Source organism: Mobula hypostoma, chromosome 3, assembly GCF_963921235.1.
Source record: "Mobula hypostoma chromosome 3, sMobHyp1.1, whole genome shotgun sequence".
NCBI classification, from domain to species: domain Eukaryota; kingdom Metazoa; phylum Chordata; class Chondrichthyes; order Myliobatiformes; family Myliobatidae; genus Mobula; species Mobula hypostoma.
Genome location: NC_086099.1, coordinates 9,641,662 through 9,713,750, shown reverse-complemented (window position 1 = coordinate 9,713,750; position 72,089 = coordinate 9,641,662).

Genomic DNA, 72,089 nt, shown 5'->3' with positions numbered 1-72,089 from the left:
GTTAATTCACGTGAACCTTTATTTAACTGACAAAAGTACAAAGAAAAGATTTTCAAGAGTTTTACTGACCAACTTAATTGTATTTTGTAAATATGCACAAATTTAGAATTTGATGGCTGCAACACACTCAACAAAAGTTGGGACAGAGTTAAAATAAGATTGAAAAGCGCACAGAATATTCAAGTAACACCGGTTTGGAAGACTCCACATTAAGCAGGCTAATTGGTAGCAGGTGAGGTATCATGACTGGGTATAAAAGTAGCGTCCATCAAAGGCTCAGTCTTTGCAAGTAAGGATGGGTCGTGGCTCACCCCTTTGTGCCAAAATTTGTCAGAGAGTTGTTAAGTCAGTTCAAAAGGAACATTTCTCAGCACACGATCTTTAGAGAATTTAGGTCTTTCAATATCTACAGTACATAATATTGTGAAAAGAGTCAGAGAATTCAGAGACATCTCAGTGCGTAAAGGGCAAGGTCGGAAACCACTGTTGAATGTGTGTGATCTTTGAGCCCTCAGGCGGCACTGCCTAAGAAACCGTTATGCTACTGTGACAATTATAGCCACCTGGGCTCAGGAGTACTTCGGAAAACCGTTGTCACTCAAAACAGTCCATCGCTGCATCCAGAAATGCAACTTGAAACTGTATTACGCAAGGAGGAAGCCATAAATCAACTCTATGCAGAAACGCTGGTGAGTTCTCTGGGCCCGAGCTCATCTCAGATGGACCGAAAGACTGTGGACCCGTGTGCTGTGGTCAGATGAGTCCACATTTCAGCTAGTTTTCGGAAAAAATGGGCGTCAAGTTCTCCATGTCAAAGATGAAAATGACCATCCAGATTATCAGCAAAAGGTGCAAAAGCCAGCATCTGTGATGGTATGGGGGTGCATCAGTGCCCACGGCATGAGTGAGTTGCATGTATGTGAAGGAACCATCGACTCTGAGGCATATATTAGGATTTTAGAGAGACATATGTTGCCATCAAGGCGACGTCTCTTCCCAGGACATCCATGCTTATTTCAGCAGGACAATGCCAGACCACATTCTGCACGGGCTACAACAGCGTGGCTTTGTAGACATTGAGTGCGTGTGCTTGACTGGCCTGCTGCCAGTCCAGATCTATCTCCCATTGAAAATGTATGGCGCATCATGAACAGGAGAATCAGACAACGGAGACCACGGACTGTTGAACAGCTGAAGTCTTATATCAAGCAAGAATGGACAAAATTTCCAATTGCAAATCTACTACAATTAGTATCCTCAGTTCCAAAATGATTAAAAAGTGTTATTAAAAGGAAAGGTGATGTAACACAATGGTAAACATGCCTCTGTCCCAACTTTTGTTGAGTGTGTTGCAGCCATCAAATTCTAAATTTGTGTATGTTTACAAAATACCATTAAGTTGGTCAGTAAAACTATTGAAAATCTTTTCTTTGTACTTTTGTCAGTTAAATAAAGGTTCACGTGAATTATCATATTACAGAGTTTTGTTTTTATTGCATTTTGGAAAATATCCCAACTTTTCTGGAAATGGGGTTTGTAATATACACTCAATAGTCACTTTATTAGGTACCTCCTCTACCTAATAAAGTGGCCACTGAGTGTATGTTTGTAACCTTCTGGTGCTGTAGCCCTTCACATCAATGTTCGACATGTTGTGCATTCAGAAATGTGCTTCTGTATGCCAATAGTGTAACACATAGTTATTTGAGTTACTTCCTGTCAGCTTGAACCAGTCTGGCCGTTCTCTTCTGACCTCTCTCATTAACAAAGCTTTCTCACACTCAGAACTGCCACTCTCTGGGCGTTCTTTGTTTTTCACTCCGTTCTCTGTGTAACCCTCTCACCAGGGCTTGTATACAAATTTGGCTTGTTTGCTACCTCTACTAACAGTCACATGACCCAGTAGTGAAAGATCCACCTTTCATAAACAATGCACGTCTAGGGTCAGTATGATTTGGGTTCAAACAAACAGGAAAGTTAGGATGTTCCAATCAAGGAACATAGGTTGCAGTGAATGCTCTGTAGGTACCTGACAGCATAGCAGTAGAAACCTTAACCAAGGCATTACATTCTTCCCCCACCAAAAATAGTCATGTCATGTCCTCAAGACTTTGGAACTTATTACACCATTATTAATAACACATTATTCAAATGAATTTCATGATTTCTGGACCGTTATGTAAATGGGATTAACACTGGGAATGGATATAACACTGTCTCCCAGGTGCATCCTCTGCCAGCCAAGCTAGAGGTTTTCTGACTCTCTGAGACCTCCTTATCTCATCTTCAGATCTCCAGCTTCAGCCACTCCTTGTGACCTTTCCTGTCCTCTCGAGGATGCCTCCCTCTGTCTCAGTCATGCCTTCTGGCAGCTTAGATCCCATGCCCCATGATTGAACTCAGCCTCCTTCAGATTAAGCAGGTGCCACTGAACATCTTCAACCTTCACTTGTGCCAAGTGGTGAGACCTCTCTTGGAAAGGGGTGTCCTCTGTCTCTCTAGTGACTCCTCCAGGACGTAACATGACAGGTTTAGACAGGGCGCACCATTCAGTTCCTTGTTTATGCTCATTTTTCTGTTCAGGAGGAATTTGCACTGTCTCAAAAGCAGCTTTGAACATTGGGTGAATGAGCAACGTTTTCAAAAAATTCTCTTCATTCCTCCTCTTACATGCTCTCACAAGTCTTCTCACAGTGAGAGTATTTGTTCCCACAAGAATGGAAGCTTCACCTTTTTCAATCAGATGTGGACAGACCAGCTCTAGTGTGTCAATAGCTTTAGTTACTTCAACATCTGCTTCTGAAAACTCCAGTTTCAACGGCAAGTAACCATCATACAGGTACCCATCAGTACTAAGCTCCCAGATCTCAAGGGCACTGAGTGGTGCCAATGGTAAAGGCATTAAATACCAGCTGTAAAAGGAGCTATAAAGCAAAGTAACTGGAAAACCTGTGTCAAGTATGGCTCTAGCATGAACACCTTCAATCCGTATGGATGCATCAGAGCTTGGTCTCACTAAACCTTCAGGAATAGTGCTTTGCACTTTGTTATTTCCCTTGATACACTGATTGGAACCTATCCTCTCCGAGACACCAGCCCATTCTTTTACTCGCTCCCTCCATAGTTTTGCTTCTTTTCTTCTCTGTTTGATTAACTGCTGACTTACTTTTAGAAGCTTTTCCTGTCCCTCACAGACTTGCGTGAAATGTCCATCTTCTCCACGGTTTTAACAGCAAATATTGGTTGCCTCTCCAGTCAAGAGAGGCTTTTCAGTAGCATTCCTCTGTGCCATAAGCCCTACAGGTGGGTCGGGTTTCTCAATGGACGTGTCACATTTAGGGGAAGCATTAGCAGACATCTATTGAGTCAGCTGAGTTGAAGGCTTTTCACCTTATTCCCAAAAATCTCTATCTCGGTGGCATCAGGGGTAACTTTAGCAGCGGAGGCTACCACTGAGGATCACTCCTCAATCATGCTTTCCTCCTCTCTAACTTCTCTGAGTACCTCGGTAAAAGATGCAGGAGGCTGCATCTTGTGGGTCATTTGAATACTTGGAGGAATCATGTCATGTGACAGTATGCCCTTCACAACTTTCTCCGTCCTCAATCAACTTCTCTCAGACAGTTGAATGCCCACTTTGTGGCACAAACAGTGCAGCTGTTTCTCCAACCTGAAAAGATAGGCAGACAGCATCTCTCCTTTCTCCTGGAATGTGTGCCTAACTTCATCATAAGATCGGATGAAGTACTGGTAGTGCGAAACACATTACCCAGAGCTTACAGGTAATTAGCTGACATGGCTAATGGGTTTTCTGCCTTTAGAAACCTCAATATATCAGCTGCCGGACTTTTCAAACTCTCTACCAGTCTCTGTTTCTCTCATATTATCTGAGCACGGCCATTCAGCCAGTGACTGAGATGTCTGCTCTGCCCAAGCCTCATATTGCTCTTCCCCATCGGGTGTGGGCTTGACTTCAGATAACACTCCCAGCCTACGATAACCTTGGCTCTCCACGGGTACATTTTGGCATTTATCAACCAGTGATATAATAGCAAAACCAGTTCAGATAATATAAAAAAATCACCCGCTGAAGGACCCATTAGACCTTTCACATCAGACAACTCCGTTCCCTCCCTTCGCAGAAATGAGAACAACTTGTCCTTAAAGTCCTTGTCCTCAGCTACATACAACTTGCCTTTAAAAACATGGACTGCCCATGGACCCACCTCTCCAGGCTGCTTGATCTTTCCAGGTTGCGCAATTTCAGTCACACCACTGGTAGCAAGGAGTACCACGTCATCCTTACCCACTGATTGGTCAAAATGCTGTTCCACCAGCGTAAATTACCCAATAATTTTACAGAACTCAGCACTCCGAGCAGCGGTTTGTGGGGGTTTGAATAGCCATCCTGCTCAGAACACAAACATTACTTGTGGATAACTACTTCAAATCGCACCAAACCTTAATCCCCATGGTATCAATAATAAATGTGGTGGCATCTGTTAGTCTCGCGAGACCATGGATCTACGCCTGGAAAGTCTAGCAAGTGTTCTCTCCAGGGCGCAGGCCTGGGCAACGTTGAATGGAAGACCGGCAGTTGCCCATGCTGCAAGTCTCCCCTCTCCATGACACCAATGTTGTCCAAGGGATGGGCAACTTGGACCCATACAGCTTGGCACCGGTGTCGTCGCATAATGAAGTACCTTAATTATAACACACCTCACTTTCCCCCAAACACTAATTTAAACACTGCTTAAACACACAAATAAAACACACAATAAACCACTTAATTAGTCCTTAAACAGCATTTGCACAGCTTTTGAAATCAGGAACAATTTCCCACAAATGTAATCCCCTCACTGGGAATTTTACACAAGCTTGGCTCGTTAGCTAACTCTACTAACAACCACGTGACTCAGCGCTGAAAAGGCCGCCTTTCATAGACAATACACGTCTAAGGTCAGTATGATTTGAGGTTCAACCAAACAGGAAAGTTAGCATGTTCCAATGAAGGAACGTGTAGTGAAAGCCATGTAAACACAGTTATTGTTCACCAGAAATTTAACAGGTTGTACACTGCCATAAAATTATAAAGAAATATACTTAACAAATTTTCAACTTGAACAAGCAGTTACAGAAGAAGAGAAGAAAATTGGAAGGGCTCATTACATTTAAACCAGTCCACTGTGCACATAAATGTTGGAGCTCATTTCTGGAATAGTCGGGGGTTTATCACTATACTTACGTGCTGGACCCATGGTCTGTGTGAGAGCACCCTCAACATTCTGAACTTTCCTCAAAAAACATTTGGGACAAACTGGCTCTCTCAGGACCAATGGCTCTTCCACCTTGGAGCCCTTCATCTGCACAAAGCACTTCTTACAATGGGGATGCTCCTTCCAACAGCACTGTGTGGCATCTTCCTTTGTGCCCCACTCCACAGCTCCTGCCAAAAGACTCCAAACCAGACTACTGTACTTCAGAAATTTGATCCCACCCAGCTCTCCTGAATCTTCCACTGGGTAGGAAGTTACAATCGGCTGACGTAACATTTTTAAGTTGGACTGCATGGCTCCTTGTCTTTAGCTGAAGCCAAAACACCCTTACCAGCAGGGCACACTGCTTTTACAGAAAACTGCTAAAATAAAACACCTCACAGCATAGCAGTAGGAATCTTAAGCAGGGAATTATATCTGTAAACTCTAGAGACTTTTGTGTGTGAAAATCCCAGGAGATCTGCAGTTTTTGAGATACTCAAATTACTCCTTCAGCAACTCACAGAGCAATATCTTGAGACTGGAATTATTGACTGTAACAAGGACAACCCCCTTCATTTGTGCGAAATATGACTTTTTTAATCTTTGGAAAAATGAGATGAAGACCCGAGATTATGTTAAAATGATAGCACAGAAATGTAGAGAATGGCACAGCATAGTGGTTAGTGCAATCACTTTACAATGCCAATAATCACCAGTCAGTGTTCAGTTCCCACTGCTGTCTGCAAGGAGCTTGTACGTTATCCCATTGACTGAGTGGGCTTCCTTGGGGTGCTCTGGTTTCCTCCCACATTTCAAAGATGTAGGGTTACGGTTAGTGAGTTTTGGGTAAGTTATATTGGTGCCAAAGACCTGAAGCCCAAAGGTCCATCAGAAGTCAGGAAATCGAGGCCTGATGGCCGAAGTGTGGGTTTGTGAGTCTCTGTCAGTCCACTGAGGAAGCCAATATCTCAATGGTCTGCAAGTCCAAGTCCAGGGATGGCCTGTCCTGGGGTTAGAGATGTGATGGACATTCACTATCCTGGGCCACAGGCCTTTTTTGCCAGGCTCAGCTATCTAACATAGCAGCTGACACTTGTAAAGACCAAAGAGTTATTTTTGAGCAAGTTAAACTTCCAACTAATATTCTTTGCTCAGCTTCTTGTGGTAAACAGGAGCCAGTCTCCAGTTATTAATGTAAATAGCAAGGAATAATCAGTCTGAAATTAAATAGACCACAGACTGAAGGCCCACGGTACCTGGGCTGACTTTTCAAGTGATGCAGTGAAAAACAATGGGGTTGTGTTAATTGGCCATTAGTCTCCTCCGTAGATTCTGCCTGAGCTGCTGAGTTCCTCCAGTAGTTTGAATATGTTGCTCTGGATTTTCATTACCTGCAGAATCCCTTGTGTTTATGATTGGCCTGTTTCCAACCAAACGACACTGGCTAAGTTACTTAGTTCAAAGAAGTTTGCAGACCAGATTGATACTGTCACTTAGCCCATCAAAGAGCTGGAAGGGTTGTGTGCTAAGAAGATCTGCTTTTTAATTTAATTGTGGGTGTCTGGGACTTCTGTCTCCAGATGCCTTTAGAATCATTTGTGTAAAAATGTATCTGAAAAAAAAGTCATATGTAAGAAGACACACAGTTGGGGAAAAAAACAGCATAAATGTAGGAGAGCAGTCTGGCTTGTTAGGAATGATCAAGGAACACCTAAAAGAATGACAGAAAGACTGGGTAACTAGAATGAAATCCTTTGCCTTCTATTTCTGCAACGGACAGTTTGTTCATCTGCAACTTGTAGGTATGTCTTTTTAGCTGATAGGAATTGTACCCGTGTTTTGGGAATTCTTTGCGTTTTAGAAATTGTTTGTAATTTGGAAATCTTTTATAAGATGGAAAATGACTGAGAGTTTTAAATTTGTTTGAAGAATTTTGTCTGGATTTAAATGTATATCACTGAAAATAAATGAACTGTGTTTAAACTACTTGGTTAGCCTTGGTAAGGGAGTGGGTTCCCACCACTTGAATAGTGTGTGTTGACAGATAAACTTGCTGTGGAGTATAAACAGGGAAGTGAACCGACCTTCGAAGAATAGGCGGCTTTAGTGATGCTACCCATATCTATCTATATTGGATGGGGTTTAAGATCTTTGTTTGAGTTTAGATCTTCATGGTCAGCAATATCATCACAGACGACTGTCTGTGGGCAGGCGGGTGCGTTGGGATGGATGAAAGGGACTTGTTTTGCTGTTGTTGTCGTTGCTTTTGTTACTTAAGTTTTCTGCAAACATTCCGGATTAGCTCTATTGGCACTGAAATGTGTGGTGACACTAGTGAGCAGCAGTCCGCAGCATATCCAAAGGTTGTGTTGGTTGTTAATGCACACAAGCATGTACACATGATAAATAAGTGAGCCTGAACCTGATTTCAATGTACAAGTGATAAGTACCATATGTGAATCTAAATCTGAAGCGTAGCAACACTTGCAGGCTACCCAGCGCAATCCTCGCTGATCTGATTTGACGCAAAACAACACATTTGACCGTATGTTTCCAAGTTTCAATGTGTAATTGACCAATAAAGCTAATTTTTATCTCTTTAAAAACGTATTTTTTGCATCTACGAGTCTGTAAGAAGGATATGCATCTTATTCAAAAGTTGAAAAAAATTAGGTTACACCTCATTATCTTCAATAAAAATAATGCATAAAAATAAAGCTAAGCAGGGTTTCTTTTCTGCAGGAAAGCAATAAAACCACATACATTTATTTTTCAGAAACCTTTGATTAGGCAACAGTACTTAAGGGAATATTTTAATGCTATTAATTTCACACATGACACAATTTCTAATTAAAATGTTTAGTGTTTAAATGATACTGTTGCAATATGATGCATCATAAACCAATACCATTAAAAAGAAACGGATTATAGGAGAATCCATAATCTGATATATAAAGTGGTGGAAAGAGCCCAGTCCACCCCAGGCAATACCCTCCCCACCATTGAACACATCCAGACAGAGCACTGCCACCAGAAAGCAGCATCCAACATCAAGGACCCCCACCATCCAGGCCATACTTTCCTCTCACTGCTGCCATTGGGAAGGAGGTACAGGAGCCTCAGGTCCCACACCGCCAGTTATTGCCTTTAAACATCAGGCTTCTCATCTCTGTTCTAAAGGGACCATTGCATTCTGAGGCTGTGCCCTCTGGTCCTAGACCCCCCACTCTTGGAAACACTCCACATGCACTCAGTTTAGGGCCTTTCAATATTTGATTGGTTTCAATGAGATTCCAGTACCCCCCCCCCACAATTCTTCTAAACTCCAGTGAATACAGGCCCAGAGACAGCAAATGTTAACCCTTTCAGTGAAGAAATTTTCTCAGGATACTTGGAAACAGGTGTCTCTTATATAAAAAAGATATCAATAGTAAGGATATTACATCTAAATTTAGATATTGATTAGGAGTTTCCATCTGAATGCATTAATCATTTTAGAATATAGAATAAAGAACATTATAGCACAGCACAGGCCCTTTGGCCCATAATGTCGTGCCGACAACTTAATCTACTCCAAGTTCAATCTAACCCTGCAGATTTATTTTAATACAATTCAACTGAGATCAAGATAACAGATAATGACGTTGCTAAGGACCACAGTCTGTTGGACATTTCAACATAGTCTGGGAAACCTCCCTGTCAATGAGTCTTTCTATTGGCATATTGCATTCTGACGTTGGGATTATATCATATGGCTTTTCATTTCGTCTGCAGACACACAGATTCAACTGCAGCACTTAAGAGAAATTTGGATAGGTGCATAGATGGATACAGTAAAGAGGGATATAGTCCATGTGTGGGAAGATGGGACTAGGCAGAAAAACAGGTCAGTAGGGACAAGATGGGGTGAACAGCCTGTTTCTGTGCTGTAATGCTTACACCACAGTGGCAAAGTGAAGCAGTTAGCATGATGTTACTACAGGGTGTTGGAGTTTGGAATTCAATTCCACAGTCATCTGTAAGTTTGGACAAGCCTCCCCGTCAATGCACGGGTTTCCCCTGGGTGCTCCAGTTTCCTCCCACAGTCCAAAGATGTACCTGTTAGTAGATTAATTGGTTATTGTAAATTGTCCTGTGAGTAGGCTAGGGTTAAAACGGTGTCACTCAAAGAGCCAGAAAGGCTGTTCTGTGCTGTATCTCAATAAATAAATTGTGCATAGAATGAGCTGCCGGTGACGGTGGTGGAGGTGGATACAATAGGATCTTTCAAGAGACACTTGGATAGGTAAATGGAGCTTAGAAAAATAGAGGGCTATGGGTAACCCTAGATAATTTCTGAAGTAAGTACATGTTCAGCACAGCATTGTGGGCCAAAGCGCCTGTATTGTGCTGTAGGTTTTCTATGTTTCTATTTTTCTAAATACATACAAACACATCTTACATACATACATTCATCCTGAATATCACCTTTCATAAAAGAAATGCCTAAAAGTTAAAGTTTAGCTTTATTTGTCACATTCATTAAAGTATAGAAAAACACCATCAAAAGTGTTGTTTGCATTCAGAGCTCGTTTGCTCTACCATTAGCTTTACGTCAACCATTACAATTCCGTGCCACCTTATTCTCCAACTGGATTTTAAACAACCTGAAGTCTATTGAGGGTTCCTTAGGGTTGTCATAGCCAGGGAGGTAGTGGGGGTAAGCTTGCACCACCTATTAAACATTTCTAATGGCGTGCATCTCAAATAGCCTCTGACAACCGAGCCCAGCTCCTGGCCTTCATGTGCATCTTAGCTACTAAGCCTGGTGGAACCATTTCTACTGACAGGAGAAGGGGCAAAGGCGGGTTACTGGTGCCTTAAAACCAGTCGCTTTGGGCAGATGGAGCTCGTCAGCCGCGGTTGGCAGCTCATCAAGGAGAAGGAATACTCTGATCTCAAACTTCTGCTGCCTTGTGGCTCTACCCACTCATGGAATAAACCACATGGAAAAATCTACTTCTAGAGTCGCTAAGGCAGTCCAACACTGAGTTCAGTGCTGACTTGTAACTCCTGCAACGCTGCAGTTCCTTTGGATTAATCATCTGTGTGGAAAGGGGGAGCCCGAGCTTGCATACGCTCTTTCTTATCACGTAGGTAGCTAGGACGCAGCATCCATGGTCAACGCTGACCAACGGAGGGAGACCCTCATTGAGGGACACGTGAGGGACAGTGTGGACTTACTGAACAGCAAATATGAAGACTTCCTCATTCGAAACCTGTGATGGATGCTGCTTGCAACATTGAATCATGTCTCTATTTTTAGGGTAAAGCAAAGCCTCAGATAATGGATTCACTTACGATTGAAAATGTGGCAGTGAAGATTTACTCACTGTTGACAACTGGGAGTGAAAATGATTTGTATCTTGTGATCAGTTTGACTTGTACCATCTGAAAGGATTGATTTGTGCTACCTTCTGGAGTGACAAGCACTTTATCATTGGATTGACTTGTGCTTGCATTGGCATGTGTAGTGGGTCTGACCCAGAGATGATTATTGATTACAAAAGGAAGAAATTGGGGGTCCATAAGCCAATCATCATTAGGGAAAGGGAGGTGGAGAGGCTCAGTAACTTTAAGTTCCTTGGTGTTACCATACCAGGCGATGTGTCCTGGGACCAGCATGTAAGTGCCATTACAAAGAAAGCATGGCAGTGCCTCTACATTCTCAGTTTGCGCAGACTGGTCATGTCATTTAAGACTTTGACAAACTTCTATAGATGTACCGTGGAGAGTATCCTGACTGGTTGCTTCATGGCCAGGTATGGAAACATCCATTCCCAAGAATGGAAAATCCTACACCCAGTCCATCAGAGGAAAAGCCCTCCTCACCACTGAAAACACCTGCAAGAGCACTGAACACATCTACAAAGAGCATTGAACACGTCTACAAAGAGCATTGAACACGTCTACAAAGAGCATTGAACACGTCTACAAAGAGCACTGAACACATCTACAAAGAGCATTGAACACGTCTACAAAGAGCATTGAACACGTCTACAAAGAGCACTGAACACATCTACAAAGAGCACTGAGCACATCTACAAAGAGCATTGAACACGTCTGCAAAGAGCATTGAACACGTCTACAAAGAGCATTGAACACGTCTACAAAGAGCATTGTCACAGGAGAGCAGCATCATCGTCGAGGATCCCCACCTTCTCTTCTCACTGTTGCCGTCAGGAAGGAGGCCTAAATGCAGGAGCCTTAGGACCCACACCACCAGGCTCAGGAACATTGAAATCATAAAACACAGAAGCAGAATTAGGCCACTTGGCTCATCAACTCAGTTATTAGAACATAGAACATAGAATAGTACAACACAGTACAGTACAGGCCCTTCGGCCCACAATATTGTGCCTTAAACCCTGTCTCCCATTTAACCCCCCACCTTAAATTCCTCCATATACCTGTCTAGTAGTCTCTTAAACTTCACTAGTGTATCTGCCTCCACCACTGACTCAGGCAGTGCATTCCACGCACCAACCACTCTCTGAGTAAAAAACCTTCCTCTAATATCCCCCTTGAACTCCCCACCCCTTACCTTAAAGCCATGTCCTCTTGCATTGAGCAGTGGTGCCCTGGGGAAGAGGCGCTGGCTGTCCACTCTATCTATCCTACAAACATCAGGCTTCTGAACCAGCATGGGTAACTTCACCCACCTCAACTCTGCACTGATTCTACAACCTGCAGACTCACTTATAAGAACTCTACAACTCGCGTCCTCAGTATTATTTATTTATTTACACAATTTGTCCTCTCTTGCGCATTGGTTGTTTGGCAGCCCTTGTTTATGTATGTAGATCTTCATAAATTCTGTGGTACTTCTTTACTTTTTTGCAGATGGCTGCATAGAGATTCTTGCAGGCTTCCGCTGCACAATCCTTGAACAGTGTTTGTCCCAGATGTTTTGATGTACATTTTACAAATAGTGCTAATCTTTAATTTTGATCTTTGTCTTTTTGTATCAACCTCTACCACCACCCCAGGAAGTGTGATCCAGGCTCTGGTTTCCTCCTATGTCCCAAAGACACACTGGAGGTTAACCATCCCTTAGTGTGGGTTAACTATCCCTTAGTGTGGATTAACTATCCCTTAGTGTGGGGTAACTATCCCTTAGTGTGGATTAACTATCCCTTAGTGTGGGGTAACCATCCCTTAGTGTGGATTAACCATCCCTTAGTGTGGATTAACTATCCCTTAGTGTGGGTTAACCATCCCTTAGTATGGATTAACTATCCCTTAGTGTGGATTAACTATCCCTTAGTGTGGGTTAACTATCCCTTAGAGTGGATTAACTATCCCTTAGTGTGGGTTAACCATCCCTTAGTGTGGATTAACCATCCCTTAGTGTGGGTTAACCATCCCTTAGTGTGGGTTAACTATCCCTTAGTGTGGATTAACTATCCCTTAGTGTGGGTTAACCATCCCTTAGTGTGGATTAACCATCCCTTAGTGTGGGTTAACCATCCCTTAGTGTGGATTAACTATCCCTTAGTGTGGGTTAACTATCCCTTAGTGTGGGTTAACCATCCCTTAGTGTGGATTAACCATCCCTTAGTGTGGGTTAACCATCCCTTAGTGTGGGTTAACTATCCCTTAGTGCGGGGTAACCATCCCTTAGTGTGGGTTAACTATCCCTTAGTGTGGGTTAACCATCCCTTAGTGTGGGTTAACTATCCCTTAGTGTGGATTAACCATCCCTTAGTGTGGATTAACTATCCCTTAGTGTGGGGTAACCATCCCTTAGTGTGGGTTAACTATCCCTTAGTGTGGATTAACCATCCCTTAGTGTGGGTTAACTATCCCTTAGTGTGGGTTAACTATCCCTTAGTGTGGGGTAAGCATCCCTTAGTGTGGGTTAACTATCCCTTAGTGTGGGGTAACCATCCCTTAGTGTGGGTTAACTATCCCTTAGTGTGGGGTAACCATCCCTTTGTGTGGGTTAACTATCCCTTAGTGTGGATGAACCATCCCTTAGTGTGGATTAACTATCCCTTAGTGTGGGTTAACCATCCCTTAATGTGGGTTAACTATCCCTTAGTGTGGATGAACCATCCCTTAGTGTGGATTAACTATCCCTTAGTGTGGGTTAACCATCCCTTAATGTGGGTTAACTATCCCTTAGTGTGGGTTAACCATCCCTTAGTGTGGATAACTATCCCTTAGTGTGGGTTAACCATCCCTTAGTGTGGGTTAACTATCCCTTAGTGTGGGTTAACCATCCCTTAGTGTGGATTAACCATCCCTTAGTGTGGGTTAACTATCCCTTAGTGTGGGTTAACCATCCCTTAGTGTGGATTAACTATCCCTTAGTGTGGGTTAGTGACAAAGGGCTCCAAAGAGAGTTGACGGGCATGTGTGAGAGAATGTGCAGATAGCCCAACTCATCTGTTCACTATTCCCTATTCACTGCCCACTATTCAGGACATGTACAAAGACAGGTGTGTAAAAAAAAGGCCTGCTGGATCACTAGGGACCCGAGTCATCCCAACCACAAACTATTCCAGCTGCTACCATCCGGGAAACGGTACCTCAGCATAAAAGCCAGGACCAACAGGCTCTGGGACAGCTTCTTCCACCAGGCCATCAAACTGCTTAATTCATGCTGACACAACTGTATTTCTATGTTATATTGACTATCCTGTTGTACGTACTATTGATTATAAATTACTATAAATTGCACACTGTACATTTAGATGGAGACATAATGTAAAGATTTTTACTCCTCATGTATATGAAGGATGTAAGTAGTAAAAACAATTTAATTCAATAATTTGCAGAGCTGCAAGCCAATAGCAAGGGGAATACCTGCTTCCTGATTGGTAGCAATGAGAAGAGGGCATGTCCTGGGTGATGGGGGTCCTTAATGAGCCTATACCGCCCAATTAGATTCAGATTAATTCATCACATCTGCTTCAAAACGTACAATGAAATATGTGGTTTGCAATAACAACCAACACAACCTTGGAATGTGTTGATGCTGCCTTTTTGAGGCATTGGCTGTTTAAGGTGTCCTCGATGCTGGGGAACCTAGTGCCCAAGATGGAGCAGTGGCCCCTCCCGCAGCAGACAGTGATGAATGCTCTCCATGGTACAGGAGAGCATCTGAATAATTTCATAGCTATAGGATCGACTTCTTTGAAATATTCAGGCTGGAATCAATAGAGTGACCTCTTTCTGTTTCATAATAAACATAGGAAAACCTGCACAGATCATTTGATCGATTATGGCAAGGTAATGTGTAGTGCTATTGGAGCACTAGCAATCTGGTTTCGGTTCCCCGCTTTCCGTGAAAAGATGGCACGTTCTCCCTGTGTCCGCGTGGGTTTGCTCCGGGTGCTCCTGGTCCCTTCCACAGTACAAAGGTGTACAGGTTCGTAGGTTAATTGAACATATGCATTTCATGTGGCTGCCAACACATTCCAAGGTTGTGTTGGTTGTTATTGCAAACAAAATATTTCACTGTATGTTTTGAAGCAGATGTGATGAATTAATCTGAATCTAACTGGGCGGTGTGGGCTGATTGAGCCCGAAGAGCCTGTTACCGTGCTGTTTCTCTAAATCAAATGAAAATTACCTTGACTTGTTCAGCAAGTGAGACTGGGGATTTATCAATTGGATTTCTGTTTACTCGGGAGATAGAAGGTTTGATTAAGCGTGATGCAATACTTTAAAGCAAGTCAGACAGAAAGCCATGGACACAGCCTGGACCATCACAGGAAAATCCGTCCCGCCAGTGAGCACGTCTACAGGGAGGGCTAACACAAGAAGGCAGCCTTCACCATCAAGGAATGCTCTCTTCTTGCTGCTGCCATCAGTAAGGAGGTCCCAGAGCCTCAGGTCCCACACCACCAGCTTCAGGAATAGTTACTACCCCTCAACAACCAGGCTCCTGAACCAGTGTGGATAATGCCACTCACCCCAGCACTGAACTGATTCCACAACCTATTTGTTTATTTATTTAGCTATTTGTTTAAATGTTTATCTATCGATCTATCTATTTATTCCTTGATTGACAGTATACATGTATTTATTTAGTGTGTTTTTCTTGTATTTGCATAGTTTGCACATTGTTTGTCAGTCTTTCTTTGTGTGTAGTTTTTCCTTGATTCTATCATACTTCTTTGTTCTACTGTGAATGTCCGGAAGAAAGTTAATCTCAATGTAGCATATTGTGACATTTATCTTAGTGAGGCCTCCATCATTCGGAGTCAACCAGGGATGTTACATCCGAGCTGTCAACATACACAAGCCTGGGCAGGACAAATGGAGAGCAAGCTGTTGTCTGTGTAGCAAGCTCCCCCTCTCCACGCATCTGATAAACCCAAAGGAATGACAGACACTGATACAGTTAGGTACCCCAGCGACATCACAGGAGTTGCTAGTCAGCATTGAACTCAATGTAGGACTGCCTTAAGGATTCCAGCTCTGAAATTTTCCCTCGGGGTTTACTCCTGAAGCCTTCTCCATGAGTGGGTACAGTTGCAAGGCAGCGGAGGTTTGAGATCAGAGTTCTTCTTCTAGATTAAATGCCAGCCACAGCTGATGAGCCCTATCTGACAGAAGTGACTGGTTCTAAGGCACCAATAACCTGCCTTGGCCACTGCTCCTGTCAATAGAAATGGTTCTACCAAGCTTAGTAGCTAGGCCACACATGAAAGCCTGGAGCTGGACTTGGTTGTCAGAGGCTATTTGAGGCACAAATCATTGGGAGCATTCAATAGGTAGTGGGAGCCCCCAGCTATGACATATATGTGCTTTGATAATAAATTTACTTTGAACTTTGATTTGCATAAATCTTACTTATTTCATTCTGGAATGTACGGCGACACTTGTGGGCTCCCAGCACAGTGTCAATGCAAACAACAAATTTCTCTGTATGTTTTGATGTACATGTGATAAAGAAATCTGAATCTCAGGAATACTTGAATACTCTCACAAATCATGTAAGTGAGTTTTCTGTCTCATTTGATTTGGGGTCTGCCATTGTCATTGAGTTACAGTGGATTAAAAAGACCAATACTGCAAAGATTTAGCCTTGGGCATTGCCTGTCTGAGGGTAAAACTACTAGATGCCATGGATTTAGTGAGTACGGACTAGTGGCACTGACCTCACATGTTATGAAATCATTAGAAAGACTGGTCCTGACACACCTCTGGACCATCACCCTGACCCTGCAGTTTGTTTTCCAACCACATATTGGAGTTGAGAACGCCATTATCTTCCTGCTTCAATGGGCTTACACCCATCTGGATGAGCCAGGCAGCACTGTGAGAATCATGTTCTTTGATCCCTTCAGTGCCTTTAACACTATACGACCTGCTTTTCTAGGGAGTGAGCTCACGGAGGTGCAGGTGGATGCTCCACTAGGGTCCTGGATTATAGATTACCTGTCCAGACGGTCACAGTATGTGAGATTGCAGAACTGTGTATCAGATACTGTGGTTAGCAGCACAGGGGCATGTCAGGGGACTGTCCTGTCCCCTTTCCTATTCACCGTCTACTCCTTGGATTTCAAATACAACTCAGAGTCCTGCCACCTGCAGAAGTTTTCAGACGATTCAGCAGTTGTAGGTTATATCAGTCAGGGTCAAGAGGCGGAGAGGCTGAGTACAGAAGAGAGGTGGGCAACTTCGTTGGGTGGTATGGGCTGATTCACCTGCAGCTCGACATCACTAAGACAAAGGAGTTAGTGGTGGACTTCAGGAGGTGAAAACACCCTACATTCACATTTCCATCAACGGAATGAATGTGGAAGTTGTTCAGGACTATAAACAACTGGGAACTCACCTGGACAATAAACTGGACTGGACTAAAAATACAGGGGCTCTGTACAAGAAGGGACAGCTGCCGATTGTACTTCCTGAGGAGGCTCCGGTCATTCAGCATCTGCAGGACTGTGATGCAGATGTCCTACGACTCAGCGGTGGCCAGAATTCTATTCTACGCTGTATTCTGCTGGGGCAGCAGGGTGAGAGCAGCTGACGCCAAGAAGATCGATAAGCTCCTCAGGAAGGCTGGTTCTGTTCTGGTGTTTGTGTCTGAGAGGAGGATGCTGTAGAAACTATGGAGCATTATGGACAATTCCTCTCACTTCCTCCATGACATACTGGACAAACAGAGGAGCACCTTTAGTAACAGACTGATTCCAATGAGGATTACCACTGAACACCATAGGAGATAATTTGGCTATAAGACTCTACAACTCCTTCTCCTTAAGAATATATGGTTTCAGTCACATCTGTATTTTGCACTATTACTTTTTAATGCACATTTTGCACTCTTTTTCATACTCAATGCTTACATTTGTATTTTAAAGTATATACTTCTGACTGAGCAACCTTGCAACAATAATTTCCTTCAGCATAAATAAAGTTTTATCTTATTTGAAAGAGTGGGATAGAATAACTTCAATTGCTGTGGTCATCAGGTATTGAATCCCAGGAGAATTAAAATGGGTTGATGAATGGATGTAAGGTTAAAATTTTACTTCCACAAATTCTAAATTATTGGAACGGAATGGAAATCAGGTGGGTTTAGTAATGGCAGACACATTATTCCAATAAAAAGCTGCGGGCCTTAATCCAGGCGAATCGGAATCAGAATCAGGTTTAGTATCACTGGCATATGTTGTGAAATCTGTTGTTTTGTGGAAGTAGTACATTGCAATACATAGTAATTTTTAAAAGACTATAAATTACAATAAGAAATATAATTAAATTAAACAAGTTGTGTAAAAAGAGAGCAAAACAAAAAGAAAAAAAATAGTGAGGTAGTGTGCATGTCGGGTGACCAGTCTCTGCCAAAGGAGGTGTAAGTCTCTCCTTCCCTCCGTTAGCCTGCAGCTCGCCCTTGGGCAAGGTGTAGCACCTGCTTAGCCCCTCTGCCCCACGCCGATCAGGGCCTTGTGAAGCCTTTGGAGCAGGAGCTGGATAATCGTATGAGCAGCCAGTGCACATCACAAATCCTGGTTATGTGACTACTGATGCCAGGCAGACAATCTCTGAAGGGTATTGATAATGGCTGGGGTCAAGGCACTGTCATGCGACCATGATCGCCTACGTCATATGACACGACACATAACGATGATGATGACGATGAGCGTCCTGTCAGAAATCTGAAGGCAGAGGGGAAGAAGTTATTCCTGAAGTGTTGAGCGTGGGTCTTCAGACTCCTGTACGACCTCCCTGATAGCAGCAATGAGAAGAGGGAATGTGCTCAGTGACGGGGTACTTAATAACGGATGCCGCCTTTCAGAGGCATCGCCTTTAGAAGACGTCCTCGACGCTGGGGAGGCCAGTGCCCATGATGGAGCTGGCTGAGCTTACAACTTTCTGCAGCTTTTTACAATCCTGAGCAGTGGCTCCTCCATACTAGACCTAGGTGCAAGCATTTAGAATGCTCTCTACGGTACATCCGTAGATGTTTGCGAGCGTCTTTGGTGACATACCAATTTTCCTCAAACTCCTAATGAAGTATAGCCACTGTCCTGCCTTCCTTGTAATTGCATCAATATGTTGGGCCCACGATACATATTTAGAGATGTTGACACCCAGGAACTTGAAACTGCTCACTCTTTCCACTTCTGATCCCTTGATGAGGATTGGTGTATGTTCCTTTAACTTCCCCTTCACAGTCAGTTCCATGGTCTTACGGACGTTGAGTGACATGCTGTTACTGCAACACTACTCAACCAATCACTGACATACACAATAGATCCTCTAAAGGATGCTTAATACAAGTCACATTTCACACAATAATTAACACACCTTTAATTTTGCTAGGTACGAGATTATAAGCAGGTTCCCAAGGATAAAAAAAATGACCTTGTTATAATTGATGATCAGCCAAAGGGAATGCTGGTGTGTGGTCTCCAGCGAAGTGATTAGGAAGACAGGTCTATTGAAAGCTGAGAGGAACCAAACAGAAGAGATTCTGCAGGTGCTGGAAATCCAGAGCAACACCCACACAAAATGCTGGAGGAACTCAGCAGGTCAGGCAGCACCTATGGAAATGAATAAACAGTTGAAGTTTCAGGCTGAGAGCCTTCATCGGGATTGACAAGGAAGGGGGAAGATAACCGGAATAAGAAGGTGGGTGAGGAGGAGAAGGAGTACAGACTAGGTGATAAGTGAAACTCGGTGCCTCGAGGAGGGAGAATGAAGTAAGAAGCTGGGAGGTGATAGGTGGGAAAGGCAAAGGGATGGAGAAGAAGGAATCTGATAGAAGGGTGGACCATGGGAGAAAGGGAAGGAGGAAGGACACTAGGGAGAGGTGAGGAGAAGAGGAAAAAGCCTTGAATGGGGAATTGAAGGAGAATTTGGAACTACATGCCTCTGTATAATGAAGGGCAATGATGTTAGGGTGTCAAAGGTAAACGGGAGAAGGCAGGAGAATTTGTTTGTGAGGGAAAATCAATCAGCCATAATTGAATGGAGGGGCATAACCACAAACTGTTCCAGCTGCTTCCATCTGGGAAATGGTATGGAAGCATAAAAGCCAGAACCAACAGGCTCCGGGACAGCTTCTTCCACCAGGCCATCAGACTGATTAATTCACGCTAACACAACTGTATTCCTATGTTATATTGACTATCCTGTTGTACATACTATTTATTATAAATTACTATAAATTGCAAATTGCATATTTAGATGGAGACGTAACATAAAGATTTTTACTCCTCGTGTATATAAAGGATGTAAGTAATAAAGTCAATTCAATTCAATAATCGATGAGACCCAAATATCTTAATTCTTTCCAAAGTCATTTGGTCTTATGGTCCTATGTTCATGATATTGAGGACTCAAAACATGGCACTCATATTAGAGAATGGCTTCTCTTCTGATGATCCAGACAGCATCTCACGGCACCGCTGAACTGCTGAATGAAAAGGGAACTTTAGCTGAGAAATTTCCTCTGAAGGATCAGGCTCTCAGGTTGCTGGGTGTGAACTTCATGATGAGACACAAATTGAAAAGCACCGATCAGTCAAATTGTGATCACAGATTGGTTGTTAAAAGTGGGAAAATTTAACCTTGTGCCATAAAGAGCCTGTTACGGATGCCTGCCGCCAGTGCACTGCAGGCCAAGAAGCTGCATACAGTTAAAGACTCAACCAACTCAATCATCTGTCTGCTGTGAGGACATCCTCAGGAAGGTGGCATCCGTCTGTGTGGACACTTACAATCTGGAACATGCCTTCTTCGATCTCTCCCACCAAGGAGGGTGTACAGAAGCTTGAAGGCCTCTACTCAGCAATTCAGTTGGTACTAGCAGATCGGTGATGGACATGTAAGAGAATGTTGGATATCTACAACACATGGATGAATGAAAAATGGAAGGCAATGTGGGAAAGAGGAGTTGGCTAGAAAGATCTTAGAATAGGTAATGGGTTGGCACAACATTGTGGGCCAAAGTGCCTGTACTGTGATATACTGTTGTACATTCTTAACCCATTCCTCCGGTATAGAACAAGGATAGAATTCCCAGCAATCAGGGACCCAGACAGTCTTCCCAGGTAAGGCATTGTTTCACCTTCACTTACTCCAATCACATGCACTGTGTTCAATGTGGTCTGCTCTACACTGGAGAAACCTGCTGTAGATTGAATGACGCAAACACGAGGAATTCTGCAGATGCTGGAATTTCAAACAACACACATAAAAGTTGCTGGTGAACGCAGCAGGCCGGGCAGCATCTCTAGGAAGAGGTACAGTCGACGTTTCGGGCCGAGACCCTTCGTCAGGACTAACTGAAGGAAGAGTGAGTAAGAGATTTGAAAGTGGGAGGGGGAGGGGAGATCCGAAATGATAGGAGAAGACAGGAGGGGGAGGGATGGAGCTAAGAGCTGGACATATCCTCTCATATCCCTTTTGCCAATCAACTGTCCATCTCTTGGGTCCATACCTCCCCCTCCTGTCTTCTCCTATCATTTCGGATCTCCCCCTCCCCCTCCCACTTTCAAATCTCTTACTAGCTCTTCTTTCAGTTAGTCCTGACGAAGGGTCTCGGCCCGAAACGTCGACTGTACCTCTTCCTATAGATGCTGTCCGGCCTGCTGCGTTCACCAGCAACTTTTATGTAGATTGAATGACCCCTTTGCAGAGTGCCTACAGTTGGTGCATAGGGGTGACCCTTCTGATGGCCGTTATTTCGTTTCTCCATCCTGCTCTCTCTCCTTGTCCTATCAGTCTGCAAACTCCTGTGCTGTCACAGTGAGGCCCAACACAAGCATGAACAACAGCACCTCATCTTCATGGATGATTCAGAAATATGATGGCGGAAGGGAAGAAGCTGTTTGTAAAACATTGAGTGTGTGTCTTCAGGGTCCTGTACCTCCTCCTTGATGGTAGCAATAGGAAGATGGCATGTCCTGGATAGTGAGAGTCCTTAAGGACAGATAAACTTTAATTAGTGCTCACAACTTCATCAAAATTTCTCACTATGAGAGAAAAGGGGACAGTATTATGCAAGAGCTCTCTGTAAAACTCCAGTTTAGATGCATCTAGAGTATTGCATTTAGCTCTAGTTGACCCCATTATGGGAAGGATGTGGAAGCTTTGGAGGGGGTGCAGAAGAGGTTTACCAGGATGCTGCCTGAATTCGAGGGCATTTGCTATAAGGAGTGATTAGACTAACCTGCATTGTTACTATCGTATCCGCCTCCACCACCATTGCCGACAGACCTTTCCACGTGCTCACCTCTCTCTGCGTAAAAAACATACCCCTGATATCTCTTCTGTACCTACTTCCAAGCACCTTAAAACTGTGCCCTTTCATGCTAGCTATTTCAGCCCCTGGGAAAAAGCCTCTGGCTATCCACATGATCTATGCCTCTCATCATCTTGTACACCTCTATCAGGTCACCTCTCATCCTCCGTTGCTCCAAGGAGAAAAGGCTGAGTTCACTCAACCTATTCTCACAAGACATGCTCCCCAGTCCAGGCAAAGTCCTTGTAAATCTCCTCTGCACCCTTTCTATGATTTCCACATCCTTCCTGTAGTGAGGCAACCAGAATTGAGCACAGTACTCCAAGTGGGGTCTGACCAGGGTCCTTTATAGCTGCAACATTACCTTTCAGCTCCTAAACTCAATTCCAAGATTGATGAAGGCCAATGCACTGTATGCCTTCTTAACCACAGAGTCAACCTGCGCAGCAGCTTTGAGTGTCCTATGGACTCAGACCCCAAGATCCCTCTGATCCTCCACACTGCCAAGAGTTACCATTAATACTATATTCTGCCAACATATTTGACCTACCAACATGAACCACTTCACGCTTATCTGGGTTGAACTCCATCTGCCACTTCTCAGCCCAGTTTTGCATCCTATCAATGTCCCACTGTAACCTCTTACAGCCTTCCACACTATCCACAACACCCCCAACCATTGTGTCATCAACAAATTTACTAACTCATCCCTCCACTTCCTCATCCAGGACATTTATAAAAATCACAAAGAGTAGGGGTCCCAGAACAGATCCCTGAGGCACACCACTGGTCACCGACCTCCATGCAGAATATGAACCGTATACAACCACTCTTTGCCTTCTGTGGGCAAGCCAGTTCTGGATCCACAAAGCAAGGTCCCCTTGGATCCCATGCCTCCTTATTTTCTCAATAAGCCTTGCATGGGGTATCTTATCAAATGCCATGCTGAAATCCATATACACTACATCTACTGCTCTATCTTCATCAATGTGTTTAGTCACATGCTCAAAAAATTCAATCAGGCTTGTAGGCCCAACCTGCCTTTGACAAAGCCATGCTGACTATTCCTAATCATATTATGCCTCTCCAAACGTTCATAAACCCTGCCTCTCAAGATCTTCTGCATTAGCTTACAGTAGAAGGACAGTATCTTTTTCCTAGGGTTGAATGTATAATACAGATGAGAGAGGAAGTAATTTGAATGGGGGGTGGGGCTGGAGTGAAGGGACTCAGGAGAGGATAGATGGTAAAAAAAACAAGGATAGCAAGCAGTCAAACTGTCAGGAAGGGCAGGCAGATGATAGGACAAAATTGCAGCCAGCAGGGTAATTATCAGTGCATTGGGGATGCAGATTCAAAAAGAGTAGCGTCTACAGTACTGAAAGCGTTATCTCTCAAAGAAATAAGGTGGATGATCTTGTTGCACGATTACAGGTAGTCAGGTATGATGTTGTGGCCGTCCTGAATCATGGCTGAAGGGTGGGTGTAGTTGGGAGTTGAATATCCAAGGATGCACATTTTATCGGAGGGATAGGTAGGAAGGGAGAGGGAGAGGTGTGGCTCTGCTGGTGAAGAACAGGATCAAATCATTAGAAAGATGTGACATAGGATCAGAAGACATTGAGTCCTTGTGGGTTGAGTTAAGAAACTGCAGGGGTAAAAGAACCCTGATGGTGGTTATTTTCAGGCCTCCAAACAGTAGCTGGGATGTGGGCTACAGATTACAAAAGTAAATAGAAAGGGCATGTCAAAAGAGCAATGTTATGAGTACATTGCATCAGTCTTCACTGTGAAAGACACTAGAAGTGTGCAAGGTGTTGAAGGGCGTGAGGGAAGAGAAGTGAGTGCAATTACTATTACAAGAGAGAAGCTGCTCAAAAGCTGAAAGGGATAAAGGTGTATAAGTCACCCAGACCAGATGAACTGCACCCTAGCGTTCTGAAAGAGGTAGCAGTAGAGATTGTGGAGGCATGAGTAATAATCCTTCAAGAAGTATTGTACTCTGGCATAGTTCTGGAGGACTGGAAATTGCAGATGTCCCTTCACACTTTAAGAAAGAAGTGAGGTGCAGAAAGGAAATTATAGTCTAGATAGCCTGACCTCAGTGGTTGGGAAGATGTTGGAGTCAATTGTTAAAGATGAGGTTATGGAGTATCTTGTAACACAAGACAAGATAGGACAAAGTCAGCATGGTTTCCTTCAGGGAAAATCTTGCCTGATGAACCTGTTGGAATTATTTGAGGAGATTACAAGTAGAATTGATAATGAGGATGCAATGGATGTTATGTATTTGGATTTTCAGAAGGACTTTGAGATGGTGTCACAAATGAGGCTGCTGATGAAGTTAAGAGCCCATAGTATTACAGGAAAGTTACTGGCATGGTTAGAGCATTGGTTGATTGGTAGGGGGCAGCAAGTGGGAATAAAAGGATCCTTTACTGGCTGGCTGCCGGTGACTAGTGGTGTTCCGCAGTAGTTGTTGTTGGGACCGCTTCGTTTTATGCTGTATATAAATGGCTTAGATGATGGAATAGATGGCTTGGTTGCAGAGTTTGCAGATGATACGAAGATTGGTGGAGGAGCAGGTAGTGTTGAGGAACCAGAAAGGCAGCAGAGGGAATTAGACGGATTAGAAGAATGGGCATGTAGGTGGCAAATGAAATACTATGTTGGAAAATGCATAGTCATGCACTTTGGTAGAAGAAATAAATGTGCAGACTATTTTCTAAATGGGGAGAAAATCCAAACTTTTGCAATGCATAGGAACTTGGGAGTCCTTGTGAAGAACACTCTAAATATTAACTTGCAGGTTGAGTCAGTGGTGAGGAAGGCAAATGCAATGTTAGCATTCATTTCAAGAGGTCTAGAATACAAGAGCAAGGATGTGATGCTGAGGCTTTATAAGGCACTGGTGAGGCCTCACCTTTTGTATTGTGAACAGTCCTGGGCTCCTTACCTAAGAAAAGATGTGCTGGCATTGGAGAGGGTTCAGGGGATGTTCACAAGGATGATTCTGGGAATGAAAGGGTTATGATATGAGGAACATTTGACGGCTCTGGGCCTGTACTCACTGGAATTTAGAAGGATGAGGGAGGATCTCATTGAAACCTTTTGAATATTGAAAGGCCAAGACAGAGTAGATGTGAAAAGGTTATTTCCGATGGTGGGGGGGGGGGGGGTCTAGGGGAAGAGGGCACAGCTTCAAGATAGAGGGGCATCCATTTAAAACAGAGATGCAGAGAAATTTCTTTAGCCAGAGGGTGGTGAATTTGTGGAATTTGTTACCACAGGCAGCTGTAGAAGCCAGGTCGTTGGGCGTATTTATGTTGGATATTCATATAATTCTTGATTGGCTGGGGAGTGGGGCAGAGGAGGGGAATAAAAGATCAGGCACGATTGAATGGTGGAGCAAACTCGATGGGTCAAATGGCCTAATTCTGCTCCTATGTCGAATGTTTTTGTGGTCTTATGGACATTCAAAGGAGATACGCAGGACAAGTTTTTAACACTGAGAGTGGCGGATGCCTGTAATGTGGTGACTAGGGGAGTTTTGGAGACCAATATGATAGAGGCGTTCAGTAGGATCTTAGACAGTACACAAAGGTGCAGGAATGGGAGGATATAGGTCCTCACTCATCATCATTGATGAGTACTCGTTGGATACCAAAGATCGAGGCCCAAAGGTCAATCGGAAGACCAAACTGAAGCCCCCAGGTCAATCAGAAGTTCAGATGGCCTGATGGCCAGAGCCTCAAGTTTGTGAATCTCTGTGGGGCTGTCGGGGAAGCGTACGATTCCATGAGTCCCCTGAAGGCTGAAGCCTGTCCGGGGATTAGAAGATTGTGTGTGCATGCGGGGGTTGGGGGGGGGGTAGGGGGGTGAGGGAGGGACAGGATTCGTTTTGCTGTTTTTGCTGGGTCGCTCAGTATGTTCTGTTTTGTTGTGTTCTGTGTTGTTCTGCGGAGCATGGTGGGTATGCTACGTTGGCATTCTGGTGACACTTGTAGGCTGCCCCCAACATATCGTTGGGTGCATTGATTGTGAATACAAATAACACATTTCACTGTATGTTTTGATGTATATGTGATAAATAAATCTGAATCTGAAATACTTTAGATATGAAGTAGGCATGATTAGTTTAGTTGGGCATTTGACTACTAATTTAATTGATACAGCAGAACATTGCGGCCTGAGGAACCTGTTTCTGGACTCCACTGTTCGATGTCCTATGTTTAGCTCCCTGTGTATTAGGGACAGGGGTGGACCACATAGTCTCTGGCGTCAGGTCTTCCATTCAATGAGATCTCATATGTTTGTCATAAAGAATGATACTTCTTGGTCTGCACTGTGATATAGCAATAATGTGTTGAGTACATCTTCATGTTTTCAACAGTAGATTCTCCCCTTATCTTCCATTGTGGCATTGTTCATACTATCTAGCAAAACTACATCAATATTTATTATTTTTGAGTTGCAGTACAGAATAACCCTTTCCAGACCTTGGAGCCGCATTGCCCAGCAACCCCTGATTTAACCCTAGCCGGGATAATTTACAATAACCAATTGACCTACCAACTGGTAGGCCTTTGGACTGTGGGAGGAAACCGTAGCACCCAGAAGAAACCACATGTGACGGACAGAACGTACAAACTCCTTACAGGCAGTGGCGAGAATATCAATGTGTCCCATAATAGTTGCATTTGTATGATTCTGGAAAGCTCTGCAAACTTCTCTGGAGCTGTATTATTTGAATCAGGGCTATCTGATTGGCTAACACTTTGCGGCAAATTGGAATGGATTGTTTCCTCTCTATGAGTATAAAAAGAGCTGACAATGTGGTGGCACCAACTCTTTCTCTTTTCTCCTCTCTCTCTTCTGCTGTAAGCCTCTGCTCCTGTTACTTCCTGGTTTCAATTTTCTTCTCTGATTAACACAATCATGAAGCGACAGGTTTTGTGCCTCTTTCCTGACTTCTGAAAGAACCTAGGATTGAAACATCAGAATTCAACATTGTCAACAAGTACAGTATCTGTACATAGTGTAACTGATCCACCCGGACCAAACCTGTGCTGTACCGGGCAGGAAGATCTCAGACAGCCTCGCGCTGCTGAGGGACACCATCGCCTACGTGCAGGACAGGGGGGTGGACGCCTGCCTGGTCGGCTTGGACCAGGAGAAAGCCTTCGACAGGATATCGCACACGTACATGGCGGACATGCTCTCCAAAATGGGATTTGGGGAGGGAATCCGGAATTGGATCAGACTGCTCTACACAGACATCCGTAGTGCAGTCCAGGTCAACGAGTGGGAAACAGACAGCTTCCCCATCAGGTCTGGAGTCAGGCAGGGCTGTCCCCTCTCCCCTGTCTTGTTTGTCTGCTGCATTGAACCCTTTGCCGAAGCCATCAGGAGGAATGAGGGCATAAGAGGGGTGACGCTGCCAGGTAGTGGAGGGACCCAAGTGAAAACCTCCCTGTACATGGACGACGTCACCGTCTTCTGCTCTGATCCAAGGTCAGTTCGCAGGTTGATTGGCACCTGCGAACAGTTCGAGCTAGCGTCGGAGGCCACGGTCAGCCGCACAAAGAGCGAAGCCATGCTCTTCGGCAACTGGCCAGACCGATCCAGCGTCCCCTTCACCATCAGGTCTGATTACGTGAGGGTGTTGGGGATCTGGTTCGGAGGGGCTGAGGCGTGCAACAAGAACTGGCAGGAGTGGACTGCCAAGGTGAAACAGAAACTGGGACTGTGGGGAGGGCGCTCCCTGTCGATAACGGGCAAGAACCTGGTCATCAGGTGTGAGGTGCTCTCAGGGCTGCTGTACTTGGCGCAGGTCTGGCCTGTCCCCTGCTCCTACAGCTCGGAAATCACCCGAACTGTCTTCAGATTCGTCTGGGGATCCAAGATGGAGCGGGTGAGAGGGACCGTCATGCATAAGTCCCTGGACAACGGGGGCAAGAACGTCCCCAATGTCGTCCTCACCCTGATGGCCAGCTTCGTATGTGGCTGCATCAGGTTGTGTGTAGAACCCAGGTATGTGGGCACCAAGTACCACTATGTGCCCAGGTTCTACCTGTCGCCCTGGCTACGAAGGATGGGTCTGGCCCCACTCCCGCGCAACGCCCCAGTCAGCTGGTCATTGCCGGCATATCTGTCCTACGTAGCAAAGTTCTTCCAGGAGAACGACTTTGACCACAGGGCCATCAGGCAGTGGTTGGCACGTAATGTCCTGCAGGCACTGCAGGAGAAGGACGTGATGGACACACTGGAGTGGTTCCCTGAGCAGACTGTCCAGTTCACCTGGCAAAATGCCTCATCGCCAGATCTCACCAACAGGCACCAAGACCTCGCCTGGATGGCGGTGAGAGGGGCCCTCCCAGTCAGAGCTCCTGTACGCCCGGAACGTCGTCTCCGCACTCCACTGCCTACGGGAGGACTGCAGTGAGGAGGAGTCTGTGACCCACCTCTTTGCACACTGCCAGTTCGCAAAGAGGATGTGGAGGAGGATGGACGGGCTAGTGTCACGTTTTATCCCCAGCAGCTGCATAACAGAGGACTCTCTGATCTACGGGCTGTTCCCGGGGACGCACACGGAGACCAACATCCGGTGCTGCTGGCAGATCATCAACTCGGTGAAAGACGCTCTTTGGTCAGCCCGAAACTTGATGATCTACCAGCACATGGAGATGTCCGTGGGAGAATGCTGCCGACTGGCACATTCTCGGCTGCAGGAGTACGTGCTGAGGGACGCACTGAAACTCGGTGCAGCCACCACAAGGGCCCGGTGGGGAAGGACCACAGTATAGGTTTCTCCACCCGTTGGAGTGGGAGGGGTCGGTGGGCAGGGAGTATACCCCTCAACAATGATATGGTAAGCTGAACTACTGGATGCCACGCGGGTGGCTATAAATATGGATAATGTACTGACTATAATGGAAACGTGTGTAAAGGATGAAAAGTTATCGAATGGTTTATTGTATATATTTATTTTTGAATAAAGTATATCTTGAAATTAAAAAAAACTCTCTGCATGGTGCCCTCTTCGTGAGCCAGTACCCTGGGCCTCTTGTACTACAATGGAAAATGCCCTTAACCCGGGCACCTCCAGTTCCCTCACCTCCAGGGTGGCCTTTAACACAGATGTACTGAGGCCACCCCCGCCCCCTTCATGAACTGAGTCACTTAGCAAGGGCAAGGGCACGGTGTTGTAAATTCTGATGTTCCTGCCATCGGGAGATACCTCAGTAATGAAATTGCACCTGATTTACAGTCATAGAGCACAACAGCACAGAAACAGGCCCTTTGACCCACCTAGTCTGTGCTGAACTGTTATTCTGCCTAATTCCATTGATTTGCCCCTAGATTATAGCCGTCCATGTACTATTCAAACTTGTCTTAAGTATTGAAATTGAACCCAGATACACTACTTCTGTTGGCAGCTCAGTCTACACTCTGACAACACTCTGAGTGAAGACATTCCAACCCATGTTCCTCTTAAGTGTTTCATCTTCCACCCTTAACCTATAACCTCCAGTCCTGTCTCACCCACCCTCAGTGGAAAAAGCCTGCTTTCCTTTACCCCATCTGTGCCCCTCATAATTTTGTATACCTCTGTCAAATCTCCCCTAATTCTCCTCTGCTCCAGGAAATAATCTATTCAACCTTTCCCTATTCAGGATGAAACCCATTCTGTCATCAAACTTCTGATGGCAATGCCATGAAATACAAATTCCCATTTAGCTTCTGGTTTGATATTGCAGCAGCTTTGTAGCAAACTGTTACAAAAATTAAATGTCATTGCTTCTCAGAGCACGCAGTACCTGTCAGTTTGAGATAATTTCATTCAAAAACAGCAATTACTAAGTCAAGAAGCAATTTTATCAATTCAATAATGCAGCTTTTGGGAGCTAAACAAATCTGAAGAATCCTTATACCGTATTATTCTGTCCTGAATTTTCACATTATTACTCCTCACCCATTAGGATCTTGAAGCAAAGATGGTATCATCACTCAATTTCGCTTCATCACTGAACTGTTCTCACAACCTACAGACTCTCAAGGACTCTACATCTCATGTTCTCAATATTAATTGCTAATTTATCTATTATTATATTTCTTTCTTTTTGTAAATCCGTACATAAATAAAAACTGACCAATGACCAAGGTGTAAAAGAAGGCAAAATGTGAAAATAAATACTGAGAACTTGAGTTGGAGAGTCCTTAAAAGCAAGTCAGCAGGTTCTGGAATCAGTTTATAAGGTGAGTGAGGTTATCCAGACTGGTTCAGGAGCCTGATGGTTGAGGGGTAATAACTGTTCCTGAACCTGGTGGCGTGGTACCCAAGGTCCCAATACCTCATTCCTGATGTTGTGCAATTACCGTAGACCAGGCATTTACCTTCATATCTGACCATCATCATGCCTGGTGGTTATTATTTGATAGATTTATTGATTTTTTGCACAAGTAAATGACTCCTGGGTTGTATATGGTGATGTATATGTACTTGGATAATAAATTTACTTTGAACTTTGATCAATCTAACCTTTCCCTCCCACATAGCTCTCCATTTTTCTATCATCCATATGCCTATCTAGAGTCTTTTGAATGTCTCTAATGTATCTACCTCTACCACCCCTAGCAGTGCATTCCACCCTCTGTATAAAACACCTACTTCTGACATCTGTATTTATGTTATTTGAACATAGAACATAGAACAGTACAGCACAGTACAGGCTCTTCGGCCTACAATGTTGTGCCGACCCTCAAACCCTGCCTCCCATATAAGCCCCCACCTTAAATTCCTCCATAAACCTGTCTAGTAGTCTCTTAAACTTCACGAGTGTATCTGCCTCTACCACTGACTCAGGCAGTGCATTCCACGCACCAACCACTCTCTGAGTAAAAAACCTTCCTCTAATATCCCCCTTGAACTTCCCACCCCTTACCTTAAAGCCATGTCCTCTTGTATTGAGCAGTGGTGCCCTGGGGAAGAGGCGCTGGCTATCCACTCTATCTAGTCCTCTTATTATCTTGTACACCTCTATCATGTCTCCTCTCATCCTCCTTCTTTCCAAAGAGTAAAGCCCTAGCTCCCTTAATCTTTGATCATAATGCATAATCTCTGATCAACAACATCAACTAATTCTCCTTTGTCTATACTGCTTGTTATTTAACAGAAACATAGAAAATCTATAGCACAATACAGGCCCTCCGACACACAATGCTGTACCAAACATGTCCTTACTTTAGAAATTACCTAGAGTTACCCATAGCCCTCTCTAAACCAGGCAGCATCCTGGTAAATCTCCTTTGTACCCTTTCCAATGCTTCCACATCCTTCCTATAGTGAGGTGACCAGAACTGGACACGGTACTGCAAGTGTGACCTAACCAGAGTTTTATAGAGCTGCATCATTACATCGTGACTCTTAAACTCTATCCCTCGACTTATGAAAGCTAACACCCCATAAGCTTTCTTAACTACCCTATCCACCTGTAAGACAACTTCCAGGGATCTGTGGACATGTACCCCCAGATCCCTCTGCTCCTCCACTCTACCAAGTATCCTGCCATTTACTTTGTACTCTGCCTTGGAGTCTGTCCTTCCAAAGTGTACCACTTCACACTTCTCCGTGTTGAACTCCATCTGCCCCTTCTCAGCCCACTTCTGCATCCTATCAATGTCTCTCTGCAATCTTTGAAAATCCTCTACACTATCTACAACATCACCAACCTTTGTGTCGTCTGGAAACTTGCCAACCCACCCTTATACCCCCACATCCAAGTCGTTAATAAAAATCACAAAAAGTAGAGGTCCCAGAACAGATCCTTGTGGGACACCACTAGTCACAATCCTCCAATCTGAATGTACTCCCTCCACCACCACCCTCTGCCTTCTGCAGGCAAGCCAATTCTGAATCCACCTGGCCAAACTTCCCTGGATCCCGTGCCTTCTGACTTTCTGAATAAGCCTACCGTGTGGAACCTTGTCAAATGCCTTACTAAAATCCATATAGATCACATCCACTGCACTACCCTCATCTATATGCCTGGTCACCTCCTCAAAGAACTCTATCAGGCTTGTTAGACACGATCTTCCCTTCACAAAGCCATGCTGACTGTCCCTGATCAGACCATGATTCTCTAAATGCCTATAGATCCTATCTCTAAGAATCTTTTCCAAAAGCTTTCCGACTACAGACGTAAGGCTCACTGGTCTATAATTACCCAGACTATCCCTACTACCTTTTTTGAACAAGGGGACAACATTCGCCTCCCTCCAATCCTCCGGTACCATTCCCGTGGACAACGAGGACATAAAGATCCTAGCCAGAGGCTCATCAATCTCTCCCCTCGCCTCATGGAGCAGCCTGGGGAATATTCCGTCAGGTCCCGGGAACTTATCTGTCCTAATGTACTTTAACACTCCAACACCTACACTTTCTTAATATCAACATGCTCCAGAACATCAACCTCACTCATATTGTCCTCACCATCATCAAGTTCCCTCTCATTGGTGAATACCGAAGAGAAGTATTCATTGAGGACCTCGCTCACTTCCACAGCCTCCAGGCACATCTTCCCACTTTTATCACTAATCGGTCCTACCTTCACTCCTGTCATCCTTTTGTTCTTCACATAATTGAAAAATGCCTTGGGGTTTTCCTTTACCCTACTTTCCAAGGCCTTCTCATGCCCCCTTCTTGCTCTTCTCAGCCCCTTCTTAAGCTCCTTTCTTACTTCCCTATATTCCTCAATAGACCCATCTGATCCTTGCTTCCTAAACCTCATGTATGCTGCCTTCTTCCACCTGACTAGATTTTCCACCTCATTTGTCACCCATGGTTCCTTCACCCTACCATTCTTTATCTTCCTCACCGGGATAAATTTATCCCTAACATCCTGCAAGAGATCTCTAAACATTGACCACTTGTCCATAGTACATTTCCCTGCAAAAACATCAACCCAATTCACACCCGTAAGTTCTAGCCTTACAGCCTCATAATTTGCCCTTCCCCAATTAAAAATTTTCCTGTCCTCTCTGATTCTATCCTTTTGCATGATAATGCTAAAGGCCAGGGAGCGGTGGTCACTGTCCCCCAGATGCTCACCCACTGAGAGATCTGTGACCTGACCCGGTTCATTACCTAATCTAGTGTGGCATTCCTCCTAGTCGGCCTGAACACATACTGTGACAGGAATCCATCCTGGATGCACTTAACAAACTCTGCCCCATCTAAACCCTTGGAACTAATCAGGTGCCAATCAATATTAGGGAAGTTAAAGTCACCCATGATAATAATCCTGTTATTTTTGCACCTTTCCAAAATCTGCCTCCCAATCTGCTCCTCTGTATCTCTGCTGCTATCAGGGGGCCTATAGAATTCTCCCAATAGAGTAACTGCTCCCTTCCTGTTCCTGACTTCCACCCATACTGACTCAAAAGAGAATCCTGCTTCATTACCCACCCTTTCTGTAGCTGTAATATTATCCCTGTCCTGTATTTCCACCCTCCTTCCCTCCCCCCCCCATCCCTTTTAAAGCACTGAAATCCAGGAATATTGAGAATCCATTCCTGCCCTGGTGCCAGCCAAGTCTCTGTAATGGCCACTACATCATAATTCCATGTATGTATCCAAGCTCTCAGTTCATCACCTTTGTTCCTGATGCTTCTTGCATTGAGGTACACACATTTCAGCCCTTCTACCTTACTATCTTTACACCGTTTATTCTGCTTCTCTTTCCTCAAAGCCTCTCTATATGTTAGATCTGGCTTTACTCCATGCACTTCTTTCACTGCTCTATTGCTCTGGGTCCTATCCCATATTAAATGTCTTTTTTTTATACCTTTTACCTTTTTACCCCCCCCCCCACTCTGAACAAGGTCATGTGAAGCCATGGGAGCAGGTGGTGGATGGTCATATGAGCAGCTGGTGCATATCACAAGTCCTGGTTATACGACCACTGACGCCGAGCAGACAATCACTAAGGAGTATTGATAATGGCTGGGGTCAAGACAGTGCCCTGAAGAAGGCAATGGCAGGCAACTTCTGTAGAAAAATTTGCCGAGAACAATCATGGTTATGGAAAGACCATGATCATCCACATCATAAGATACAGCACATAGCAAATGAATGAACCTAGCTAGAGGCCATTCTAAGGCTTTGGTCTCAGCACCCTTCAGAAGACGGAGAACTTGCTCCGACTAGCCTGATGGCATTCCAGTACAGAGGATCAATTCATCCATCCTTCATGAGGGGAAAGTGCCTGAGTGGGGCTGATCGGCCTGACAAGCCTGCTCTCAATCCTTGTCTCCAAGTATTGATTAATTACGTCTCAATCAATTTATGCAGCCTCCCCTGTCTATCTGATTTATATTTGAATGCCTCACCGTCTCTCTCTTAAAAGCCAGTACCATTGCTTGCATACTTGTCCACTGATTGTTGCCACAGATGACAGATTGTAGCAGACAGCAAGGATGGTAATCTGTATGCTTCTGCAATCAAGTGAGCCGAGGAAGAATTTTATGCAATTGACACTTAACCCCACTGATGTGGAACCAAGGATTATTCATTATGATGAAATTAGAGTCGTAGTTAGAAGGATCAGAGGACGCATAATTTGTGCTGTATTTATTTTGTCCATTTACAGAGTAGAGAGTGTTAGCTGCCCTTGGGCAGAAATCCATGGTAAACAAGCCTTGTGCCTTCTCTTGCGCATCCTGCATAAATATTTATATGGTGATTCTGGTCTCTGGAGTCATTTAATAACTCCCAGTGATACAATTTATTTCATGGGACTGCTTCCCCACAGCATAATGACAATTAACAGCTCCACACTTGTGTTTAGCTGGTACCCTGCTCTTTTATGTCTGGGATTTGTTTGGATGTAGTGCCAGTAATAAAGATAAAAGTGAAGTCCCCTGCTGCTCCCAGCAATGACAATGTTAGTTTAGGTTTGTGTCTCGTTGCACCGTTGACCCTGGCTTTGAACTTGGAAGAGATGCAACACGAAGTCAACATTATAATGGTAGAGAGAAGTAATTCTGGCTGCCTGTCGTCACACTGTCATCTGTCTATCTTCGCTCTGTCTCAGTAACCTTACCTAAACCTACTGGAGTACAGGCTGCTGACAGCAGCTTGCCTGAGTTCTCTGTCCTGGCCGAGACTTCCAAGTTTTCTCCAGATGTGGCCCATCTTTTCCTTCCTCTCCCAGGGACGAGGTCTTTGGAGCTTCTGTCGATGTTTCTGTAGCAGGTCAGGCAGCATCTACGGAGGGGAATGTTTAAGGCTGGCCTAGAATATATACCTCATTTCTGGTTATAGCAGCGATCAAGAAGATCAGAAATTTACTGATATTGTACTGTTTGTTTTTAGAAAGGGATCGATAAGCCAGCCTAAGTAATTACAGGTCAGTTAGTTTAATCAAAGCAGTGAGTAAACTATCAGAATAAAAATTTCCAGGAGAGGTACAAATGATTCCAAGACAGTGTGCATAGATTTGCTCAGGGGAGCTCATGCCTAGCTAACTTAATTGATTTTTGTTCAGCAGTTAACAAGGAGGATTTTGGGCATTATCAAAACCCCCAATGACAGGCAGGTCAAATAGCAAAGCCAGGGGAATAAAGAGAGAGTGGCAAATTGGATCCAAACTCTGTTCAACTGCAGAAAGCAAAGGGTAGGTGTTGACAAGTGTTTGTGACTGGAAGGCTGTTACTGAAATGTTTCACAGGTCTCAGTACAGGGTCCCTTGCTTTTAAGAGCACATATTAATAATTTATACTGTACCTGTAAATGTAGAGGATTTCATAAACAGGTTTGCAGTTGATTCAGAAGTTGGCTGTGTGGTTGACAGTAATGAGGAAATCTTTTGACTACAGAAAGATAAAGAAGGTCAATTAGACAGTAAAAAAGTAAATTTAATCCAGGGAAAGTGATGCAATTTGGGAGCTGAGCAAACCACAGGAATGTGCTATACGTAAGTGGGAAGATATTGAATTACAAGGATTTTGGAATACATAGGACAGAGAATAGTACATATAACACAGTACACACCCTTCAGGCATGATGTGGTGCTAACCTTTTAACCTACTGCCATGATGAGCACTGATAATATTGGAACCCAAGTGCGGAGAAAAGACAGACTCCAATGTAGAGATAGAGACGAGAGTTTATTCCGAAAGGATATTGGTGGCTCGGCTGAGAGACACCACAAGAAGTAACATTGTTAAAACTAGGACCTTGTGATTAGCGCTAATTGGGCATCCGCTTAAATCGGAGTGGGCAACCTATGGCGCATTGGACGATTAGAAGTGGCGCATTGCATCCCTGTGATAATACAGGCAGATCCCAGGTTACATTCCTAAGTCTGTCTTTAAGTCGAATTTGTATGTAAGTTGGAACAGGTACATATGATTCTTATTTAGCGTCAGTTAGTCAAATGTTTGTCCCAAGCAATAACGTTAGCCTATCCTTCGATGCCTTATGCCCTGGTGCATAAGATTTTTCCCTCTTTCGAAATGTAGGTCCTTTCAGGCATAAGCCAGTCTCGTCTACATTAAATATTTGGTCTGACAAATAATCTCCCTCCTCAATAATTTTTTTCAACATTTCAGGAAAACCATTCACCGCACTTACATCAGCACTCGCTGCTTCTCCTTGCACTTTAATATTATGTAAATTTGCCCTCACTTTAAAACGATTGAACCAACCCCTACTTGCAACAAATTCTTCATCACAGAGTGAAATAGACACGAGATGGGAATTATCGATCCATAATTTTAAAACTCATTTACCGCATCCATCAACGGAACAAAAACACTGTGGATTCAGCAGTAGCTGCGGGCGGCGGGTCCTGAGCTCCCCCAGGTCCTAAAGTCCACCTGCACTGAGCCAGGTTAAATGGGACAAGTGGGCAGTGTTGACTGGAAAAGGGGGGTCAGGTGACTCTTGCTAAGAAAAATTTAAGCCAAATACAAAGTTACACGCTCAACACAGTTTTTACAAGAATTGAATGGGGATACAAGAGTTGTACGGCGCAACTGAACTTGTGAGTGAAAAAATTGACGCATGGAATGTAAAAGGTTGGCCACCCCTGGCTTAAATAATACAAGTAACGGTGAATTACCAAACCTATCACAATAAACTTAACAAGCTTAAACAGAAGGTACTAGGAGACGGCAATACAAAGAGCAAGTCACACAATTAAAAAACCCACTAGGAACTCTAAATGATCAATGACTCACTTTAAACAACAATTAACCAATCCAGTGCTCTGTCCTGACGAAGGGTCTCGGCCCGAAACGTCGACTGTACCTCTTCCTAGAGATGCTGCCTGGCCTGCTGCGTTCACCAGCAACTTTGATGTGTGTTGCTGTGCTCTTATAACCTCAGAGCCCAATGCTCTCTGGTGCCCTGCACAGGCCCGAAGAGCTCATTACACCTACTCTATGATCAACCTAACCATTTCCTCCAAAATATCCCTCATTTGTTCTAATATCCATGTGTCTATCTGAGAGTTTCTTAAATGTCCCTAATGTATTTGTCTCTACCATCACCTCTGGAAGGGCATTCCACACACCCACCACTCTCTGTGTAAATAACTTACCTCTCACAACCACCCCCCTCCTATATTTTCATCCAATCAACTTAAAATTATGTCCCCTTGTATTAGCAATTTCTGCACTGGGAAAAAGCCTCTGGCTGTCCACTTGATCTATGCCTCTTATCGTCTTGTACACCTCTATCAAGTCACCTCTCATCTTCTTTTTCTCCAATAAGAAAAGCCCTAGCTCAGCCTATCCTCTTAAGCATTCCAGGCAGTATCTTGGTGAGCCTCCGCAACACCCTCCTAATAAGGTGACCAGAACACTAACTCAAGGTCCTTGACTCAATCCCCCAACAAATGAAGGGCAATACAACCTGCTCCTTCTTAACAACTCTTACATTACACAAGACAATTGCAGCAGTGTGATAAAACTGTTTAAATCAGTTATTTTCCTTGTCTGAGAAGATATTTGACAGAGGTGAATAAAACCACACAATGCTTTTCCCTTAGTTAAAAACCAGGAAATATAAGACCACAAGACATAGTGTCATTTGACCCATTGAATCTGTTCTGTCATTTCATCATGGCTGATTCAATTTTCTTCCCAGCCCAAACTCCTGCCTTTTCTCCATGTCCCTTCAAGCCCTGTCCAATCAAATATCTATCAACCTCTACCTTAAATACACATAAGGACTTTACCTTCACAGCTGCCTGTGGCAATGAATTTACAGAGATTCACCACTCTCTGGTTAAAAGAATTCCTCCTCAACTGTGTTCTAAAAGGACACAGCTCTGTTCTGAAGCTGTGTCCTCTGGTCTTAGACTCTCCAACCATAGGAAACATCCTCTTCACATCCACTCTATCAAAGCCTTTCATAATTCAATAGGTTTCATTGAGGTCACCCCTCATTCTTCTGAATTCCAGTGAATATAGGCCCAGAGCCATCAGATGCTCTTCAAATGATAAGCCATTCAATCCTGGAATAATTTTTGTGAACCTCCTTTGAACCCTCTCTAGTTTTAGCACATCCTTTCTAAGATAAGGGCCCCAAAACTGCTCACAAAACTCCAAGTGAGACCTCACCAGTGCTCAATAAAGTTTCAACATTACATCCTTGCTTTTATATTCCAGTCAAATTATTAGTTACCTTCTGTGCCTAATAAAGAGGTCACTGAATGTATTTTCATGGTTTTCTGCTGCTTTAGTCCATCCACTTCAAAGTTCGACTTGTTTGTTCGGACGCTGTTCTGCACACCGCTGTTGTAACGTGTGGTCATTCGAGTTATTGTTGCCTTCCTGTCAGCTTGAAACAGCCTGCCCATTCTCTTCTGAGCTCTCTCACTGACAGGGTGCTTTCACCCACAGAACGGCCACTCACTGGATGATTTTTTATTTGTTTTTACACCATTCTCTGTAAACTCTAAAGACTGCTGTACAACGAAAATTGCAGATCGGCTGTTCTGCAGATAAATTTGGAGCAATTGATAGAAATAGAGGCCAGAAGGTAGGGGATCTGCTGTTTTCTTCCTAAAGGAGTAATAGAGGCAGGAATTCTCTTCACACTTAAACAGTACTTGAAAAACTGAGACCTTGTGATATAAAATGGGATTAGGTTAGTTTTTCTGACTGCAATGTACAGCATGGTGAGATATCCTCCACAGGTAAATGTTCTATATTTTCAGGAAGTCAAATATTGTTCCGACTTAGAAATATTTGCCTTTTCTATCATTGTTGCCTTTTCGAACTTCTTACCTGGAAGCATTACGGGAGGAACTTTATCACATGGACTGATGGATTCAAAAGGGAAGCCAGCTGTTCTTCCCTTTGGGCAATTCATTTATGATTTTCTATGTAATAAAGCACATTCAACTTGTATTTTAATGAGCAGTTTCAGATCTGTATTAGATCACTTCCTGTGCAGTCTGAAAGTAATAAGTAGAAAAGCACATTGGCTGGCAGTAAGCCAGAGCTTTATGTTAGGAGCAAAAGAAGTTTTTAATCTAAGGCCATCCTATTGTTTCCCCAGCAGATGCATTGCTTGTAAGTTGATGTAATATTGTTTAGTAGTTAATCTAATGGTATCAATAAGATTTTGCTGAAATAAAAAGTTATTTTTGAATTTATTTGACACTAACCTAGTGCTTTGTATTTTGTTTCACTCCTTATTCACTATGTCATGCCATTGAGACTGCAATAAAACCAAGGATCCAGGAGGCTGTACTCTGACTCCCATGTCCTTTTTGAATGGAGTTTGGCTATCAGCCAGGGCAGTACCTCAGCCTTTGCCTACTCAGTGGGGTATTAGGGATCGACTCAAGATGCTGGCCTTGGAAGTGATGCCTAAATCCCATGAAAGGGTAATTAAATGATGTCCTTAATGGCATGGTAGCGTCACAGTTAGTGCAATGCTTTATAGCGCCATCTGTAGGCTCAGAGTTTAATTCCTGTCGCTGTCTATGAGGGGTTTGTACGCTTTCCCTATGATCACATGACTTTTTCCCTAGTCCTCTAGTTTCACCTCATTTTCCAGAGATGTACGGGTTAGCATTAGTAAGTTGCAGGCATGTTATATTGGCACTGGAAACATGGTGACACTTGCAGTCTGCCAGCAGAATCCTCGCTAATTTGATTTGACATAAACAACATATTTCACTGTATGTTTCCATATACATGTGATAAATAAAGATAATCTTTTACTTGAGGAAATTATTGAATAATTCTACTAGAACTGAATGGAAAGTAAATCAACGTAAGATTTTGAAGAGTAGTTCAAATCCAAATTCATAATTAATTATTTTTTAATGAATTTTCAGCATGAACATTGAAGGCATTCATTACATTAAAAAAAGAAAGATTTATAATGTTAATTTAACTATAAAACTTCGGAGAATTTAATTGTCTTTTCAGCAGATTTGAACTCGCTTCATCGCAGGATTTGGCAACTAATTCTAAAGCTCAATATTTTAAAATATAATTGTGGAAAATGATGACAGTATTGAGTTCTTATTAAATTTTCTTTTTATCTGTCTTACTGTTCTATTTCTTGAATTTAACCACTCTTTTAGATAGAAATGAAAATTATAAAAAGATTACAGATAAAGAAAGTCTGAAGGAAAAGGTACTGAAATTTAAAAATTAATCATAAAAATTCAAATTCAAGATTATTTAATGCCATTTCCAGTACACAAGTGTATAGTGTTATGTTTTGTAACTCTGAAAACTAATTGAAAGAAAAACACAGGGTCAAGAAAAACTTGTCTGCTTAGTTTTTCTTCTCCTTTTTTGGTAACATGCTCACATAATGACATGATGGCATAATAACGTATACCATTCATGTACTTCTTACATATAGCTCTTAATGGATAATGTAAGCAAACGAAAAATGATTAATCAAATAATATATTTACAATGTTACTGAAATATGAAATACACCACACTCCTCCCTGCTTAGCTATAAACTCCATCTCAATATAGAATGCATCTCAACTAATACACACACACGCACAGAGCCTCCAGTATTTTTTGTGTGTTGATTTAATCACTGTGAAGGATTTCTTACTCTTGTAGGATAATGTATTTCCTGACAAGATTGGGGATGGGTGTCACTCTGCTTGGCAGGTGAGACTTGTAGCTGTTAGGAAGTAATAGAATAATGGTGGAGTTAGTGTCACTGCTTGGGAAAAGTAACTGTTTTTGAGTCTGGTGATCTTAGCATGGATGCTACGTAGCCTCCTCTCTAATGAGGGTGGGACAAGTGGTTCATGAGCAAGGTGGGTGGGATCTTTCATGATGTTACCGGTCCTTTTCCAAAACCCTTCTACATATATAAGGATTATTTTAGTATTCATCTGTAAAACTAGCTATGGCAATGACTCTGGGCAGTCTGTTTTTGTTCTGAGTAGGCTTTCAGAAGATATCCAATATAAAAAATGCAAGAGCTGACCTCTAGTTATAGTCTTACCCAGTCTCTGTGGAAAAAGCCAGCTTGTATTACCCTACCTATACCCATCATAAATTTGAATATGTCTGTCAAATCTCTTCTCGTTCTCCTATGCTCTAAGGAATAAAGTCCTAACCTATGTAATGTAGTGCCTGAGAAGAATAATGTGGGCCGCCTTAATGACTATCGCCCGGTAGCACTCACATCAACAGTGATGAAATGCTTTGAGAGGTTGGTCATGACTAGACTGAACTTCTGCCTCAGCAAGGACCTGGACCCATTGCAATTTGCCTATCACCACAATGGGTCAATGGCAGACACAATCTCAATGGCTCTCCACGCAGCTTTAGACCACCTGGATAACACAAACACCTACGTCAAGATGCTGTTTGTTGACTACAGCTCAGCATTTAATACCATCATTCCCACAATCCTGATTGAGAAGTTGCAGAACCTGGGCCTCTGTACCTCCCTCTGCAATTAGATCCTCAACTTTCTAACTGGAAGTCCAGAATCTGTGCGGATTGGTGATAACATATCCTCCTCGCTGACAATCAACACTGGCACACCTCAGGGGTGTGTGCTTAGCCCACTGCTCTACTCTCTATATACCTATGACTGTGTGGCTAGGCATAGCTCAAGTATCATTTATAAATTTACGGACAACACAACTATTGTTGGTATAATCTCAGGTGGTGACGAGAGGGCGTACAGGAGTGAGATATGCCAACTAGTAGAATGGTGCCACAGCAACAACCTGGCACTCAATATCAGTAAGATGAAAGAGATGATTGTGGACTTCAGGAAGGGTAAGACGAAGGAACACATACCAATCCTCATAGAGGGATCAGAAGTGGAGAGAGTGAGCAGCTTCAAGATCCTGGGTGTCAAGATCTCTGAGGATCTAACCTGATCTCAGACATTGATGTAGTCATAAAGAAGGCAAGACAGCAGCTATACTTTATTTGGAGTTTGAAATGATTTGGTATGTCAACAAATACACTCAAAAGCTTCTATAGTTGTACTGTGGAGAACATTCTGACAGGCTGCATCACTGTCTGGTATGGAGGGGCTACTGCACAGGACCGAAAGAAGCTGCAGAAGGTTGTAAATCTAGTCAGCTCCATCTTGGGTACCAGCCTACAAAGTACCCAGGACATCTTCAGGGAACGGTGTCTCAGAAAGGCAGCATCCATTATTAAGGACCTCCAGCACCCAGGGCATGCCCTTTTCTCACAGTTACCATCAGGTAAGAGGTACAGAAGCCTGAAGGCACACACTTAGTGATTCAGGAACAGCTTCTTCCCCTCTGCCATCTGATTCCTAAATGAACATTAAACCCTTGGAGACTACCTCACTTTTTTTTAATATACAGTATTTCTGTTTTTGCACGTTTTTTTAATCTATTCAATATACATAGAAACATAGAAACATAGAAACATAGAAAATAGGTGCAGGAGTAGGCCATTCGGCCCTTCGAGCCTGCACCGCCATTTATTATGATCATGGCTGATCATCCAACTCAGAACCCAGCCTTCCCTCCATACCCCCTGACCCCTGTAGCCACAAGGGCCATATCTAACTTCCTTTTAAACATAGCTAATGAACTGGCCTCAACAGTTTGCTGTGGCAGAGAATTCCACAGATTCACCACTCTCTGTGTGAAGAAGTTTTTCCTAACCTCGGTCCTAAAAGGCTTCCCCTCTATCCTCAAACTGTGACCCCTCGTTCTAGACCTCCCCAACATCGGGAACAATCTTCCTGCATCTAGCCTGTCCAATCCCTTTAGGATCTTATATTGAAAGAGTAGAGAGAACATTTGCAGGGATGTTGCCAGGAAATGAAGACCTGAGTTATAGAGAAAGGTTGAATCGGTTAAGACTTTATTCAGTAGAGCAAGGAAGAATGAGGGGAGATTTGATAGAGGTGTACAAAATTATGATGGGTGTAAATGGGGTTAATACAAGCAGAATCTTTCCACTGATTTTGGGTGAGACTAGAACTGAAGTTCAATGTTCAAAGTAAATTTATTATCAAAGTACATATATGTCATTATATACAACCCTGAGATTCATTTTCTTGTGGGCGTACACAATAAATCCATAGAATAATAACTATAACAGAATCAGTGAAAGATCGCCCAACTGGGCTGTTCAACCATGGCGCCGAAGACAAAAAATTGTGCAAATACTAAGAGAAGAAACAAGATAAATAAATAAATAAACAAACAAAAAACAAACAAACAAATAAATATCAAGAATATGAGATGAAGAGTCCTTGTAATTGATTTACTTGTTTATTTATTATTATTATTGTTTTCTCTCTGCTTGATTATGTATTGCATTGAACTGCTGCTGCTAAATTAACAAATTTCACATTACATGCCGGTGATAATAAACCTGATTCAGAGATTACCTCTAGTGTCATCACAATGGACTGATTTTACAAGGACTCTTCATCTCATATTCTTGATATTTATTTGTTTGTTTGTTTTTTGTTTGTTTATTTATTTATTTATCTTGTTTCTTCTCTTAGTATTTGCACAATTTTTTGTCTTCGGCGCCATGGTTGAACAGCCCAGTTGGGCGATCTTTCACTGATTCTGTTATAGTTATTATTCTATGGATTTATTGTGTACGCCCACAAGAAAATGAATCTCAGGGTTGTATATAATGACATATATGTACTTTGATAATAAATTTACTTTGAACATTGAACTTCAGTTCTAGTCTCACCCAAAATCAGTGGAAAGATTCTGCTTGTATTAACCCCATTTACACCCATCATAATTTTGTACACCTCTATCAAATCTCCCCTCATTCTTCCTTGCTCTACTGAATAAAGTCTTAACCGATTCAACCTTTCTCTATAACTCAGGTCTTCATTTCCTGGCAACATCCCTGCAAATGTTCTCTCTACTCTTTCAATATTGTTGATATCCTTCTTATAGGTATATGACATAATGTGTACAGTTCTAATCACCACCATGATGGAAATCTGTACTTCTCTAGGGAAATGTGCAGTGAAGACAGAGATGGTCCCAAAACTGTAACTATGGAGAATAGATTATATAAACTAGAATTATTTTCTCAGGAGCACTTACTCAGTGGCAAACCACTTCTGTAGAAAAATTTGCCAAGAACAATCATGGTCATGAGACCATGATCACCTTCGTCATATAACATGCACAAAGTGATGATGACCATGCCCTTGGAAGTGCCTGGTGTTTGAAGAGCAAATCTGGGCCAGCACAAAAGGCTGCAGATTCTGCAGGCTGGAGCAACACACAAAACACTGGAGGGACTCTTCAGGTCAGGTAGCATCTCCTGCAAACTTGTCACCTTTCACCTTAACCTATGATCACTAGTTGCAATCTCAAGCAACCTCAAAAGAAAAAAACCTCCTTGCTTTAACCTTATCTATACCTCTCATAATTTTGTATACCTCTGTCAAATTTCCCCTCATTTCCTACACTCCAAAGAATAAAGTCTTAACCTATTCGACCTTTCCCTACAACACTGGTCCTCAAACCCAAAAAGTCAATTGCCCGTAGATGCTGCCTCAGAATGAGAATCAAAATCAGGTTTGTTATCAGTGACATATGTTGTGAAATGAGCTGCTTTGTGGCAGTAGTACAGTGCAATACTTAAAAAAATGACTATAAATTACAATAAGAAATATTTTGTTTGTTCAGTCGATATGTGCTGTATCGTATGAAATCAGTGATCATGGCCTTTCCATGACCATTCATGGGTTGATTGTCCATTCAGAACTCTGACAGTGGAGGAGAAGAAGTTGTTCCTCATACATTAAGTGTGTGTCATCAGGGCATGTCCAGATTGGTGGGAATCCTTAAAGATGGATGCCTCCTTTTTGTGGCATTACATTTTGAAGATGTTCTCAATGGTGGAGAGGCTTGTGCCCCTGATGGAGTGGCTGACTTTACAAGCCTCTGCAGCTTTTTCTGAATCTGTGCCTAACCTGCAGAGCCCCTACAGAGCCTCGTGTATTAATTTTGGCAGTTCTTTATAAGCAGCCACAGATTTACTAGGTCAAATGAGTGCCCTCTCTGTTATAAGCTTTTCCCGAATCTCTGATTCTTGCTGAGTCAATGGTGAATACATGTAGGGAATTGGCCCACAGAGCATAGACAAAGAACTGTATAGCACTTGACCTGAGTCAGGGATTTAATATCTCAGGAGGTTGCAGAGGTCATGGAACAAGAGAGAGAGAGCGAGAGAGAGAGAGAGAGAGAGGAGAGAGGAGAGAGAGAGAGAGGGGGGAGAGAGAGAGGAGAGAGAGAGAGAGGGGGGAGAGAGAGAGGGGGGGGAGAGAGAGAGAGAGAGAAGAAAAAAAATTTCAAGCATTTATGGTTTTCCAAGGTTGAATGAGTATAGAATTGAAATTGATGCATTGCTGTGGCAAGGGCTGTTAGTAACTGTGTTGTCTTTTCCAGGGTTTAATGGAAAAAAAAACCCATCTCATCCAGGGTAGAGGCACAAAAAATTAAGAGAGGTATAGATAGGATTAATTTATTGTTTTATATAGAGATTTAGAGAAACAATGCGGAACAGGCCCTGCTAGCCTAACGAGCTGTGTTGCCAAGCAACCCACCTAGTTTACCCTAGCCTAATCACAGGACAATTTAGAATGACCAATTAACCTACTATCCAGTACGTCCTTGGACTGTGGGTGGAATTGGGAGCATCTGGAAGAAACTCATGTAATCATGGGGAGAATGCACAAACTCAGGCTTTTTCCACTGAGGTTCAATGAGATTAGAGATCATAGATTAATGGTGAAAGGTGAAATATGTACAGAAGAAGGAATATGATCGGAAAGGAGAGTGGACCATGGGAGAAAGGGAAGGGGGAGGGATATCGGAGAGAGGTCATAGGCAGATGAAAAGAGATGAGAGGCCAGAGTATGGAATAGAAGAAGAGGGAAGAGGGAGGGAATTGTTTTTTAACCGAAAGGAGAAATCAATATTAATGTCATCAGGCTGGAGGCTACCGAGGCGGAATATTTTACTCCTGGGATAATTCTTGTGTACCTCCTTTGGACCCTCTTCAAGGTCAGCACATCCTTTCTGGGACAGGGGGCCCAATACTGCTCACAGTACTCTAAATGCTGTTGTATTTATCCTTCTTGACATTTGCTCACGCTTGCTACAAGTCTGCCAACCAGTTCATGCGCGGGTGATTTTACTGACAAGATGTAGAGTACATTGACCGTGTAGTGATGCACATATTCTCTACTTTGCGAAAATAGCTTGGATGATGCTTGATACTTGTCTTCTAAATCTGCGTGCAGGAAGTTAAAAATAAAATTCTCAATGGCAACCCATTTAAAAGATTTATTAGTGCTCCAGAATTGCTTTAGCAATTTATTTGGCCATAAACAAAGTATCGGCTCCCAATGGCAGAACTCATTAGGAGTGAGAGTTTTTCATTAAGGACAGATCAGTCCTTAAAGCATCTTGTACGTTTGAAGGTTCCTCATTGGAGTGCCAGGTAATTTCACCAGTTATCTGTCCTATTTTATCCTATAGATAGTGCACATAGCAGTGTACGCAGACCATAAAAGAGAGGCAGGCCATTCAGCCCACAGTGTTATACTGAACCAGCTGAACAGCAAATCAAAAACACCCAGACACTAATCCCTCCTGCCTAGACCATGTCCATACCCCTCCATCTTCATTACATTCATATGCCAGTCCAAACGTCTCTTAAAAGCCTTCAATGTATTTGGCTTTTTGACCATACCAGATAGTGCATTCTAGGCATCCACCATTCTCTTAGTAAAAAAACTTACATCCCCCTTGAATCTACACCCTCTTACTTTCAATGCATGCCCTCTGGCATTAGACATTTCAAGTCTGGGAAACAGATGCTCTTTATCCACTCTATCTAGGCCTCTCATAATCCTATAAACCTCTATCAGATCTCCTCTCAACCTCTGGCACTCCCAAGAAAATGACCCAAATTACTCCAGCCTCTCATGATAGCACATGCCTTCTAAACCAGGCAACATCCTGGTAAACCTCTTCTTCAGCCTCTCCAAAGCCTCAACATCCTTACCATAGTGGGGGTGACCAGAACTGTACAGTGTGTAGACTTTTCTATCCCACTGTGACACATTGCCTTCTGGTCTGAATCTCTGCTGGGGAAGAACACATATAGTCCATAAGACTACAAGACATAGGAGCAGAATTAGGCCATTTGTCCCATCGAGTCTGCTCCACCATTTCATCATAACAGATCCATTTTCCTCTCAACCCCATTCTCCTGTCTTCTCCCAATAACCTTTCACACCCTGAGTAATCAAGAACCTGTCAACGTCCACCTTAATTACGCAAAGTAACCTGGCCTTCACAGCCACCTGTAGCAACAAAATACACAGTCTCTCCAATCTCTGGATAAAGAAATTCCTCCTCATCTATGCTCTAAATGGTCTTCCCTCTATTTTGAGACTGTATTCTCTGGTCCTAGACTTACCCATTACAAGGAACATCCTTTCCACAACCACTCTATTTAGGCCTTTCAACATTCATATTGGGGCACAATATGATTTATCCTGCCAGTGATGAGCTTTTAAAAAATTATATACAATATATAATTATTGTATTTTATTCATTGTTTAGTGACATGCATGGAACAGACCCTTATGTCCCACCGAGCTGTGCGTACAGCAGTTTCTGATTTTACCCTAACCTAATCACAGGACAGTTTACAATGACCAATTAACCTACTAACCAGTTTGATCTAGTTTAGTTGGAGCAGTCAAACCCAATACACTCAACATCATTGCTCATTGGCTATTTCATTTGCTTTGAAATACTACTCAATTTGCTCAGTATACATATTCCAGTTATCCCTTGTGCAATCAAACATGTCTATCTTTCCATTGTAGCTAGCCATTCCTGCTTTTTGTTTTATTTATGATTATCGTCACCCAGTACAAACTGCTTATGAACACATTAACTTGTCCATTTCCTGCCTTAATTTAACTTGATCATTTCTTCCCTTCCAAAGAACCCATGCTGTGATTTTTTTAAAAACTCGAATGTCTTGCTGCTCTTTAGCAAGTAGGTAGTCTTCTCTGGTTCATTTAAAGCTTCCTTGTTACCACTGTCATGAGTTGTAGCTTCAAAACTTAACAGAAGATTGAACGGAAAGCAAGGGAGCTGAGAGATAACTCGCGTACATTCATTTTTACTTTAAGCAAGGCACGCACATATGATTTGGCAGGGTGATGACGTATGCCATTCACATACCATTGCATACAACCCATAGTGAACTATTTAAACAATAGAGAATGCTTAACTAAATATTTACAATATTACTCAAATGTTACTGAAGTATTAAATTCACAACAACTAACAGGTAACTAGTCACATGGTTGTAACTGGTCTGCAGAAGCTCATTGGACTGGAGGGCTTATTATCTTGAGTCTCTAAATAAAAATATACAAATTAAAATGAAATTTATAAAAACTCCACATAAAGGCAGCAAACAACCAATGGAGGTGGGAGGAGAAGATGGCGGTGTGACGCAGCGTGTGCAGCCTGTCCGGTGAAATTATATCGTATTTGTTAAATAGGGCACCATGCACAATCCTGATTTGATGGAGATAGCCGTGAGAAGCACGGAGGAACATCTGGAGAAACTGGAGGAACACCTGGAGAAACTCCTGAAATGCCCAGTTCGCTGTCGCTGCTAGTGTGTGAACGAGAATCTCCGTAGGGAAGGCCCCCAATCCTCGGCTGCTGGTGGCGGCCGGGGCTGGGGTTGAAGCGCTTGGCAGAGATCGTGCTCGGTGCTCGGTGTCGGAGGGCTGGTCGGAGGCTTGAAGTTTTCGGACGACTCAGAGTTGGACTGTGGTCGGGCATGGCAGGGAGAGTTTTCTTCCTTCTCCCATCTGCGTGAGATGTGGGACTTTCGAGAGACTTTGAACTTTTTTTACCGTGCCCATGGCCTGTTCTTCATCAAGTTATAGTATTGCTTGCACTGTTGTAACTATATGTTATAATTATGTGGTTCTTGTCAGTTTTTCAGTCTTGGTCTGTCCTGTGTTTCTGTGATATCACACCAGAGGAATATTGTTTCATTTCTTAATGCATGCGTTACTAAATGACAATAAAAGAGGACTGCGTGTCCTCATAATCTAATCTAATCTAATGTGTAACACGAGACAAATAAAAAATAATATTGAGAACATTAGTTGTCCTTGAAAGTGAGTCCCTAGGTTGTGGAATCAGTTCAGAGTTGAGGTGAGTGAAGTTACCCACCCTGGTTCAGGAGCCAGATGGTTGTAGGGTAATAATTGTTCCTGAACCCGGTGGTGTGGGATCTAAGGCTCTTGTACCTCCTTCCCAATGGCAGCAACAAGAGAAGGGCACATCCTGGATGGTGGAGGTCTGAATGACAGATGCTTTCTTGTGGCAGCACTCCTTGCAGATGTACTCACTGGTTGGAAGGGCTTTGCCTGAGATAGACTAGGCTGCGTCTACCACTTTCTGTAACCTTTTCAGTTTCTGTTCCAGACCATGTTGCCACCAGTCAAGATACTCTACACTGCACATCTATATATGCTTGTCAAAGTCTTCGGTGACCTGCCAAACCTACTTTATCCAGTAGAAGTTCAACTACAAAATCACTATAAGTTAACAAACTGTGCAAAATATAACTTCAAAAGCTAATGGGATGTTTGCCTTTATTTTAAGACTGTGTTTGAATGGATGGAATCTATGTAAAGCCTGCCTAGAGCAGTGCACATTGTTCTATGCACCATGCTTCAAAGAGGAGTTAATGACCATAGGATGATTTTCCCAAATCTCCGCAAACTCTTAATGAGGTAACACATGGGACATGTAAATAATAAAATTAAATAAAGGTCGCCTCATTATACTGTAGGAAGGAAGTGGAAGCTTTAGAGAGGGTGCAGAGGACTCTATCACAGGCAAAGCCCTTCTCACCACTGAACACATCTGCATGGAGCACTACCACAGGAAAGCAGCATCCATCATCAAGGATCCCTGCAGTCCAGGTCATGCTGTCTTCATACTACTGCCATTGAGCAGGAGGTACAGAAGCCTTAGGTCCCACATCACTAGGTCCAGAATAAAGCTCCAATCATCAAGCTCCTGGACCAGTATAGATAACTTCCTCATTGCAAATATGAACTGATTCCACAACCTGCATACTCACCTTCAAGGACTCTACAACTCATATTCTCAGAATTATTTATTTATTTTTATTATTAACACAATTTGACTACTTTTATTTCTTTTATTTTATGTATCAATACAGCACGGTGGTAAACAAGCCTGAAGACCCACACTCATAGAAACATAGAAAACCTACAGCACTATACGGGCCCTTCAACCCACAAAGTTGTGCCGAACATGTCCCTACCTTTGAAATTACTAGGGTTACCCATAGCCCTTGATTTTTCTAAGCTCCATGTACCTATCCAAAAGTTTCTGAAAAGACCCAATCGTATCCGCCTCCACCACCATTGCCAGCAGCCCATTCCATGCACTCACCACTCTCTGCGTAAAAACTCACCACTCTCTGCATAAAATCACTCAATGATTTAGGGACAACTTCTTCCCCTCGGCCATCATTTTTCATGAAGCCATGAAGCCCAACAATCCATGAATTCATAACCACTACCTCATTATTCCTTTTTTCGGCACTATTTGTTCGTTTTGTAATTTATAGTAATTTTATGTTTTTGCATTGTTCTGCTGCCACAAAACAACACTTTTCAGTGATAGTAAACCCAATTCTGATCCTGATTAATGTTCTCATTTAACCTTGTGTTATCAACAAACCTGGCTTCTTCATCCATTGAAATGATTAGCTGGACCCAAAGTATTGGTGGTACTAGTCAGAGCCACTCAGTCTCAAGATTATCAATTTAGTCTTCCTCTGAGCTCTGTCCATCATCTAATCCTCAACTCATACCATAATGTTACCTCCAGTCATGAGAGTCTTAGCATTGTTAACTATTTTTTTCTGTATCACTTTCAAGATTCAAGGTTGTTTAATGTCATTTCCAGTACACAAATGTAAAGGAGAATGAAATAATTGTTACTCCAGATCCAATACAGCACAAAAAAAAGTAAGATAAAGAACACAATAATAAAAAAAATTACAGTAAGGTAAAGAACAAAATAATATAAAAATGCAATAAATATTAATACATAAGATAGCTTATACACATATATTGATTGTATGTCCATAAAGTGACGCTAGGCACAGGAGTGTCTGTACATAAGGTGAATGACAGGAAATGATATAGTAGTGGTAGTTGGGGGTGTGGAGGGGTAGGTTAGTAGGTGGAGGTGTTGATCAGCCTTACTGCTTGGGGAAAGTAACTGTTTTGGGTCTGCTGTGGATGTTATGTACATTCCTCCCCGGTGAGATGCTCTCTGCTACACATCTGCAGAATGATGAGACTATAGATGTTCATAGGCTGGCTCTCTTCAGCCTTCTCAGGGAGTAGAGGCTTTGTTGAGCTTTTCCTGTTTGTGTAGAACATATTCTGGGATCATGAAAGGTAATGCGAGATGTGCACTCCTGGGAATTTGAAACTGCTTGCAGTTTCCACTGCTGTGCTGCTGATGTAGAGAGGGCGTGAGTGGTGTGAGTTCTCCTGAAGTCACTAACTATCTCCTTTGTCTTGTTGACATTGAGGAAGAGGTTGTTTGCCTGGCACCAGGACTCGAGCTCTTCCACCTCCTCGCTGAATAATGAAAATCCAGATGCAACACTTCCTCTGATCCAACTCCATCTATTCTGCTAGATACAACCTGAAGATAACTTCTACAGGATTGTCAAGCACAACCTCCCTTTGGTATCTCTGTGCTGGATCTGCCCAATCCTATTATTACTTAAGTGTCTTGTTACAATTTTCTTGATAAAAGACACAAGCTGCTTCTCAGAATTCAGACTTCAATTCTCCGATATAATATAATTAATCATTTCTTTCGTTTAACATAGCTAGAGAAGATTTTGCAATCTTTTTTTATGTTTCTTGCTAGATTATACTTGTTATCTACTTATGTTTTCTTAATTAATTTCACGTTTCTCCTTTGCTGAGTTTGATTTTACCACTCGCCACCAATTGATCTTCTGTGGTACTGCTATAAACCTTTTCCTTTGATTGAATTCTAATTTTTAATTCCTTGAAGAAATTAAAGAGATCTTTAATTTCTGCCGTTAGCCACAGCTGTGCCACATACTGTTGGGTTTATGTGCATCCAAGTAATATATTTTTTATTGTTAACTGTGTAATAATTCTTTAATTATTGCTGACCTTTTGCATCACAACCCGATACTCCAGCTGCAGTGCTGTCGACAAAAAAGCCTTGCAGAGGGTGGTTAGGGGAGCAGAGAAGGTTATTGGGGTCTCCCTACCTTCTGTCCAAGACCTCTTTCAGATTCGCTGCCTCCAGAAGACACGGTACATCATTAAAGACCCCTCACACCCTCTCCATGAACTGTTTGTTCTTCTGCCATCAGACAAACGTTACAGGAGCATCAAAACTAAAACCACAAGGCTACTAAATAGCTTCCTCCCACAGGCAGTCAGACTGCTAAATAGCTGCTCTACCTGACTCCGCTTTGGACACTTTTAACTTGCACTGGACACTTATAACTTGATTTTAACTGACATGTGGCTGTTGTGTTTTACTATTTATTGTTATGTTTATTATTTAGTGTTGCATTTGTTATGTTATGATTGCACTGCTCCTAGGAAACGCTGTCTCATTCTGCCCTGCAGAGCTGATATATGGTTAGAATGACAATAAAGTTTTTTGAATCTTTGAAGCTTTGAATCTTTGAATCTTAATTGTTTAACTATTGGTTTCCTACTTCTGTGTACACACAGTCAGGGTTTATGTGCCTCTAAGCAATATATTTTTATTGTTAACTGTGTGATAATTCTTTAAGTATTAACTATCAGTCACCTACTTCTGTATACACTCAGTGCACCTGTACACCTGCTCGTTAATGCAAATATGTAATCAGCCAATCATGTGGCAGCAACTCAATGCATTAAAGTATGCAGACATGATCGAGAAGTTCAATTGTTGTTCAGACCAAGCATTAGAATGGAGAAGAAATGTGATCTAAGTGACTTTGACTGTGGAATGTCTATTGGTGCAAGATGGGGTGGTCTGAGTATTACAGAAACTGGTGATCCTCTGCGATTTTCACACACGACAGTTCCTAGAGTTTACAGAGAATGCTGCAAAAAGCAAAAAGAAAACTAATGAGCAACAGTTCTGTAGGCAAAAATGCCACATAATGAGAGAGGGCAGGGGAGAATGGCCAGACTAGTTCAAGCTGACTGGAAAGTGACAATAACCGAAACGACCACACATTACAACAGAGGTGTGCAGAGGAGCGTTTCTGAATGCACAACGTGTCAACAAATCCTGAAGTGGTTGGGCTACAGTAGCAGAAGACAATGGACATACACTCACTGACCATTCTATTAGGTACAGGAGCTACCTCATATTTTATTGTTAACTGTGTAATAATGCTTTAAATGTCAATTATCAGTTACATACTTCTGTTATATTTCAAATATCTTATATTTGAGGCAGCTCATACCTCATACCTGTGCTGTTTGCTTAATTTAGATTTAAGAATTTTAGATTAAAGAGATGAATTTTAATCTTAGAATAAAATTTTATCGGGTAATGATCACTCTTGTAAATGGGAAAGGTTCAATAGGTTAAGATTTTATTTCCTGGAACATTGGAGATTTGATAAAGGTATATAGAATTATGAGAGGTACAGATAAGATAAATGCAAGCAGTTCATTTTCCCACTGAGGTTGGGTGAGACCAGAGCTAGAGGTCATAGATTAAGGTTGAAAAGTGAAATGTTTAATGGAAACATGAGGGGGATCCTCTTCACTAAGAGGTGATTAGAGTGTGGAATGAACTTCCAGTGGAAGTAGTGGATGTAGGTTTAATTGTAATAGCTAGGGGAAATTCGGACAAGTATATCGGATGGGAGGGGTATGAGGGGCTATGGTCCAGATTCAGGTCACTAGGACAATACAGAATAACAGTTCAGCATGCACTAGATGGGCCAAAGCATCTATTTTCTGTGCTGTAGTGCTCAGTCACTTGACAACCCGTTTGGAGAACTTCATACTCGACCTGACTGATCACACTGCTACTGGTGCTCTGTGACCATATCACTCTAAATACCAGCTATATTTCCAGAAAAGTGGAAAATATCTGTTTTAATATCTCAGCCATGCTTACAGCCTACAAATGAAGCAGCCCAAAAGCACTTTTTTCTGACTATGTGCCAGCTGTGGAGTTATGACAAAGCTAAAGTTAATGGAATCTGAAGGACAGCAGACAGTGAAGAAAAGATTTGTTTGAGTCGTCAGTGTCAGGTCAAAGAAAAAAAAAAGATGGACCAAAAACTGAAATCATTTGGTCATCTCATGTCGGAAAATCTCCACTGGTAATATGACAGTGCTTATTCTGACTCAGAGTTGACATCACAGCAGCACAGAATAGCCCAACCACCATGTCCTTCTTCAATGGTGCAATGGTTCATAACATCAATTGTTGCTGAAAGGAGCACACATTCACCACCCTCTGGCTAAATAAATTCCTCCTCATCTCTGTTCTAAAGGGACATCCTTGTATTCTGAGGCTGTTTCCTCTGGACTTAGACTCCCCCACTCCAGATAATACCTCTCCATGTTCACTTATCCTAGGCCTTTCAATATTCGACAGGTTTCAATGAGATCTGCCGACATTCTTCTAACTTCAGGTGAGAACAGGCCCAGAGCATGAAATGAAATCCTTTCATTCCTCGGATCATTCTCATGAACCTCCTCTGGACCCTCTCCAATTCCAGCACATCTTTTGCACCATAAAATCATAACACATAGGAGCAGAATTAGGCCATTTAGCCGATCGAGTCTGCTTTGCCATTCAATTCTGGCTGATCCTTTTCTTTCCTCTCCTCAGTCCACACCTGGTCTTCTCTCCATAACTTTTGATGCCTCGGCCAATCAAAAACCTATCAAGCTCTGCCTTAAATACACCGACTAGGAGTTGAAGATGCCATCGTCTACCTGCTGAACCGTGCCTATGCCCACCTGGACAAGCCAGCGAGTACTGTGAGGGTCATGTTTTTTGACTTCTCCAGTGCGTTCAACACCATCCGCCCTGCTCTGCTGGGGGAGAAGCTGACAGCGATGCAGGTGGATGCTTTCCTGGTGTCATGGATTCTTGATTACCTGACTGGCAGACCACAGTACGTGTGCTTGCAACACTGTGTGTCCGACAGAGTGATCAGCAGCACTGGGGCTCCACAGGGGTCTGTTTTGTCTCCCTTTCTCTTCACCATTTACACTTCGGACTTCAACTACTGCACAGAGTCTTGTCATCTTCAGAAGTTTTCTGATGACTCTGCCATAGTTGGATGCATCAGCAAGGGAGATGAATGAGGCTGAGTACAGGGTTACGGTAGAAAACTTTGTCACATGGTGTGAGCAGAATTATCTGCAGCTTAGTGTGAAAAAGACTAAGGAGCTGGTGGTAGACCTGAGGAGAGCTAAGGTACCGGAGACCGCTGTTTCCATCCAGGGGGTTAGTGTGGACATGGTGGAGGATTACAGATACCTGGGGATACGAATTGACAATAAACTGGACTGGTCAAAGAACACTGAGGCTGTCTACAAGAAGGGTCAGAGCCGTCTCTATTTCCTGAGGAGACTGAGGTCCTTTAACATCTGCCGGACGATGCTGAGGATGTTCTACGAGTCTGTGGTGGCCAGTGCTATCATGTTTGCTGTTGTGTGCTGGGGCAGCAGGCTGAGGGTAGCAGACACCAACACAGTCAACAAACTCATTCGTAAGGCCAGTGATGTTGTGGGGATGGAACTGGACTCTCTCACGGTGGTGTCTGAACAGAGGATGCTGTCTAAGTTGCATGCCATCTTGGACAATGTCTCCCATCCACTACATAATGTACTGGGTGGGCACAGGAGTATATTCAGCCAGAGACTCATTCCACCGAGATGCAACACAGAGCGTCATAGGAATTAATTCCTGCCTGTGGCCATCAAACTTTACAACTCCTCCCTTGGAGGGTCAGACACCCTGAGCCAATAGGCTGGTCCTAGACTTATTTCCTGGCATAATTTACATATTACTATTTAACTATTTATGGTTTTATTACTATTTAATTATTTATGGTGCAACTGTAACGAAAACCAATTTCCCCCGGGATCAATAAAGTATGACTATGACCATGACCAATGACCTGACCTCCACAGCTGCCTGTGGTAAAAAAAAATCCACAAATTCACCACCCTCTGGCTGAAGACGTTTCTCCGCATCTCTGTTTTAAAATGACGCCCCTCTATCCTGAGTCTGTGTCCTCTTGTCCTAGACTCCCCCAGTTTGGGAAACATCCTTTAAACAACTACTCTTTCTCGACCTTCCAACTGTTGAAAGGTTTCAGTGAGATTCCCCCTCATCCTTATAAATTCCAGCGAGTACAGACCCAGAGCCATCAAATGTTCCTCATATGATAACCCTTTCACTCCCAGATTCATCCTTGTGAGCCTCCTCTGAACCCTGCCCAATACCAGCACATCTTTTCTTAGATAAGAAGCCCAAAACAGCTCACAGTACTCCTAATCACTGGACAATTTATATTGACCAATTATCCTACTAACTGGAATGTCTTTAGATTGTGGGAAGAAACCGGAGAACCTGGAGGAAACCCATGCAGGGTCAGAGAGAACATACGCACTCCTTACAGGCAGCAGTGGGAATTGAACCCAGATCACCAGTACTAAGAAGCATTGTGCTAACCACTAAGCCCCCATGCCATCCAATGTACTTTTGACATTTGGTCATGTTTACAGCAAATCTGCAACCTGCTTCATGTTCAGATAGCAATGAGGTGGCTTCCATACATCGGTAACAAAGACAGGTAATGAAGAATCTCCAGGCACCATAGCTGTCAAGTTCAACTTAAGAATGAAGAATTGATGCAAAATGCAGGAGCAAGCTGTCAAAGATATGAAGGATTATAAAGAATACATTTTGGCAGAAGACAAACTAACAGATGAACATGAATCTGTCTAGGGTACAATGTGAATTAAATATAATTTAAAATGGTTTTCTAAATGGTGGGGTGTCTTGTTTCCTTTGATTACATCGACAGGAAAGAAAGACAGCACTTTTCATGCAAATCACAGACTCAAGAGATTCTGCAGACGCTGGAATCCGGACAACACACCCAAAATGCTGGAGGAACTCAGCAGGTCTGGCAGCATCCATGGAAAGGAATAAAGAACTGATGTTTTGGGTTGAGACATCTTTTAGTGCATCTTGTGATCTTCCTTCAGAGCAGTTAGAACCTGAACTCAGTGCTCACTTCATTAGGCACACCTGCTCATTAATGCAAATATCCAATCAGCCAATCATGTGGCAGCAGCTCTGTGCATAATAGCATGCAGACATAGTCAAGAGGTTCAGTTATTGTTCTGACCAGACATCAAAATGGCGATGAAATTGACATAAGTGACTTTAACTGTGGAATGTCTGTTGGTGCCAGATGGGGCGGTTTGAGTATCACAGAATCTGCTGATATATAACCATATAACCATATAACATATAACAATTACAGCACAGAAATAGGCCATCTCGGCCGTTCAAGTCTGTGCTGATCTCCTGGGGTTTTCACACAATATTCTCTAGAGTTGACAGAGAATGGTGCAAGAAACAAAAGACATCCAGTGAGTGGCAGTTCTGTGGCTGAAAATGCCTTGTTAATGACAGAGGTCAGAGAAAAATAGCCAAACTGGTTCAAGCTAACAGTAACTCAAATAACCAGGCATCAAAACAATGGTGTGCAGAAGAGCGTTTCTGAATGCGCAGCACGTTGTATCTTGAAATGAATGAGCTGCAGTAGCAAAAGGCCACAAGCATACGCTCAGTGGCCACTTTAGTCAGTGCAGATGCATAATATTGTATTGATCCTTCAACCTAGACTTTCTCTCCTAGATAGCATCCCATTTTTCTATCATCTATTTGCCTATCTAAGAGCTTCTTAAATGCTCCTAATGTATCTGCCTCTAACACTGCCCTTTGCAGGACATTTCATGCACCCACTACTCTCTGTGTTAAAAAACTTAACTCACATATCACCCCTGTCATTTCTTCTAATCACTTTAAAATGATGCCCCCTCATTAGCTATTTCTGCCCTGGATAAAAATCTCTGGCTAACCACTCGATCTCTGCCTCTTCTCATGTTGTACACCTCTGTCAAGTCACCTCTTGTCCTCCTCTGCTCCAAAATGAAAAGCCCTAGCTCACTCAATCTCCCCTCATATCCAGGCAGCACCCTGGTTAACCTCCTTTACACTCTCCCTAAAGCTTCCATGTCCTTCCTACAATGAGGTGACCAGACCTGAACACAATATTACACTTCCTCCATAAAGACCATCTCTTATGATCCTATAATGATTCCGAGATGAAAACAGTTATCATATGAGGAACATATGCTGGCTCTGGCCTGTACTTGCTGGAATTCAGTAGAATGGAGGGCGGGGGTCTCATTGAAACATATTGAATATTGAAAGGCCTAGGCAGAGTGGATCTGGAGAGGATATTTCGTATAATAACGGAGTCTCGGAACTGACAGCACAGCCTCAACATAGAGGGATATCCAATCAGAGCAGTGAAGAGGAGGAATTACTTTATCAAGACGGTGGTGAGTCTTTGGAATTCGGTGGCACATCTGTTGTGGAGGCCATATCATTGGAAATATCTAAGGCAATAGTTGATAGACTATTGATTAGTCAGGGCATGAAAGGTTACAGGGAGAAAGCAAGAGAATGGGGTTGAGAGGGAAAATGGATCAGCCATAATGAAATAGCACTGCAGACTTGATGGGCTGAATAGCCTATTTTTGCTCCTATCTATTCTGGTTGTATGGTTTTACATCATCCAGTAGAAGTGCTGTGTTCACGGAGTCCTTTGACATCCTATCATCAGTCAGAAGGTAAACAACAGGAATTCTGCAGATGCTGGAAATTCAAGCAACACACATCAAAGTTGCTGGTGAACGCAGCGGGCCAGGCAGCATCTCTAGGAAGAGGTACAGTCGATGTTTCAGGCCCGAGACCCTTCGTCAGGACTAACTGAAGGAAGAGTTAGTAAGAGATTTGAAAGTGGGAGGGGGAGGGGGAGATCCAAAATGATAGGAGAAGACAGGAGGGGGAGGGATGGAGCCAAGAGCTGGACAGGTGATTGGCAAAAGGGATATGAGAGGATCATGGGACAGGAGGTCCGGGAAGAAAGACAAGGGGGGGGTACCCAGAGGATGGGCAAGGGGTATATTCAGAGGGACAGAAGGAAAAAAAGGAGAGTGAGAGAAAGAATGTGTGTATTAAAATAAATAACGGATGGTGTTTGAGGGGGAGGTGGGGCATTAGCAGAAGTTAGAGAAGTCAGTGTTCATGCCATCAGGTTGGAGGCTACCCAGACGGAATTTGTTCCTCCAACCTGAGTGTGGCTTCATCTTTACAGTAGAGGAGGCCGTGGATAGACATGTCAGAATGGGAATAGAGGAGGCCATGGATAGACATGTCAGAATGGGAATGTTTACTATAGAGGACGCCATGGATAGACATAGACATAGACTTCTTCTCACCCTGTCTCTTGCAAAAATGCCATCCCCTTCTCGCAATTCCTCCGTCTCCGCCGCATCTGCTCTCAGGAAGAGGCTTTTCATTCCAGGACGAGGGAGATGTCCTCCTTTTTTAAAGAAAGGGGCTTCCCTTCCTCCACCATCAACTCTGCTCTCAAACGCATCTCCCCCATTTCATGCACATCTGCTCTCACTCCATCCTCCCACCACGCCACTGGGAATAGGGTTCCCCTGGTCCTCACCTACCACCCCACCAGCCTCCGGGTCCAACATATTATTCTCCGTAACTTCCGCCACTTCCAACGGGATCCCACCACTAAGCACATCTTTCCCTCCCCCCCCCTGCCTTCCGCAGGGATCACTCCCTACGTGACTCCCTTGTCCATTCGTCCCCCCCATCCCTCCCCACTGATCTCGCTCCTGGCACTTATCCTTGTAAGCGGAACAAGTGCTACACATGCCCTTAAACTTCCTCCCTTACCACCATTCAGGGCCCCAGACAGTCCTTCCAGGTGAGGCGACACTTCACCTGTGAGTCGGCTGGGGTGATATACTGCGTCCGGTGCTCCCGATGTGGCCTTCTATATATTGGCGAGACTAGACGCAGACTGGGAGACCGCTTTGCTGAACACCTACGCTCTGTCTGCCAGAGAAAGCAGGATCTCCCAGTGGCCACACATTTTAATTCCACATCCCATTTCCATTCTGATATGTCTATCCACGGCCTCCTCTACTGTAAAGATGAAGCCACACTCAGGTTGAAGGAACAACACCTTATATTCTGTTTGGGTAGCCTCCAACCTGATGGCATGAACACTGACTTCTCTAACTTCTGCTAATGCCCCACCTCCCCCTCGTACCCCATCCGTTATTTATTTTTATACACACATTCTTTCTCTCTCTCTCCTTTTTCTCCCTCTGTCCCTCTGACTATACCCCTTGCCCATCCTCTGGGTCCCCCCCCCCCGTCTTTCTCCCTGGGCCTCCTGTCCCATGATCCTCTCATATCCCTTTTGCCAATCACCTGTCCAGCTCTTGGCTCCGTCCCTCCCCCTCCTGTCTTCTCCTATCATTTTGGATCTCCCCCTCCCCCTCCCACTTTCAAATCTTACTAACTCTTCCTTCAGTTAGTCCTGACGAAGGGTCTCGGCCTGAAACGTCGACTGTATCTCTTCCTAGAGATGCTGCCTGGCCTGTTGCGTTCACCAGCAACTCTGTTGTGTTTTGCATCAGTAAGAAGGTACCACTGTATAAGATCAAGGATGTTAGGCTGGTTAACAGCTTCTTCCCCCAGGCTGTGAACTTCTGATCACCCTGCTGCCACCCAGTACACATTATTTATGACAGTGCCAGTAACAGTAACATTGTTGTATATTTAATGATATCCAATTTATGTCAACTTGTTCATTGACAGATTGCTTTTTTATTATCTGTTAATATTATTGTTGGGTGGTGGGGTGGAGATACGTCTCTACCGAAGGAGGTGTAAGGTGCTCCTTCCCTCCGCTAGCCTGCAGGTCACCTTTGGGCAAGGTGTAGCACCTACTTGCCCCTCACCCCACCCCACCCCAGTCAAAGTCAGGTGAAACCATAGGACCTGATGGTGGATGGTCCTATGAGCAGCTGATGGATATCACGAGGCCTGGTTATGTGACCACTGACACCAGACAGGCAATCTCTGAAGAGAATTGATAATAGCTGGGGTCACACTTCTATCTTATCTATTCCTTTCAAAATTTTGTATGTTTCTATAAGATCCCCTGCTATTTTTCTGAATTCCAGAGAGTACAGTCCCAGGCAACTCAAGGAGACCAGAATTGCACACAGTACTCTAGGTGTGGCCTCACCAGTACCCTGTACAGTTGCAGCATGACCTCCCTGCTCTTGAATTCAATCCCTCTAGCAATGAAGGCCAACATTCCGTTTGCCTTCTTAACAACCTATTGTAACTGCATGCCAACTTTTTGCAATTCATGAACAAGCACTCCCAATTCCCTCTGCACAATAGCATGCTGCAATCTTTCACCATTTAAATAATAATCTGCTCTTCTATTATTCCTTACCAACTTTGTATTCCATCTGCCAGACCTTGGCCCAATCACTTAACCTATCTATATCCCTCTGCAGACTCTTCACATCCTCTGTACAATATGCTTTTCCGCTCAGTTTAGTGTCATCAGCAAATTTTGCCATGTTACACTCAGTCCCCTCTTCCAAATCATCAATGTAAATGGTAAACAGCTGCGGGCCCAGCACCGACCCCTGCGGCACCCCACTCACCACTGACTGCCAACCAGAGAAACACCCATTTATACCAATTCTCTGCCTTCTATTCGTTAACTAATCCACTATCCATGCCAATGCACTTCCTCCGACTCCATGCATCCTTTTCTTATTTAGAAGTATTTTGTGCGGCACCTTATCAAACGCCTTCTGGAAATCCAAGTATACGACATCCACCTGTTCCCCTCTATCCACTGCACTCATTATGTCCTCAAAGAACTCCAGTAAGTTTTTCAAACAGGACCTGCCCTTTCTGAATACATGCTGTGTCTGTCTAATGGAACCACTCCTTTCTAAATGTTTCGCTATTTCTTCCTTAGTGACAGCTTCAAGCATTTTCCCGACTACAGATGTTAAGCTAACTGGCCTATAGTTGCCCGTCTTTTGCCTACATCCTTTTTTAAAAGGTAGCGTGACATTTGCTGTCTTCCAATCTGCCGGGACCTACCCAGAGTCTAGAGAGTTCTGGTAAATGATTACCAACGTGCCTACTATAACCTCCGCCAATTCCCTCAGCACCCTGGGATGCATCCCATCAGGACCAGGGGACTTATCTACCTTCAGGCCCTCCAGTTTGCTCGTCACTATCTCTTTAGTGACAGTGATTTTATTGAGGTCCTCACCTCCCATTTCGTCCATAACATCATTCTTTGGCATATTAGATGTGTCCTCCACCGTGAAGGCCGACACAAAATATTCGTTCAATGCCTGAAAAGACCATGATCAGCCACATCATACAACACAACACATAACAAAACAAATATTATTTTGTGTACTGTATGTGATATAGGTATTACGTTTTGCACCTTCTCCCAGAGGAACAATGTTTCATTTAGCTGTATACATGTGTATATGAATGACAATAAACTTGACCATGAACTTCTACTTGAACTTGAACACTACCTCATGACTTCTTAAATCAGTATATAGTCAGTACCTCAAGAACAAGTGATGAATGAACGAAAGGAACGGGAAAATAAAACAGGCAATTGCTTCATAGCTTGTTTTTGAACAGTAAATATCTATCAAGCAAAGGGCAGCTTTAAATTGTGGTCAGGCACATCTTAAAATAACCTGATTTTGTGTCTTGGACCTACAGGGTAAGTACCAATGGCTCTCACACTCTTTTGTTGAATCCCTTCTCCATTGTGGTGTTAAGGAATTGACACCGTTCTGCAGTGTAATATTATCTTGCACAGTGATGTTGGTTCTTGCTTCAAGGTTAGTGTGTCTGCAGCAAATCAATATTTATAATAAATTTGTTTTGTTCGGAGATTCATCGACGTCCATTGACCAAACAGGAGAGGATAGGGCTTTATAAGCCTCACCAATGTGTATCAGTATTTAGACAGCTCTCCTGTTGGACATGCAGTGTAAGATGTTTTGTCATTGTGATATAGTGGAAAAAGAGTGTTCCTCTGGATCAAGGTGCACAACACAGTGCATGTAATTCACACATACAACACTTTAACAAACTTCTGTAGATATGTAGTGGAGAGTGTATTGAATGGAAACAAACCAGCCTTTGGATGAAAAATGCTACAAAAGTTAGTAGATTTGGCCCAGTAAATTGTGGGTAATGCCCTCCCAACCATTGAGCACATCTATATGAAACCCTATCGTAGGAAAGTAGCACTGATCATCAGAGATCATTATGCTCTTTTCTTGCTTCTGCCATCAGGTAGAAAGTACAAGTGCCCCAGGACTCACAACATCTGCTCAAGAATAGTTACTATCCCTCAACTATCAGGCTCTTGAATAGAAGAGGGTAACTACACTCACTTGCCCCATCATAGAGATGTTCTCACAGCCTATGATCTGTGATTTTAAGGACTCTTTATCTCATTATCTCAAATTTTGTTACTTATTGGTAATTATTTATGTTTGCATTTGCACAGTTTGTTGTCTTCTGCACTCTGTTGATCTTTCATTGATTCTGTTATCGTTACTATTCTATAGATTTGTTGAGTATGCCCACAGGAAAATGAATCTCAGGTATGTATGTGGTGACGTATGTACTCTGATAATGAAATTTAATTTGAGCTTCATGTTGAACTTTGAACATTAATTAATGAGGGTGATGAGTGTGTTTGTACTTTACTGGGCCCAAGCTTTGACTCAATGATGTCCCAGATTCTAAGTTTTGGAATTTAGTTTTCCAGATAACATCTCTTAACTTCAATGGGAAAACTAATTCAACACTAGGAAGCAAAATGGGAAAGCCAATATCAACACTAGGAAAAAAATGGGAAAACCAATATCAATAATTGGAAGCAAATGGGAAAACCGATATCAACACTAGGAAGGAAATAGGAAAAGTGATATCAACGCTAGGAAGGAAATGGGAAAACCGATATTAACATTAGGAAGGAAATGGGAAAACCGATATCAACACTATGAAGGAAATGGGAAAACCAATACCGATATTGGGAAGGAAATGGGAAAACCGATATCAACACTAAGAAGGAAATGGGAAAACTGTTACCAGCACTATGAAGGAAATGGGAAAACCAATACCGATATTGGGAAGGAAATGGGAAAACCGGTATCAACACAAAGAAGAACCACCCTGCCAACATTTTTTTTAAAGGAAGCATCAATTATTTCCAAGCTAATTGGATTTGTTCTAGTTTTGGCTAAGATTCCACAAAGATGTGTTTTTCTAGTCACTTCCAACTACAAAAAAGCACATAGGAACTTTGATTTCTTACCCCCCCCACCCCCACCCCACACTTCCTTTCCAGTCCTGAAGAAGTGTCTCAGTTCAAAATGTAATTTCTTGTGTTTATGACAGGGAAATGTATAATACAGAAAAATTAAGATTAAAGCTTAGCTTTAATTTGTTACATGTACATCAAAACATATAGTGAAATGCATCATTTGCGCGAATGACCAACGCAGTCCGTGGATTGCGCTGGGGGAGCCCTGCAAGGGTCACCATTCTTTTGGTGTCAAAATAGCATGCCCACAACTTATTAACCTCAACCTGTACATCTTTGAACAGTGGGAGGAAACCCACATGGTCATGGAGAGAATGTACAAACTCATCACAGACAGCAGAGGGAACGAACCTTGATCGCTGGTGCTGCTAACAGCTATGCTACCATGTCACTCTATGTCTCTTACATAAGCCGGCTGAGGATAAGAAGGGGGTTCTCTTCGCAACAGGACCGGGTCGAGACAACGGAGACTTATGGAGAAGAGGAGTTCAGTGGGTAATAAAATGGATGAGTTGACGGCGCTAGCCAGGCGACAGACAACATTTCGGGAGTGCAGTGTTATGTGTTTTACTGGAACGGGGCTGAACGAGGACATACCCGATCAAAACTTCTCCATGGACGGCTTCCAGACCATTCGTACTTACTGAGAGCGGTAAGCGTAAAGGAGTTGGGTGCTTACTGTTCACACTAACAACAGATGATGCAATCCAGGTCATATTACGATCGAGGAACCAGATATTGAACTTTTTACTGGTGGACTTCGGCCACATTCCACCGTGATACAACACTGGGCGGTATGGGAGGTCGTTCATGCCTGTGGCCATCGAACTTGCAGCTTCTCCCAAGGAGGGTCAGACACCCTGAGCCAATAGACTGGTCCTGGACTTATTTTCCATCTGGCATAGTTTGCTTTTTGTTGTTTGATTGTTTGTGGTTTTTGTATTGCTATATTTACGCTCTATTCTTGGTTGGTGCGGCTGTAACGAAACCCAATTTCCCTCTGGATCAATAAAGTATATCTATCTATCTATCTACAACCAGAGAAAGAGAAGAGGGGTGTACAGCAGATAAAGGTGTTGGAAGAAGAACAGTTCTGAAAAAGAAAGGATTTCAGCAAGAATTTAGATTGAGAAGAGGTTACATCCTATCCAGAAAGTATCCTCTCTGGATACATCACTGCATGGTACGGCAGCTACTCTGTCCAAGGCGGCAAGAAACTGTAGCAAGATATGGAGCTCTGTCAGGACTTTGGGGTCCATCCCACAGTTGGCCACTAGAAGCCCTCAGTGGGCTTCTGGTCCATAAACATTCTCGCCTTGCTTTGTTACTTGTATGGAAATTGACTACACCTGTGCCTAGCTATCCTTAGTATTTAAACTGTGTGAGTTGTACTGTTCTTTGCTCAGTCTTTAAGCCAACACTTTAAAGTGTGCGTGTCTTGTAATTCAGTGGTCTCTTCCTTTTGGGTGTGTTTTTTTTTTGCCCTAGCATTACTCTTGTATTTTGGACCTGTTTTAGTTTAGAACTTAGGATTCAGCCTGCTGTATTTTTTGGAATTGCTTGCCTGCTTAGCTGTGACCCCTGTTTTTGTTAAATGGAACCACTACCTGGCCTTCTGATTTGGATTATTGTCTTTGTTTTGGAACTGTGCTTGGAAAGGCAAAATATCCAGTGAAGTACCAATCTGAATATCCATTCTGGCCTCCCATGTGATCTCTGCCCCTGTGTGCATTTCTCACTAGGACCCTTGGGTACAGTAGTAGAATTCTAGGCTGCCATGCTAGAGACCCAGACAGGCCTGACAGAGCTCAGTGTATCATGGAAGCTAGTCACCCCGTCCATGGACTCTGTGTATGCTTCTTTCTACATTGGTAAAGCAGTCAACATAATCAAAGACTTCTCCCACCCTGGCCGTTCTCTCTCCTCCCCTCTCAATTTGGGAAGAAGATACAAAAGCCTGAAAGCACGTACCACCAGGCTCAAGAACAGCTTTTATCCCACTGGTAAAAGAATACTGAATGGACCTCTTGGAAAGGTAGACTCTTGACCTCACAATAGAACCATAAAACCATAGAAACTACAGCACAGAAACAGGCCTTTTGGCCCTTCTTGGCTTTGCCGAACCATTTTCTGCCTATTCCCACTGACCTGCACCTGGACCATAACCCTCCATACACCTCTCATCCATATATCTGTCCAATTTATTCTTAAATGTTAAAAAAGAACCCGCATTTACCAACGCAAACAACAGGAATTCTGCAGATGCTGGAAATTCAAGCAACGCACATAAAAGTTGCTGGTGAACGCAGCAGGCCAGGCAGCATCTCTAGGAAGAGGTGCAGTCGACGTTTCAGGCCGAGACCCTTCGTCAGGACGAAACGTCGACTGCACCTCTTCCTAGAGATGCTGCCTGGCCTGCTGCGTTCACCAGCAACTTTTATGTGTGTTGCCTGCATTTACCACCTCGTCTGGCAGCTCATTCCATACTCCCACCACTCTCTGTGTGAAGAAGCCCCCCCCCAATGTTCCCTTTAAACTTTTGCCCCCTCACCCTTAACCCATGTCCTCTGGTTTTTTTCTCCCCTTACCTCAGTGGAAAAAGCCTGCTTGCATTCACTCTATCTATACCCATCATAATTTTATATACCTCTATCAAATCTCCCCTCATTCTTCTACGCTCCAGGGAATAAAGTCCTAACCTATTCAACCTTTCTCTGTAACTGAGTTTCTCAAGTCCCGGCAACATCCTTGTAAACCTTCTCTGCACTCTTTCAACCTTATTTATATCCTTCCTGTAATTTGGTGACCAAAACTGAACACAATACTCCAGATTCGGCCTCACCAATGTCTTATACAACCTCATCATAACAATCTGCCCTGTCATGGCCTCGCACTTTATTGTTCACCTGCTCTGCATTTTTTCTGTAGGTGTTACGCATTATTCTACATCGTTATTGTTTTACCTTGTACGATCTTGATGTACTGATGTGATGAAATGATCTGTTGGGTGGCATGCAAAACAATTTTTTTCACTGCACCTTGGTAGATGTAACAATAATAAGCCCGTTGTCAATTGTGTCCATGCAAAGCAATTCTCCTTCTTTAACCTCCAGGGAAAAAAGTACCAGATAATTACACTTCACTAAGTGTGGAGAATTCCATGGGGAGCATTCCAGCTGGCTGCATTTCTGTCTGGTATGGTGGGAGGTGGAGGAGACACTGCCCAGGATGAAAATAAGCTGCAGGAAATTGTGAATTCACTCAGCTCCATCGTGGGCGCTAACCTCCCTGGCATCCTGGGCATCTTCAAGGAGCAATGCCTCAAAGGTGGCATCCATTATTAAGGACTCCAGTCCCCAAGGACATGCCCGCTTCTCGTTGCTACCATCAACGTGGAGGTACAGGAACCTGAAGGCACATACTCAATGATTCAGGCTTAGCTTCTTCCCCTCTGACATCAGATTTTTGAATGGACAATGAAACCATGAGCACTACCTCACTTTTCTCTTTTTCCCTCTTTTGCATTTCCATTTATTTTAATTTAAATAAATAAATATATATACTTTACAGTTTCTTATCATGTATTGTAATGCACTGCTGCCGCATAACAACAAGTTTCACGACATATGCTGGGGATATTTAACCTGATTCTGTAGACAATGAAATCTGCAACTCATTGAAGTGAGGACTATTTTGCCCAGTGACTGTTAAATTGCATGGCAATTAATTCTCATATGCTTGGCTCCTTCTGGCTTCAAGCTGTCTAAGTAATCGATTGTTTGAGATTATGGCCCTTGAATAAATCTCCTTTAAAGCAAAGTAAACTTCTGGGGCAATCAGATCAGATTTATTACGGTGGACATAGGATGTGAAATTACCATAAGTTACTGTACATACTAAATAAATAGTGCAATAAAAGAAATAAAAATGTTAACTGTTAATTCCTCTCCATAGATGCTGCCTCACTTGCTGAATTCCTCCAGCATTTTGTATTTGTTGCTCAAGACGACCAGCGTCTGCAGAATCTCTGGTGATTAACAATGCAGAGTTCAATTTTTCATGGGCTGTTCAGAAGTCTATTGACAGTTGGAATGAAACTGTTTTGAAATTATTGAGTCTGGGGCTCCTATATCTTCTCCCCGATGGTAGTAAAGAGAAGTGGTATGTCCTGGATGGTGAAGGTCGTTAGTGATGAATGTGCCATCTTGAGGAACCACTTCTTCAAGATGTCCTCGATAGTGGGAAGAGTTGTGTCTGTGCTGGAGCTGGCAGTGTGTACACCCGTCTGCAGACGCTTGCTGTGATATAACCACTCAAATGCTCTGCACCATACATCTTTCGAAATTTGCTGGAGTCTTTGATGTCAGTCAGTGACTCCATGTGCCCAAACCTGATGTTCTCACTTCAGATGACTGCATCCCTCTCGCCTATCAGGGGTATATGGGTGTCCAGGGAGGGGTAGCACCTCTGGTGAAGGGGGCTGTGTCCATTCTGGGCAGCCCACTCACCTTTAGGCCCACCCGGACACTCAGCTCTCACCTGTGGCTCCAGGTAGCTGTTTGCATGTAACAGTGGCCGCACCCCGGTACACCGCTTCGACAGGCGACCTAAACCGGGTGAGAGCAGCCACCAGACTTCATACCACAGCCAGATAGAGACCACAGTAATCTAGCATGTGAAGTCAGCTCCGGCAGACTGGGTGGATGAGATCAACACTGAAATCCAGTGGCCAGGACATTGGATCTGCAACACAAGAGAGAAGGGCAAGGTAAGGCACTGGAGAAGTCATGCTCATCCAATGAAGTATCCATTTTGTTACAACTACTAGTACCACCCGTACCTGGACTTCAAAGGTCAAGAGAATGGAACTGCTCCAGTGCAATGGCTGTTCGACTTTAAAAACGCTCCTACACAGGTATTTAGTCATTGTTGGATATGGTGGCTAACCATCACCAGGTTCCTGAACCAGCTTGGATAACTTCATTCACCACCAATCTGAGCTGATTCCATAACCTAATAACTTAATTTTAAGGACTCTACAACTCATATTCTCGGTACTGTTTATTTATCTATCCAGCTATCTAGAATTTATTTATTTATTTATAATTAATTAATTCTTTCTTTCTTTTTCTATTTGCAGAATTTGTTGTCTTCTGCACATTGGTTGAACACTCAAGTCGGTGCGGTCTTTCATTGATCCTATTTTGGTTATTGATCCTATTATGGATTTATTAGGTATGCCTGCAAGAAAATGAATCTCAGGGCTGTCTATGGTGACCTATATGTACTATGATAATAAATTTACTTGGCAATTTGAACTTTGATGTCTTGCAGTTGAGAGCTAGCCTGTGTTGGTTAAATAGCTGGCAGTGCATACAATGTCTGTGTGAAGTTTGGATAAGCACTCGGAACTCCTACTGTCACCGGAAGTGTGCCGACATTTCTGGGCTCCCCCCAGCACCTCCTCAGACTATGTTGGTCATTTGCATGCAGGAAATGAGGCATTTCACTGTTTGTATCAATGATTTCATGTAGATGTGACAAATAAAGCTACTCTTTGATTGTCTTTAATCTTTAAATGTGTTGGAGAGAACTTGAGCACATGAATGAAGCTACGAGTCCAGAACAGGGGCCCTTAATCTTTTTTATGCCATGGACCCTTTTGGCAGTTTATGGACCCTGTTAGGGCATATTCTGGAGTTATGGTATATAGCAAATATTAATTTCAACAGCAGCTAGTCTTCAGACCTGAATGTGGATTGTAGATTGAGTTTAAAATGCAGCTCTGAACAATGGTCTTCCTGGAGCTGCAGACTGGTGTTGATTACAAACCAGGAAACATCCATTCATGAATACAGTTGTGGAGTTAGTGAGGATTAATATTCATTTTGGGTGTCTGGAGTGTTTGTGAGAAGATGGAGGTGTTTGAAAATTATATGCAATTCAAAGAAAGCATTGTGGATACATTGTAACGATAGAATTGTCCTGCAGTTACCCTTAACCTCTAGCATCAAATATTGGTCCAGGCAGGCCTCTTCTTCCAAGAGTGTCTTGAGTATGATACCTGCTTGAAATGCTGAATAAAGAGTTTGATATCACCAGCTTTGGTATCTCCCTGTGACTTTGTTCACAGTCACAGCAGACCCTTCCCCTCTGAGAATAATGTATTAAAATTTATGAAATAAAATTCTGTACATAAGGTTACAAAAGAAGCCAATTATATTGGAAACACGAAAGAGTCTGTAGATGCTGGAAATCCAGCGCACCACACATAGAATGGTGGATGAACTCAGCAGATCAGGCAGTGTCTATGGCAATCAATAAACTGTTAATGTTTTGGGCTGAGACCATTCATCAGGACTGGAGAGGAAGGGGGGAAACACCTGAAGAAAAGAGTAAGGGGAGGGGAAGGAAGCTAGCTGGAAGGTAATAGGTGAAGCCAAGTGGGTGGGAAAGGTCAAGGACATTGTGTACGTAGGAGGGATTAGTTTTTTGGGGCTTTTGATTTACTTTTTAGCTGGTTCAGCACAACATTGTGGGCCAAATGGCCTGTTCCTGTGCTGTACTCTTCTATGTTCTGTATACTTCTCACAAGAAATTGAATCTCGGGCTGGATATGATGACATGTACAGTACGTACTTTGACAATAAATTTACTTTGAACTTTGACGTTCTGGACGGACACTAAAATGATGAAATTGAGCAAATGCATGACGTCGGTTTGCTGTGCACAACCACAATCAACGTGGTCACGTCAAACTCGCAGTGCGATCCCTGAGCGCAATTGCAGGAGCTACTAAACTCAATACTTCTGAGTGCTTTGAATTCACTTCTATTGATCAGAATTGCACACCACGCAGAAATTCACAG